The sequence below is a fragment of the Neoarius graeffei genome, chromosome 8 (genome assembly GCF_027579695.1).
Source record: "Neoarius graeffei isolate fNeoGra1 chromosome 8, fNeoGra1.pri, whole genome shotgun sequence".
NCBI classification, from domain to species: Eukaryota; Metazoa; Chordata; class Actinopteri; order Siluriformes; family Ariidae; genus Neoarius; species Neoarius graeffei.
Window position 1 is genome coordinate 3103121 of NC_083576.1, and position 58952 is coordinate 3162072.

Here is a 58952-nt window from a genome sequence, read left to right on the forward strand (position 1 = left end):
TCCGAAACAATTTATTTTAAATATTCATTAAAAGTCTGACAATTATTTTTTCAACAAGAATTTTATTGAGAAATGTGTTAAATTTTGTTAAAATAATCAAAAACATGAAGATGAAAAGCACATTTCTGTTAGAAAGTTGAAAAAAACAACAAGAAGAAGAAAAATAAGACTTCTGTTATATTTATTTATTTTTAATGCACATTATTTTTATTTTGGACTGGAAGGTAAGTCCTGAACTTTGGATCTCCATGTGAATTAATTTTATGCTCATACTGTAACTGTTTGTTTGTTAGTTAGTTAGTTAGTTTGTTTGTTTATATTTGTATTTATTTACACACAGGGAGTTGTTTGTTTGTTTGTTTGTTTGTTTGTTTGTTTGTTTGTTTGTTTGTTTGTTTGTTTGTTTGTTTGTTTGTTTGTTTTCTCTAACATATAGTGCCATTTTGTACAGAGCTGCTCATCATATTATTTTGGTCTTGCAACAAACAAAAAAAATGTCGAATCAATTAAATTAATAAAAAATAATAAGAAAAATGAAATATAAATAAACTAAAAATGTGCATTAAAATGATACTTTTTTCAGTTGAGTCCTGATTTTGGATGTTGATGGATTTTTTCAATTAATTTAATCTTTGTCATTTAGATTATTTAAAAATGAAATGCTCTTATAAAAATTACTGTAAATATAAACATAAGTGTTAGCATGTGCTAGATTTATTTATTTATTTATTTATTTAGAATTTTTTGTACTCAATTTAGATTCTCTAATCATATTATACTTTAATTATCAGATCATCAGATTAAACAAACAAACAAACAAACAAACAAACAAACACACACTGTGCATTAAAACCCCCTCCTTTCTCTTTCAGATGGAATTTGCTTATTGCTGTGTGGAACAGACTCTGGATCTCTATTTCGACAAATTTTACATTTTTATTGTATATTATTTAAAAAATAAACTGTTACAGCTGCAGGAAATAAAAGCACGACCGCAGCACATTTTAACGCTTTACGCTATTTTTAAAAATAAATCTCGACTCGTGTCCTCCAGGGGGCGCTGATTATCAGGGCTACATGTCTCCTGCTCAAATCAATCGAAATTGTGACCTGGTTCAGATTTAATTCCTCACTCAGTTCTATTTAAATTAATTTAGTTGGTCAGGATCCAGTACTGAGGAAGAGTCAGAAATCTGCCGTAATAAATCTGTAAAATATTCTGAGGTTCAGTCTGTGCTCTGATTGAGACACAACTGAGACAACTGAGACCCTCCCCTTCCTCCCCCTCCTGCATTACTGTGAAATATGGAATTGCCAAACTTCGCAGCACAACCACGCACTGGCCTTCTCACAGTCTGTTGCTATAGCAACCGGGGGCTCGTTTCTCATAGAACAGGAGAGAAAAAAACTGTACAGTCAGACTATAGGACTCCATCACACACACACACACACACACACACACACACACACACACACACACACACACACATCTTTCCATATCACTGATGTGTGTGTGTGTGTGTGTGTGTGTGTGTGTGATGGACCTCATTCAACATGTCTCATTATGTTCGTGACAGATTTCATCTGCTTGTCTCATTCACACAGTTAGGGGTTGAGACTTCACACACACACACACACACACACACACACACACACACACACACACACACACACACACACAGTTTCCCTCAGTCAGTTTGTTGATCATTCAAGATTTTAGTTGTTATTATTGAAGATGAATGAATGAATGAACCCTTTATTACCCCTGGTCGCAAGTGCCAGCAAAACTGACCATCAACCTGTCCTTACATAGTAGACAGGACAGGAAGACAGGGATGAAAAGAAAAAAATACAGAGTAACACGAGGGGAGGGGAGGTGAAAAAAGCAACCCCCACACTATGCTTCTGTGGGGAGTACAGTGTGGGAACATTAAAAAAAAAACACCTCAGCACATAAGCACAAAATAACACAAGTACACTTTACAACATGAAAACACAGGACTTGAGGGGGGGAAGGGGGGATCAGGGGTGGGGGGAGGGGAGGAGGTAGAGGTAATCCAGCTCAAGCAAGCAGCCGTCCGCTCCTGCAGCCATGAGGGCGCTGGTCACGCACCTGCTTGTCACACTGGGGGTGAAAGCGGCAACCGCGGGAAGTGGGGGAAGGAATGCAAGGAATGCGAGAGCGTCTCACAGCAGTGACCTTCAGGGGGAGATGTTGTCCCAGCAACGGCCTTGGCCGAGGCCGGTGCTATCTCAGGGAGCCGAAAGCAGATAAGATTGGGATTGTTTGGTCTTGGGGCGAGCAGACGCATTTTTTTGCATGTCCACTCTGTCTGTCCATTTCTGTCCATTTTGATCATTACTATTGTAACTTTCTTATTACAAAGGAATGTTACTTTATTGTCAGTGATAAACAAACAAATAAATAAATAAACAAACAAACAAATATTATTGCCCAAAGTCAGATGTGATTGGCTCCAGGTCACCTGTGACAAGATGCTTAGATAGATAGATAGATAGATAGATAGATAGATAGATAGATAGATAGATAGATAGATAGATAGATAGATAGATAGATAGATAGATAGATAGATAGATAGATAGACAAACAAACAAATCTGAAATATTATCCAAGACTGGATGGAAGACCAAATGTTTATAATGTTTTTAGGCAGCGCTGCTCTGTGATTCCATTTATTTATCTCATCTCATCTCATTATCTGTAGCCGCTTTATCCTGTTCTACAGGGTCGCAGGCGAGCTGGATCCTATCCCAGCTGACTACGGGTGAAAGGCGGGGTTCACCCTGGACAAGTCGCCAGGTCATCACAGGGCTGACACATAGACACAGACAACCATTCACACTCACATTCACACCTACGCTCAATTTAGAGTCACCAGTTAACCTAACCTGCATGTCTTTGGACTGTGGGGGAAACCGGAGCACCCGGAGGAAACCCACGCGGACACGGGGAGAACATGCAAACTCCGCACAGAAAGGTCCTCGCCGGCCACGGGGCTCGAACCCGGACCTTCTTGCTGTGAGGCAACAGTGCTAACCACTACACCACTGTGCCTCCCCTCCATTTATGTATTTATTTATTTAAAAAATTAATATGCAAACAAACACATTATTAACATCTAAAACACGTTTGTTTGTTTGTTTGTTTGTTTGTTTGTTTGTTTGTTTGTTTGTTTGTGTTGACCCCGATATGGCAGTCCTGGACTTCAGTTCCCATCAGCCCCAGCAGATCACATGACCTGGTCACCTGTCGTTACTCTCCTGTTGATCTCCCAACTGTTCTCTGTTTCCTGCTTCACTCGTGTCTGTGTTTAACTCCTGATGTTCATCTGCTGGATTTTCTGTGTTTTATGTTGCATTTGTTTGTTTTCCAAAACCCTGAAATAAAAGTTTAAACTCACTGAAGTGAAAATAGTGACAAAAAAACAAACAAACAGAAAAACTCACAACACGAGCATACCTCGATGTTCCTCCTTTACATTTAATGCTGATTTGTTCTAAACCAGATGTTTCATTTTTACACAGAAGGCCAGTGAGACGCCTCGTCCTGCGTGGCCATTAATCAGATATCGTTTAAAAAATAAAAAAAATAAAAGCGAGAATGAAACTGATTAGCTTAGCAACGGGGTGATAAAATTTAACTCTGATGGTTGCAGGATATTTATTGTGTAAACTGAGTAAAAATATCTGCAAGCAGCGATTGGTGGGTCCAAGCAGAGATTGGTGGGTCCAAGCAGCGATTGGTGGGTCAAAGCAATGATTGGTGGGTCAAAGCAGCGATTGGTGGGTCCAAGCAGCGATTGGTGGGTCCAAGCAGCGATTGGTGGGTCCAAGCAGCAACGGTGCAGCAGCGCCTGTTTTGCGAGACAGGATCGATATTTAATCTCACTGAACAGGAAATCAGATCTACATCATTTAATGTAAAGTGGACTCACGCAATGCGACCAGTTTCATGTCAATAACTTATCTCCTTACCATGGCAACCCCATGGCAACATCAACATTTCCATTTCCTTCTGAAAATAGAGGATTAAAATTTTGGTTTATAAACCTCAATTCCTGTTTCCAGTAGGTGGCGCTACAACTGTATGTCACTCTCGGTGTGTGTGTTGATGTATGAACTGTTCCACACTTCCTGTTTGCCTAGTGCATGTGAGACATTTATGAATTGCCTCTCCATGGCAACACCAATTTAAGTCTCATGACCTGAAATCACCATGGCAACCCTGTCTAGATATGAAAATTCTCTTTGTAAAGATTGTGGATTTGACTGTAAAAGTTGTCCATCTTCAGGAGACTCGTGCTGAGCAGATCTGGTGGATAAGCAAAAATGTGAAAGGAGACTTTTGAGAATTTTTGAACAATTGTTTTGAAAAATAAACATTAAAAGCCATGGAAAAGTTATTTTTTTTTTTCCTTTGGACAAACAGGGTACAGACCAAACGTGTTGAGAGCGTCAAAACAACAGGAAGTGGTTTATTCTCAGCGGCGAGCCGCAGCATGATCATTGGTGGCGCGTCTTGAGCAGTGGGGTGTCAGAATGAAGTTGAAATCTGTGCAAATTTATGGTAATGAGCTAAGATGTTGTTCAGCTGTAACCAATCAGAATTTAGAAATCCTCCACTGTAGATATTACGAGAGAACACCATCATGTCAATTTTGGTTCTGTTCAAATCATTTCCAAGTACAATGGAAGAGACATGATGGGTCAGTAATAATAATAATAATAATAATAATAATAGAAGGTCTGGGTTCGAGCCCCGTGGCCGGCGAGGGCCTTTCTGTGCGGAGTTTGCATGTTCTCCCCGTGTCCACGTGGGTTTCCTCCGGGTGCTCCGGTTTCCCCCACAGTCCAAAGACATGCAGGTTAGGTTAACTGGTGACTCTAAATTGAGCGTAGGTGTGAATGTGAGTGTGAATGGTTGTCTGTGTCTATGTGTCAGCCCTGTGATGACCTGGCGACTTGTCCAGGGTGTACCCCGCCTCTCGCCCGTAGTCAGCTGGGATAGGATCCAGCTTGCCTGCGACCCTGTAGAACAGGATAAAGCGGCTACAGATAATGAGATGAGATGAGAAACTTGAAAATCTGAAAGGCAGTACAGCTTTAAGTTGATTGTGTTTTCATTTGCAAAACTTTTGAATGATTTGTGTTTGAAAGCAACTCCACCATTTTACTTGAAAGCATCTTTCAAATCTCTGTAAGTTTACTACTTTATTCATACACAGGACGAATGATACGTCATTTATTAATGAATTAATCTATTGGCTTGAATTTGACTTCCTGTCTAGAGCTAATTTCTGTTTGTGAATGTTAATTAATGCTGATCACATTCGCTAAGAAAACGTTCTCATACAGCTATACTGTGTAGCATGAAAAGGTCAGAGCTGATAAATGTGTCTTGGATGGTTTTATCTGAAATATATAATAATAAATAAATAAATAAATAAATAAATGTGATGTTCAGGAGCCTTTTATATCAATCTACAGCTCGCGGTCACTTCATGTGGAATGAATGCTGTATTTTGAAGGATGAAATAAAGATGAAAGGAACAAAACATATTCAATACATTTCTATAACACTCAACTAAAGTGTGTATGTGCCAAAATAACACTTTCTACAGTTAGGTCCATAAATATTTGGACAGAGACAACATTTTTCTAATTTTGGTTCTGTACATTACCACAATGAATTTTGAACAAAACAATTCAGATGCAGTTGAAGTTCAGACTTTCAGCTTTAATTCAGTGGGTTGAACAAAATGATTGCATAAAAATGTGAGGAACTAAAGCATTTTTTAAACACAAACCCTTCATTTCAGGGGCTCAAAAGTAATTGGACAAATTAAATAATTGTAAATAAAATGTTCATTTCTAATACTTGGTTGAAAACCCTTTGTTGGCAATGACTGCCTGAAGTCTTGAACTCATGGACATCACCAGACGCTGTGTTTCCTCCTTTTTAATGCTCTGCCAGGCCTTTACTGCAGCGGTTTTCAGTTGCTGTTTGTTTGTGGGCCTTTCTGTCTGAAGTTTAGTCTTTAACAAGTGAAATGCTGCTCAATTGGGTTGAGATCAGGTGACTGACTTGGCCATTCAAGAATATTCCACTTCTTGCTTTAATAAACTCCTGGGTTGCTTTGGCTTTATGTTTTGGGTCATTGTCCATCTGTATTATGAAACGCCGACCAATCAGTTTGGCTGGATTTGAGCACACAGTATGTCTCTGAATACCTCAGAATTCATCCGGCTGCTTCTGTCCTGTGTCACATCATCAGTAAACACTAGTGACCCAGTGCCACTGGCAGCCATGCATGCCCAAGCCATCACACTGCCTCCGCCGTGTTTTACAGATGATGTGGTATGCTTTGGATCATGAGCTGTACCACGCCTTCACCATACTTTTTTCTTTCCATCATTCTGGTAGAGGTTGATCTTGGTTTCATCTGTCCAAAGAATGTTCTTCCAGAACTGTGCTGGCTTTTTTAGATGTTTTTTAGCAAAGTCCAATCCATACCTGTCAACTTTGAGGTTTGAAAAAAAGGGATATTTCCCAGATTTTAACTCAAAATAAGGGAAAATTTCGGAAAGTCGAACTTTCCAAAAATTTCAGAAAGTCGGTAATCGAACTGACTTTTCTTCACAAAATTAAATTCGTCCTGCCATTTGGGCAAGTAGCAGCAATACACCTTTTTTGGTTTTGCCTCGCTCCTTTCTTTATTCATGTCTCTAGTCTCGCCATCTACTGAAACTCGCTCCCTGAGGAAAGAATTACGACCATCTTTTAGTTTTGTGAGAAGTTCTGAGCAGTGACCTTGGTCAGACCATAGATTTACATAGAAGACTAGATGCCTCGTCCCCGTTGCCCGTCAACGAAGTCGAACGTCCGCACATGGCGGCCATCTTACCTCAGACAGCTGGCTTACCCATTACATTGTGTTGGTAGCAATATGTACTTTTCAGATGACCGTAACTTCCTCAAATTTCAATCGATATTCAAACGGTTTGGTTTGTTATATAAAACAAACAAACGGAAGTATGTATTTATGATATTAATGATGAATAATCATTTTATGTTTTAAAAAAATACGCATAGCTTGGCGAAAATATTTCAGTATACTACAGACTGTAAGACAGGATGCATGCTGAAATTCCTATGCTGTGAGAAGCCTAACACTGCATACTTATGGATAACTGCGGCCTTAGGACAAATAACCATACAATTTATTTCCAATTTTTAGTGAAAATATTTTTACATGTGATAGGGCCGTAGGGGAAGCTAAAGTTAAATAAACAGCTTACTCACTTCTGAAACTTCAGAAATACTTCATCCACCTCAAAAACCTAATGCACTCACAGCATAGCATAATAACAAATGTAAACTCACATCACAGCATAATAACAAATGCACTGCCCGAGTCAGTAATAGTATAAAACAGTGACAGCGACTCACGGTAGTTTGTGACAAAAAAAGCACTTAATTAATCACGTGGTTATACTTCCAAGGATAAAAAGATATCTTTACATTTACAAAAAGAACATTCAAAGCTGATTATCATGTCAAAGTCAATATATGTTAGCACAGAAGATTGAAATTTCATTTGACTAGGCTCCAATGTGCAGTTAAAATAAAACTAAACATACTGATATAAACATCTACAATTAAAACAGACACACACATCAGCTTGTCATCAAAGTCAGTACTTTGATTTCCTGTAAATCATAATGTGAGTGCTGGGCTGGGCTGTGCTTGCGTAAGTCTTCATACCCCTTGTCTGTGGTAAGATGGCCGCCCTGTGCGGACGTTCTGGAATACGCGGTGAGGAATCTAGTCTTCTATGTAAATCTATGGGTCAGACTAGTGCTATGGTTCTGACAGTCTTCTTCACAGACATGCAATTAAAATCAATGTGTAATTACTAGACTGCCACCTGCTGTACTGGAGAGGGCGGGGACGTGAATTCATGGCCTGACTTCCTGCTGTAAACTCCTGTCAGAGGTGCGTCATGAATTCTGGACCTACCGACTTTTATATAATGTGAAAATACGGGTGTGGCAGCGGGGGCGTGGTCAAGCGCCGGTCTGTGACAGGAGGGCGGAGTCGGGGAAGGTAAGTGGCAGAATCGCTACACCTGAGGGTAATTAACCTGTGTTTTGTGTGTGTTTTCCCCAGTAAACCGCGCCCTACTTAAGGAGGGAGAGGGAGAGCGGAGGGGAGCTTCCCCAGAGGAGACTACAGTGTGTGTGTGTGCGTGTCTCTGACTGTTGGGTTACTTTGTCCGACTGAAAAGTACGGCAATAAAGCCTTCTGTTAACCTTGATCTCTGTCCTGCCATCCTCTGTGCTCCACCCACACGTTATTCACGCTACAACGGGATATTCGGGAAAATAAAAAAACGGGAAGACAGCGGGAAATAAGTCAAAATAAGGGATTTCCCGGGAAAAACGGGAGGGTTGACAGGTATGGTCCAATCTTGCCTTTTTATTCTTGAGGCTTATGAGTGGCTTGCACCGTGCAGTGAACCCTCTGTATTTACTTTCATGCAGTCTTCTCTTTATGGTAGATTTGGATATTGATACGCCTACCTCCTGGAGAGTGTTGTTCACTTGGTTGGCTGTTGTGAAGGTGTTTCTCTTCACCATGGAAATTATTCTGTGATCATCCACCACTGTTGTTGTCTGTGGGCGTCCAGGTCTTTTTGCATTGATGAGTTCACCAGTGCTTTCTTTCTTTCTTTCTTTCTTTCTTTCTTTCTTTCTTTCTTTCTTTCTTTCTTTCTTTCTCAGGATGTACCAAACTGTAGATTTTGCCACTCCTAATATTGTAGCAATTTCTCGGATGGGTTTTTTCTGTTTTCGCAGCTTAAGGATGGCTTGTTTCACCTGCATGGAGAGCTCCTTTGACCGCATGTTTTCTTCACAGCAAAATCTTCCAAATGCAAGCACCACACCTCAAATCAACTCCAGGCCTTTTATCTGCTTAATTGAGAATGACATAACGAAGGAATTTCCCACACCTGCCCATGAAATAGCCTTTGAGTCAACTGTCCAATTACTTTTGGTCCCTTTAAAAACAGGGTGGCACATGTTAAGGAGCTGAAACTCCTAAACCCTTCATCCAGTTTTAATGTGGATACCCTCAAATGAAAGCTGAAAGTCTGGACTTTATGTCCATTATATAACTATAACTTGAATATGTTTCAGTAAACAGGTAAAAAAACAAAATTTGTGTCAGTGTCTAAATATATATGGACCTAACTGTATATGAGTAAAGAAGTGTGGTGACTCAGGTATTCCCCCCTCTCTGGTTACAGATAAAGAATAAAAGTGAGACGAGGCAGTGATGTGGCCGTCACAGCCGTTGGTCCGGTTTCAGTTTATTATTGGATAAATTTTCACAATCACAGGAGGAACTGGAGCTTTTACACATGAACGCTGGAAAGATCATCAAACGACACAGTTCAGTATGGCAGTGTTCTTCTATACAAGACCAACAACAAGCTCATCATCATCATCATCAACTGCTGCTGAGATCCAAAAATAAACATCAGAAGCATAAATATATCATTATATTATTATTTATATCAGACTTTCAACACATGCGGGATAATCATTGCTTTTCCATAAAAACTGTGCAAACATTAAATAGATTAGCATAAATTAATAATAAATAAATAAATAAATTAATAAAATAGACATTATTTATGAGAAATAATTTTTGTGTATTTACTTAAAATATATAACTTAATAATAATATAGTGCCAATAATATTAGTGTAATCTTTCCTTAGCGCTCTTTTACTGATCATCTCTGTCCACGAGTGTGTGTGTGTGTGTGTGTTTGTGTGGAACTGCTCTGTTTGACGCCTGAGGTTTGATGACAGATGGAGACGATGGAGACGAGTGAGGAATGGAGGAGGGTCACAGGTATACAGACCAGTAGATGATGTTGAAGAAGAGGAAGGAGAAGGGGAAGATGGCGCGCGAGTAAAGGTCGATGCGTTTGGCAGCTGACGGGATGACAGGTTTGGCCGGCGGAGGTTTCTTGCTGTTTTTGGCTTGCGTTTTTCCTGCCGTGTTTCCGACGTCGATGGGTTTCCCGTAGCAGTCAAAGTTCGAGAGCTCAAAGTCTCGCGGCAGAGAACCAACAATGCTGAAGTCACTCGAGCGCAGATCCGACTTCGACGTGCAAACCTTCTTACAGCGTGTCTCTGTCACCTGAGAGAGACAGAGAGAGAGAGAGAGAGAGAGAGAGAGAGAGAGAAAGGTGGGATCATGGAGGTATCAAAGAACAAGGAAATAAACAATACAAAGCAGAAAGAAAGAAAGAAAGAAAGAAAGAAAGAAAGAAAGAAAGAAAGAAAGAAAGAAAGAAATGTAGATATCGACAAGTAAATAAATAACAGTAAAAAAATTTTGAAACTATAATAGAGAAAGATGGAAAGTGACAAAGACAAAAATAATAAAATTAAATAAATAAACAAAAATAAAGAATGACACGAAAGAAACAATAAAATTAAGACTTAAAGCATAAAGCAGCAAATGAATAATAAAAATAGAATATAGATTAAATAAATAAAACTAAATAAACTAAACTAAATAAAAAGCAAATAAAAATTATTTGTGTGTGTGTGTGTGTGTGTTCTGACCTGTAGAGTGCTGATATGTAGTGGTGTTCCTCCGGCTCCGTTCAGACTGTTCAGTTTCGTCGTCACTCGGCTCTCTGCTTTCTCGCGGCTGGCGATCTTCGCCTTCTCGGCCTCAAGCAGTTTGGGGCTGTTGAGCATCACCTGCACCACGGCGTATTCCACCAACGATGCAAAGCCAAACAGCAAACACGCAATCAGCCAGATATCGATGGCCTTCACGTACGACACCTTGGGCAGCTCTGAGGCCAGAGAGGTGCACTCTGAGGACAGCGATAGAACCGACAGGATTCCTACAGAGGGAACACGGGGTCAAGAGGTCAGTCAGGGTCAGAGATCTACACAAAGTCAAGAGGCCAGTTGGGGTCAGAGGTCTACATGGCATCAGAGATCTACATGGGGTCGAGAGGTCAGTCGAGGTCAGAGATCTACATGGGGTCAAGAGGCAGTGGGGGTGAGAGATCTACATGGGGTCAGAGATCTACACGGGGTTGAGAGGTCAGTCAGTGTCAAAGATCTATACGGGATTGAGAGGTCAGTCAGGGTCAGATATCTATGTGGGGTCAAGAGGCCAGTTGGGGTCAGAGATCTACACAGGGTCAAGAGGTCAGTTGGGGTCAGAGATCTACACGGGGTCAAGAGGCAGTGGGGGTGAGAGATCTACATGGGGTCAGAGATCTACATGGGGTTGAGAAGTCAGTCAGTGTCAAAGATCTATATGGGATCAAGAGGTCAGTTGGGGTCAGATATCTATGCGGGGTCAAGAGGTCAGTTGGGGTCAGAGATCTACACAAAGTCAAGAGGCCAGTTGGGGTCAGAGATCTACATGGGGTCGAGCAGTCAATCAGGGTCAGAAATCTACACGGGGTCAAGAGGCAGTGGGGGTGAGAGCTCTACATGGGGCCAGAGGTCTACACGGGGTTGAGAGGTCAGTCAGTGTCAAAGATCTACACGGGATCGAGAGGTCAGTTGGGGTCAGATATCTATGCGGGGTCAAGAGGTTAGTTGGGGTCAGAGATCTACACAAAGTCAAGAGGCCAGTTGGGGTCAGAGATCTACATGGGGTCGAGAGGTCAGTCAGGGTCCGAGATCTATACGGGATCAAGAGGTCAGTTGGGGTCAGATATCTATGCGGGGTCAAGAGGTTAGTTAGGGTCAGAGAGCTACATGGGGTCGAGCAGTCAATCACGGTCAGAAATCTACACGGGGTCAAGAGGTCAGTTGGGGTCAGAGATCTACACAAAGTCAAGAGGCCAGTTGGGGTCAGAGATCTACATGGGGTCGAGAGGTCAGTTGGGGTCAGAGATCTACACAGGGTCAAGAGGTCAGTCAGGGTCTGAGATCTATACAGGATCAAGAGGTCAGTTGGGGTCAGATATCTATGCGGGGTCAAGCGGTCAGTTGGGGTCAGAGAGCTACACAAAGTCAAGAGGCCAGCTGGGGTCAGAGATCTACACAGGGTCAAGAGGTCAGTCGGGGTCAGAGATATTCACAAAATCAAGAGGCCAGTTGGGGTCAGAGATCTACATGGGGCCGAGAGGTCAGTTGGGGTCAGAGATCTACACGGGGTCGAGAAGTCAGACGGGATCGAAAGATCTACACAGGGTTGAGAGGTCAGTCAGGGTCAGAGATCTACATGGGGTCAAGAGGTCAGTCGGGGTCAGAGGTCTACACAAAGTCAAGAGGCCAGTTGTGGTCAAAGATCTACATGGTGCCAAGAGGCCAGTCAGGGTCAGAGGCGTACACGGGGTCGAGAGGTCAGTTGGCGTCAGAGAGATACACAGGGTCGAGAGGTCAGCCGGGGTCGAGAGATCTACATGGGGTCAGAGATCTACATGGGGCTGAGAGGCCAGTCGGGGTCAGCGATCTACACGGGGTCAAGAGGTCAGTCAGGGTCAGAGGAGTGAACTTCCTGGATCATTTCTTACTTTCTGTTTTTATGTTTGTTTATTTGTTTGTTTTTTAAAGCAAAATTATTAATTGTAAACAGAATAATTTTTTATTTATTTTAATGAATAAGTCTTGATACTACTAACGGAGGACTAACCAGAGAGATCATGGACTCACCGTACACAGGGACATTATGGGATGTCATGTGGACCGTACAGAGTAGCATTATGGGATGGCATGATGAGTGACCCTGGATGGTACAACATACAATATGACCAAATAAGATGCTTCTAAATGGAGGAGACAAAATGGAGGTGTGTTTACAGACACAAACAGAGACAAGGAATGAATCGCAAATGTGCTATAGAAAGAAAGAAAAATGAATAAATAGTAAGAAAGAGCTAGAGATATAACAACAAAGGGAATAAAGAAATAGAGAAAAGGAAAACATATTTATACTGCATATACTCAACAAATTAAGAAAGAAAGAAAGAAAGAAAGAAAGAAAGAAAGAAAGAAAGAAAGAAATATACGAAAGTAACCAAAGTAGAACGAAAGAAAGAAAAGTAAACATATGAACAAAAAAAATGAAGAAAGAATTAAAACAGCTGGTAGTTCGTGATCAGACATCCAATCACATGACATCACTAACTTTTTTTGTTTTTTACTGATTAGCATAAAATACTGGTTTTAATCACAGTTTATTGGGTTTTATCAATCGTAACTGACTAGTTAAACAAGTTTCAGGTTAATGCTAGCTCTCTAGCCGAGGCTTTCGGATGATAGTTTGCTAGTAAGCAATGTAACGAGGTAAACAGCTATATTTTATGTTCAATCCTTCCTGTAGAAGAAGAAAGGTAAATAGTGATTTGGTCACATGACCAGCTCAGTTCAGTTGAAGTTCAGCTGTAGTGATAACATCAATGAAAAATGCTACCTACTTAGCCTAATGCTAATGATAAACTGGTTGAGTATCTGTGCGCTGTAAATGATAGAAATGTTGATCTTGTTACCCAGAGGGACTCGAGCGGCGCTAGCATCTGGATTTATCCAGAATGAGAGCCAGGAGAGCACGACGATCAGCAGCGTAGGAGCATACACACCCATCATGTAGAAGCCCACCTGCCTCCTGAGGGTGAAGATCACCTCCACACAAGTGTAGTAACCTGCACAACCCTCAGCACATTATTGTTTACTCCGATAACGAGTCACAGATGTTAATTATCGCGCTCGGCTGCAGTGTTGTGTTTCTCACCGGTTCCCGAGTAATATTTGGTGCAGTTTCCGTACTCGATGTCCTCCTGTCTGATATCGAACTGAGGAAGAGCGATTTCATCCATCTGTACTGGATCTCCAGACTGCCACATGAACTGCAGGTCATCTGTGGTGTAGCCGACTGCACACACACACACACACACACACACACACACACACACACACACACACACACACAGCATGTCCAAACCATCACAAATACTTAGCACTGTATTGAGTGTTGATTCATTCTCTATAACAGCAGCTCTGACAGGTTTCTCTTCACGCGCTCATTCTAATACGTTATCGTTTCTATAGTAACAGCTCATTCACAGGGCCATGTACAGCGGAAACAACAGAGTGGTTTAAGAGCAATAAAACACTTCAGGCTGTGCTGTTATAGGAAAATAATCAACTTCAGTGTGTTTACAGTAAGAAGATCGACATACAGCTCTCCAACTGCATCTTGCATCTCTGAGTGTCCATGGGGAACAGAGTCAGGTCGAGAGGACACGAGAGAGTCACTGATAATCTGTAACACACACACACACACACACACACACACACACAATGACTGTCTTGGAACAATGGCAGCAAAGTGAAGAAGACGAAGAAGTGTGTGTGTGTGTGTGTGTGTGTGTGTGTGTGTGTGTGTGTGTGTGTGTGTGTGTAGTAATCCACTATTTATTCCCCATATCTGAACATTTTATTGCAGACTCCTTAAGAGCTGCTTTACTCTGAACATGTGATGAGAGGAATGAAGTAGTGATGAAGTGATGACGTGATGAAATGGAGATGTGGTGATGATGATGAGGTGGTGAGGTGATGTGATGAAACAGTGATGAAGTCATTAAGTGTGATGTGATTATGTGATGTGACAGATGAAGCGATGCGATGAAACTGATGAGGTAATAAAGTGATGTAATGAAGTAATGTGATGAAATGTGAAATGGAGATGTATGTGATGAAGTGATGATGAAGTTATGATGTGATGAAGTGATAGAGTGATGAAGTGATGTGGTGAAATGGAGATGTGATGATGTGAAGTGATGTGGTGCGCTGAAGTGATGTGGTGCGATGAATTGATGGAATCATGTGATGTGATGAAGTGATGTGATGAAACAGTGATGAAGTTATGAGGTGATAAAGTGATGTGATGATGTAATGCGATGAAATGGTGAAATGGAGATGTGATTATGTGATGACGTGATATCGTGGTGATATGATGAAGTGATGGTGTGGTGAAGTGATGATGAACTGGAGATGTGATGATGTAATGTGATGATGAAGTGATGTGATGAAACAGTGATGAAGGCATGGAGTGGTGATGAAGTGATATGATGGTGATGAAGTGATGATGAACTGGAGATGTGATTGTGTGGTGAAGTGATGAACTGGAGATGTGATGATGTGATGTGATGAGGTCATGTGAGATAGTGGTGATGTGGTGAAGTGATGGTGTGGTGAAGTTATGATGAACTGGAGATGTGATGATGTAATGTGATGATGAAGTGATGAACTGGATATGTGATGTGATGGTGTGGTGAAGTGATGAAACAGTGAGGAAGGCATGACATGGTGATGAAGTGATATGATGATGTAATGAACTGGAGATGTGATGATGTGACGATGAACTGGAGATGTGATGATGTGATGGTGTGGTGAAGTGATGGTGTGGCGAAGTAGTGATGAACTGGAGATGTGATGATGAAGTGATGACACAGTGATGAAGACATCAGTGGCGGCTGGCCCATGGGGGACGCTCGGGCGCCGCCCTCCCAGATATGGAGGGGAAAAAATATTTTTTATATATATATATATATATATATATATATATATATATATATATATATATTTTTTTTTACAAATTTTATTATCAATGTCAGTTTTACTTAATAGTGTGTGCTACATGCAATCTGAATTATTTAAACAACATTTCCACCATCTGACTCTCATTCAACAGTGAATTTCCACCAACAGACTCGTATCATTTCTCTTCTTGGGCCCTCGGCAAAGCGCCCAGAAGTTCAGCGACATAGCCAATCCTGTATGGTTGCTAGGGAAAAATAATAAATATTTGGCCAATCAGCATCGCCGAATTTAATGGTTTTGGGGCGCTGGAGATTTCGCCCTTGCTACAGAAAATGTGGGAAAGTTTTGGTTGCTATGGTGATAAACTTGAGGTCTCAGGTCAGTCAGTCAGAGAGATGATGGCAACGACGACAGTTGAGGGGCAGCTTCCACCAAATTCGGTGAGATCTTTGTTGAACTACCCTTTCGCGAGAAGGACGATGGTGGAAAAAATCTGTGTTAAGGAGCTGCGACCCAACAAGCCCGAAATAAACATCACCCAGCCAACCAAGCAGAAAGTTAAAGCCTACAGCAGGACTTTTTGCAGGAGTTGGTTCCAGCGGAAGTCGTGGCTGACAGGCTGTGGAACAGCCAATGCACTTTTTTGTTTCCCCTGCATCCTTTTCAAAAGTGACAGGTGAGATTTGACGTGGACACAGTCTGGACAAACTGACCTAAAGCACCTCTCCGAACACATCAAGAAGCATGAAAGATCAAGAGTTCACATGGAAGACTGCATAAAGCTCGCTGTGCTTGGAAGGATTAGCATAGCGGCACAGCTAGACGACGGGCACCGCATTGCTGTAAGAAAGCACAATGAAGAGGTCGATAAAAACCATCATGTTTTATCTAAGATCATCAATTGTGTTAAATTTTGTGGTGCTTTTGAACTAGCAATGCGGGGACATGATGAAAGTCATTTTTCAGACAATCCCGGAATTTTCAGAGGTCTCGTTGACTTAATGGCATCCACTGATCAGGACTTGAGGGAACACCTTGAAAATGCAACCGTATTTAAAGGCACTTCGAAGACAGTTCAGAAAGAGCTCCTGGACTGTACGCTGGCAGTTCTGAGAGAATGGATCGTGGATGAAATGAAAAAAATTCTTGGTGTGCCAATAGATTCTATTGGCACACCAGCCCCACCAAGAATTTCTTTCACCAGCCGCCACTGGAAGACATGACGTGATGATGAAGTGATGATATGATAAATGATGATGAAGTGATAAATCCATGTAGTAATTTTAATATTTTTGGTTTTAGTTTTATTTTCTCACCAATTTTAAACTCATAAGGGACAGAGAAAAATTAGCAAAAAGTGAAAAGAAAAAAATTTACTTCTACTAATTATATTATTATTTCACAAAAGAAAAAAATATATTTTATTTAAATTTATTAATTCCTGTAAAACCATTAAAAAGTATAATAGTCTAATTTTCAGATGGTTATGTATTACCTTTTTGATGTAATGAATCAATGAATGAAGGAACCCTTTATTGTCACTAGTCACAAGTGCCAGCGAAATTGACCATCAACCCGTCCGTACATACATATACACATACGGTACCGGTACATACAACTGACAGAGAGGGAGTAGACAGGACAGGAAGACAGGGATGAAAAGAAAAAAATAAGCACAAAATAACACAAGTACACTTTACAACATGAAAACTCGGGACTTGGGGGGGGGGGGGGGAACAGGGGAGGGGCAGAGGTAGCGGTAACCCAGTGCAAGCAAGTAGCCGGTTCCTGCAGCCATGACGGCGCTGGTCGCGCACCCGCTAGTCACACTGGGGGTAAAAAGCGGTGACCGTGGGAAGTGGAGGAAGGAATGCAAGAGCGTCTCACTGCAGTGATCTTCAAGGCAAGGCAAGTTTATTTATATAGCGCATTTCATACACAGTGGCAGTTCAATGTGCTTTACAGAGGTAAAGGCAAAACAGTAAACAATAGAAAATAAAATTACATAAAATAAAGGGGGAAGAAGAGAGAAAAAATAATAAGAATTAAACAATAGTAGAAATAAAATAATAAAATGAAGTAAAAGTTCAGTAAAAAAACAGCAGAATAAAATAGAATAAAAGTTAAGTAAAGTTTAAAACATGCAGAGGCTGTAAAAGTTAAGTAAAGTTTAAAACTTGTAAAGATGACGATATTTATCAGTTAGCAGAAAGCATCTGAGAACAGCTTGGTCTTTAGTTTAGATTTGAAGCTGCCAACAGCAGGAGCATTTTTGATGTCCTCTGGGAGTTGGTTCCATAGCTGTACTGCATAGGAGCTAAAAGCTGCTTCACCACACTTTGTTTTAACAACAGGTTTTACCAGTAAATTTTGCTGCTGCGATCTGGTAGATCTGATTGGGTTAGGCCGCTGCAACATATCAGAGAGGTACTTGGGCCCTGAACAATTTAGAGATGTGTACACCAGCAGCAATGCTTTAAAGTCAATTCTGTAGCTTACTGGAAGCCAGTGAAGGGACCTTAGAATTGGAGTAATGTGCTCTGTTCTTTTTGTTCGTGTGAGAACCCTAGCCGCTGCATTTTGAACCAGCTGAAGTCGTTTGATGGTCTTTTTTGGCAGGCCTGTGAAAAGGCCATTGCAGTAGTCAACCCTACTAGAGATGAAGCCATGTATAAGTTTTTACTTCAGGGGGAGTTGTTGTTCCAGCAACGGCCTTGGCCAAGGCCAGTGCTGTCTGAGGGAGCCGAAAGCAGATAAGATTGGGATTGTTTGGTCTTGGGGCGAGTAGACGCATTCTTTTACACGACTACTCTGTTTGTCCATTCTGGTCTCCGAATCGATCCATTTTCCTTAGCAAAGCCAAAAGCTTCTCCATGATGTTATCCATGTTGCGGTTCAGGTTCTACACATACATACAGTTGACAGAGGGGGAGCAGAAATTGTGTCAACTGCGTTAAGAGACCAGTTTATCAATTCCATACTTTTAGTTTAGAGAGCAGTGCGGAGAGAGTCTCAAAAGTATAGACAATAGACAAACAAGACAAGAGGAGCAAAAGCAGGGAAGATAAAGGAGAGGAGAGACAGAGAAATGCGACCGCCTTCCGTGAGAGCATGGTGCAAAGACGGTACAAATATTCAAGTGAATTGAATATTAGAAATATTTTATAATATTCAGTTCACTTGAATATTAGAAAATATTACTTTTAATTAGACACCTGAAAAATCCAGCTTGTTACATAAATCACGTAAAAAAAATATAATTTAAAATGTGTTTTTCAGACTGTTGTATCCTCGAGAGGAAATTACAGGCGTGAGTTCCTGAGTCCCTCCTCCAGCTGCAGCACCATAATGCTAATTACTAATTAATGCATGAAAATCTGTTAATTAATGCCTAATTAAAGAAATGGGTGGGTTTAATAGAAAAGAGGGAGTGTTTTTGTTTTCTGTAGTTGAGCTGAGTTTTTTACCTCATGCTGATGAGGACGTCTCCGTTTCGGAAGATGAAGAGCAGGATGTTCTCCTGTGTGACATCATGGAAGTTGGCGCTCTTCTCGTTGGCGAAGAACAAATCAGGTTTCCACAAACACTTAAACATCTTCGGGTCGACGGTCAGAGACTCGGATTTAAAGTCCTGAGGAAGACGAAGACGCGGATCATTCCAGCGCTGACGCAGGAAAATGTTCACTCGATAATCCTGCACACACGCAACACAAAAAAGAAAACGGGGGGTAGTTTAAAATGATTATTTTTTGACAACTCCATCCATCCATCCATCCATCCATCCATCCATCCATCCATCCATTATCTGTAGCCACTTTATCCTGTTCTACAGGGTCGCAGGTGAGCTGGATCCTATCCCAGCTGACTACGGGCGAAAGGCGGGTACACCCTGGACAAGTCGCCAGGTCATCACAGGGCTGACACATAGACACAGACAACCATTCACACTCACATTCACACCTACGCTCAATTTAGAGTCACCAGTTAACCTAACCTGCATGTCTTTGGACTGTGGGGGAAACCGGAGCACCCGGAGGAAACCCACGCGGACACGGGGAGAACATGCAAACTCCGCACAGAAAGGCCCTCACCGGCCACGGGGCTCGAACCCGGACCTTCTTGCTGTGAGGCGACAGCGATAACCACTACACCACCGTGCCACCCTTTTTGACAATTCATAAATCCTAAAGTTATTTTGTATAACATGAACCTTTATGCAGTCAGGCAAAATTATTTTAAAAGTTTATTTTCCTCCAGGGGGGCGGCACGGTGGTGTAGTGGTTAGCGCTGTCGCCTCACAGCAAGAAGGTCCAGGTTCGAGCCCCGTGGCCGGCGAGGGCCTTTCTGTGTGGAGTTTGCATGTTCTCCCCGTGTCCACGTGGGTTTCCTCCGGGTGCTCCGGTTTCCCCCACAGTCCAAAGACATGCAGGTTAGGTTAACTGGTGACTCTAAATTGAGCGTAGGTGTGAATGTGAGTGTGAATGGTTGTCTGTGTCTATGTGTCAGCCCTGTGATGACCTGGCGACTTGTCCAGGGTGAACCCCACCTTTCGCCCGTAGTCAGCTGGGATAGGATCCAGCTCGCCTGCGACCCTGTAGAAGGATAAAGCGGCTACAGATAATGAGATGAGATTTTCCTCCAGAGATGATCTCAGGGTTATTTTGAGATGTATTTTGAGATGCTTAAAACGTTCGTGAATCTGAAAAAAAAAAAGATGGTAACTGATGTGTTGTCAATTCTGCATTTTAATTTAATTTCACATTTCATTAACATTTAATTTTACACATGTTGGGTATATTTTTAATTTATTTTATGTTATTGAGTTGTCTGTTTTTGCACAGGATGGAAAATAAAAAGAGGAATGAATCCAAAACAGGAATCTGTAACAGACACAAATTGAGCAGATTAATGATTTAAAATTCTTTGTGTGTGTGTGTGTGTGTGTGTGTGTGTGTAAGATATGAGCAGGTTAGAACATTAACCCTGCAACTGACACAAGAGCCCAGATGGCTGAAGCGTCACCGTGGCAACCACTGTTTCTCATGTCCTTGTTGCAATTTCTTGAAAACAACTTTAGAATACACACACACACACTCACACACACACACTCGTGACTCGAGTGCGACTGCTGCACTAATTTACATTTTTAGCTTTTCAGCCCCATCAGAGAGGTGTGAAAGGCACTTGTCTCATCTCATCTCATTATCTGTAGCCGCTTTATCCTGTTCTACAGGGTCGCAGGCGAGCTGGAGCCTATCCCAGCTGACTACGGGCGAAAGGCAGGGTACACCCTGGACAAGTCGCCAGGTCATCACAGGGCTGACACATAGACACAGACAACCATTCACACTCACATTCACACCTACGCTCAATTTAGAGTCACCAGTTAACCTAACCTGCATGTCTTTGGACTGTGGGGGAAACCGGAGCACCCGGAGGAAACCCACGCGGACACAGGGAGAACATGCAAACTCCGCACAGAAAGGCCCTCGCCGGCCACGGGGCTCGAACCCGGACCTTCTTGCTGTGAGGCGACAGTGATAACCACTACACCACCGTGCCGCCCTGAAAGGCACTTGTATGTGTGTGTTTTCCTCAAATAATGTAAAGTATAACTACAATAAATGAAAATATCTGGAAATTATTTATTCACTCTGAATAAATCCTCTCACAGGTCCTTAACCACACCCATCTTCTCACACAGATCCTCTGACCACACCCATCTTCTCTCACACCCTTCTCCTCTCACTGATACTCTGATGACTCACACCCACAGCACAGACACTCTATCCACGCCCGGCCACACCCACTTTTATCATCTTGTCCTGGATCACAATACTTTTCAGTTCTTTGAGATATAAACAAATAAATCATTTAAATATGGCTCTCATTTTTCCTCCTTTTTTATTAATAGAATAGTGTTGTTGTTGGCCATTGCTTCCCAGCTCCTGAAAAATGGCTGCTTCCCAGATGCAGACAAAACCTTCACATGACTGATCTCGTGTGAGGTATCGTCTCTCTCCAGGGCAGCCAGTGTCGATGCCAACCTCTCAGGAGACTTCACAGCAGCCAAACTAAGTGCAGCAATTAACAAACTGAAGCTGGGCAAGTCACCAGTTTGAGACAATATCCACCCAGAGTTTGTCATCCACCAAAGTGAAAGAACATCTTGCTGGCTATGCTCATTCTTCTCAGCATGCTTCCGGAGGTCCAAGCTTTCAAAGACCTGGCGCCGTGCTTCTGTCATAGCCTTGCCAAAGCTGAATAAACCCGCTGAAGATCCAAAGTCCTACAGGCCCATCTCTTTGCTCTGTATCCCATATAAGATCCTGGAGAGGCTGATTCACAGCCGCATTGAGCCAGTGGTGGACCCACAACTCCCACCGGAACAAGCCGGCTTCCGCCGAGGCAGGTCAACAGTGGATCAGGTAACCCTACTCACTCAGGACATCGAAGAAAGCTTTCAGGATAATGAGAAGGCTGAAGTAGTATCCCTGGACCTGACAGCTGTCTATGATACCGTGTGGCACCGTGGACTACATTTGAAACTGCTGAGGACAATCCCGGACAGGCACATGGTGAGGTTCATCATGGAGATGCTATTGAATCATAGCTTTATCCTACAGACCAGCGATGGCCAGACCAGCAGGCTCCGAAGGCTGAAGAATGGTGTCCCACAAGGCTCCATCCTTTCACCAATGTTGTTCAACATCTACATTCACGACCTGCTGGATATAATATCTACAAAGTACAGCTATGCGGACGATTTGGCCATCATGTTTTGATGCCCAACATGGAAGGCAATGGAAGATGGTCTCAACTGAGACATGGGAATTCTGGCAGACTACCTCCAGAAGTGGCACCTTCAGCTCAGCATGGGCAAGACAGTGTCTGCAGCATACCATCTCAACAATCGGGAAGCAAGAAGGGAACTGGACATGTATGTTGGTAACAACCGCCTGGAGTTCCAGCAAGCCCCCAAGTACCTCGGTGTACGCTTGAATCGGACACTGTCCTATAAGCAACACCTGGATGAAGTGAAGGCCAAGGTAACAGCAAGGGTCTCGCTCATCTGCCGTCTGGTGGGTTTGACTTGGGGAGCTTCCCCCCAGACCCTTTGCATATCTACGCAAGCCCTTGTCCTACCCGTAGCTGAATACTGTGCCCCTGCCTGGAGCAGAAGTCCACATGTGAATAAGGTAGATACTACCATCAACAGCGCCCTCCTGATAGTAATTGGTTGCCTGAAACCCACCCCTGTGTCCCACCTGCCAGTCCTTGCTGGAATCGCCCTGGCCAGACTCCGATGGGATGCAGCTACCCTCACCCTGGCAAGAAAAGCCCAGAAGTACAACTGGTACATCCTGCACAAAGCCACAATAACACTGGCTCCACCAGGCAGGCTCAAGTCTCGCCATCCCTACAACAAGGCAGCACAAGAGATGCTACAGTCTATCCCTGAGGACTTATCCAGAGACGCCTGGCTGGCAGCATCCTGGAAACAGATGTGGGAGATGGCTGGGCCTTCCCACATCAGGGACCCAGGAGGTGGTGTAAAAGGAGAAGACCTGCCATGTCATCTGTGGACCTCGCTGAACCATCTACGCACTGGGGTCGGCCACTTCAAGTCATCTCTGAAGAAGTGGGGCCTATCGGACAGTGCGACATGCGAGTGTGGCGAACCTGAACAGACTGCCGAGCACATAATCATTGGCTGCCCCTTATACAGCCCACCCTCAGAAGCTAGCCTCTTCGACTTAGGACCAGAGACGAGGGCTTGGCTGCACGACACTGAGTTGGCCATCTGATGATATATGAAAGAAGAAGAAGTGGTGTTGTTTTTTTTTTCTTGTAATTAACAACAGTGGTTAGTTATAATGTTCTAAAATTTGCCTGGACATAAAACATCAATTAATGTACGTGTGAATAGGAAATAGCACAAATATTTAACTAACAGAAAAAAAAACACAGCAGCCTGAGGAAAGTTAAAGAACGTCTGATTTTAGAGCTCAAACGATCTGCTCTCTGGTCTTGTGAAAACTAACAGGAGATTAGCCACATTGAGAAGGTCAAGGAGATGTAGTGTAATATTAATTTACTTAATGTGAGGAAACAGCAGGCACTTTTTGGAGGGTTTTTTTAAGAGAAAGTGATAAATCTTGATGATGAGGATGATGATGATGCTGTAGTACCATGGTGGTTTCCTGGATGGAGCCGAAGCTGTTGATGAAGATGTTGACACGATCCTCCACAGGCGTTCCTGTTTTTTAAAAAAAAAGAGCCAAATAAATGATATATAGCTTTATACAGTCATGCCTTAGTGTTACTGTCACACCATTCAGTATGTACCAACATTTACACTGAAAATCTTACATCATGCGCTCCGACTCACGTAATCAGAATCAGAATGCACCATACGGATTGAGGTATATTATGAACCAGTGATGTCATTGTGTTTGGATCCAACTGTATACGTGGTTTACATCATAAAAGTTTGGAATTACAGAGTAAAAAAGCGCTCCAGTTTCTGTCGGAAGCTTTAATCTCGCTCATATACGGAGCAGACGGATGAGCCATAACACGGAGACCACGTCGAGACTCGTTCAACACACACTCATGTTAAACATAAAGGAACACGGAGGCTGAGCGAGAGCTCAGGTTTTACTGCAGCGCTCGTTAGAGCTCGAGAGGAAAACTGCCAAGGAAAATGCACATGACACGGTTAATCGGGATTTAACGAGCTGTTCCTGTTCGACTTCAGGCCATGAATCGAGTGTCTCTTAGATAAATCTGTTATCCATTAAAGAGTGTCAGTTTTTGTCCATTCATATTTACATTTCCTATCACTTTAATAATGTTAAAGAAACACATTTCTCCTTACAGAAAACTTCACCGTATCGACGATTACACACATTTTTACACGTCCCTTTGAATGAGCTGTTACTATAGAAATAATAATGTACTGTTATTAACAAGTGCGTTAATATAAATGTCGTAAGAAAATGAATCAACACCTTCTGACCAGTCAGAGTCCAGAATTCAACAGTGCACTCCGGAGTGAAAGCTACATTAGCATACCTGCCAACCTTGAAAAAATTTTATGAGTACAATTTTACAATTTCATGAGTACCATTCCCCCCCCCCGCGTCAACCTCACCCCAACCCGGCACGCATGCGCCCCCACAGACCACAACCAGCAGACCAAAAACGCACTTTCAATCCAGTTTTATTGATTGACCTTGGGAACATAGTCCAGTTTTGTAAAACATTCCTATTGATAGCCTTTGGGAAACTGTTATTGATGGCTCTTGGGAACTTCCTTCCGTTTTGAAAAGCACAACAAACATTAAATACATGTGCAAATGAAATGAAATTAAACCAGAGCCACTCTTTCAAAATAAATAACACATTAAATTAATATAGTATGTAAAAAAGGCACTTTCAACACAAAACATGGTCTTCACAAATTTCCCATGCAATAGGTTTAGACTTTTGCATTTTTTAACATCTCATCTCATCTCATTATCTCTAGCCGCTTTATCCTTCTACAGGGTCGCAGGCAAGCTGGAGCCTATCCCAGCTGACTACGGGCGAAAGGCGGGGTTCACCCTGGACAAGTCGCCAGGTCATCACAGGGCTGACACATAGACACAGACAACCATTCACACTCACATTCACACCTACGCTCAATTTAGAGTCACCAGTTAACCTAACCTGCATGTCTTTGGACTGTGGGGGAAACCGGAGCACCCGGAGGAAACCCACGCGGACACGGGGAGAACATGCAAACTCCACACAGAAAGGCCCTCGCCGGCCCCGGGGCTCGAACCCAGGACCTTCTTGCTGTGAGGCGACAGCGCTAACCACTACACCACCGTGCTGCCCCATTTTTTAACATGTTGGAAGTATACTGCATTATACAGTAAAAATATTGCATTATACAGTACACTGCAGTATTTTGTAGGATGCCTTTTTCATGTGCAAACTATTGCATTTGCATTCGAAATACTGCATTTACTGCAGTAATACTGTATAAAAAAGCATTTGATACTGCAGTACCACGCAGGTTTTTTCATACGAGGGATGACCAATTTTCGACTTCACATCATCTGCAAACATTCTAGGCTACCACTGACAGAAGTTACCGACTGCCCTTAAGATATACAACATGCTATGCTTTGTTGAGCACATCAATAAAGTGGTACTTATAGTGATTCAATGAGAGCGCGAGAGGAATTGTAATCAGGCTTCATTGGTTACCACATCGAATATGCAACCTCGAGTGACGGCTTCGAAGTTAAATGAAGAACTAGCCTGTACTGTTGGTGTTGTAAATGCACAAAATAACGGCTAGGAAGCTCTTGAGTACACGTGAAATACAGTACAACCGTTTCTGTTACAAATATAAAAACGACGTCTCTAACCGACATTTCAATCCCCGACTCGCTCTCGCCACCTGGCTGCACCGCTGCACTCAAGTCAGAGACGCGAAGGAGGAAGGGGAGGGGCTGAAGAGGGGCGGGGGGATTGGGCAAAGCGTTCCATTCTGGCTTTGAGTTCTCTCACAGATCAGCGGTATCAACTTCAGCGAGAACTTGACTGAAATGCGAGTTCGGACGATATGCGTACTTTTTAATGTGAAAACGTACAGTCGTACAATGAGGTAAAAATTTGTAGCGGCTACGCAAAATGCGTACAGGTTGGCAGGTATGCATTAAATTGTCTTTTACTGTTCACTTAAAAAGAAGTTATTTTTTTTTAAAAGTACTGAAATTAATGATGGCGATTTTGGAAGACTGTCAAAGCAGAACGATAAATTTAACATTTATTAAACTTAATTTAGCAAATTATTTTGTTTCGGTTTGCTACGTTCATATTCACTGTGACTTAAAACAAGCTAGCTCATGTTTTCTGTGGCCTACAAAGAAGCCCCGCCCACCTCCATTCACCTTCATTACAATTTGATTTATTAAAAAAAAAAAAAGTTGCATTAAAAGATATGAAGCTGAATCACAGCACTGAACATTTTCCTGCTGAACGAAGTGAAGTGCTCACCTTTGAAGTTGGGGCGGATTCTCGGGTCGTAGCTGATCAGGAGGCGGTTGAGGATGTTACTCGTGGAGTTAGCAGGAACCCGGGCGAGGTCTTCGGAGGAGAGCTGCCTGTAGAACACAAATGATTCATCAGGACTCATGAACAAATACGGTAATTTCTCTGCACTGCACAGTCATAATGAGCTGCTCTGAATCTAAAGTGAAATATTTGATCAGTGATTAGAATGACATTTCAGTGATGGTGAATGAGCATCACCTACCATTAGAAAGCACCTGGACTTTATTGATATAAACAAATAGTTTCATGACCAACATGTTACCGTACATCGCCGTAAGACAACACTGGTCAAGACAAGGAACATGAGAGAAAATCAAGTCGTCATGGAATAATTTTCCAAAATGCGATCCTGAAACATTGTTTTATCGGTTTATCCTATTTCTGGTGCGTGAGAGTCCTGAATTAATGACAATCATGTTCACGTTCATGAGTTCAGTTCACCAAAATTATGAGAACGTTCTCATGAATGGTGCTCATTTGTCACATTCCTGCAAATGAAAGAAGTGTTGAAAAGTAAACCACTGATGCTAAAGAAGGAAACTGGACTTGCTTGAAATTCTTGAAGACGTTTCACCTCGGGCGGCACGGTGGTGTAGTGGTTAGCGCTGTTGCCTCACAGCAAGAAGGTCCGGGTTCGAGCCCCGGGGCCGGCGAGGGCCTTTCTGTGCGGAGTTTGCATGTTCTCCCCGTGTCCGCGTGGGTTTCCTCCGGGTGCTCCGGTTTCCCCCACAGTCCAAAGACATGCAGGTTAGGTTAACTGGTGACTCTAAATTGAGCGTAGGTGTGAATGTGAGTGTGAATGGTTGTCTGTGTCTATGTGTCAGCCCTGTGATGACCTGGCGACTTGTCCAGGGTGTACCCCGCCTTTCGCCCGTAGTCAGCTGGGATAGGCTCCAGCTTGCCTGCGACCCTGTAGAACAGGATAAAGCGGCTACAGATAATGAGATGAGATGAGACGTTTCACCTCTCATCCGAAAGGCTTCTTCAGTTCCGTCAGACTGGTGTGGAGTTCCAGGTATTTATCCTCTAGTGGACCAAAAGCAACCTTAAGGAGAGTCATTGCGGTCACATGGGTCGTTGACCCTCTCAGTCATCCTGTAGGTATTAGGGTCACTGGAGGCCAGGTGTGAATGGTGTTAGCAGCCTAAAGGGTCGTTAGGGTGATCTGTGGGTTGTTGGCTCTCTCTCTCTGTCATCATGTGAGTCATTGAAGTCAGCTGAGTCTTGGTGTGGATGTGTATTCAGTTTTCTGGGAAGTGTGCCAAGGACTGCATTGTAGGTGGCTGATAAGTGGTGTCTCAGACCACCTCCTCTGTTCAGTGATGGTCGTTCCAGGTTGACAAAGATGGCTTATTTTACTCCTCTTTCAAGCCACCGGTCTTCTCGGGCTAAAATGAGTACATCGCAGTCCTGAAATAAGTGTCCTTTATTATTGAGATGAATATAGACTGCAGAGTCCTGGCCTGAGGAACTGGCTCTCCTGTGTTGAGCCATATGCCTGTGAAGCGGATGTTTCGTTTCCCCAATGTACAGGTCTGTGCATTCCTCACTGCATTGAATTGCATACACTACATTGTCCTGTTTGTGTCTGGGTATTCTGTCTTTAGGGTGGACCAATTTCTGCCTCAGAGTGTTCCTGGGTCTGAAATGTACAGGGGTTTGTTTTTGTAGAAGATCCTGCTGAGTTTCTCAGATAGAAAACAGCAACAAACGCAAGAACATTGTCATTACCTAAATTTCTGGACTATCTGAGAAACTCAGGAGGATCTTCTACAAACACAACATTCCATAACAACTCTCCTTAGGTTTGTTTTTGGTCCACTGGAGGATAAATCCCTGGAACTCCCCACTAGTCAGACAGAACTGAAGAAGCCTTTCGGATAAGAGGTGAAACGTCTTCAAGGATTTCAAGCAAGTCCAGTTGCCTTCTTTAGCACCTACGGTTTACTATGACCTGGATGACTGAGAACCTTCACAGACATATTGCTGAAAAGTAAAGATGCCTTCAAAAATAATGCAATTAAGCATTTCTAAAAAAAACATACACAAAAAAAACTACTTTAACTAGAACAGCACTTGTGAGAGTGCAAAACTCCACCAAGCCACATATTATCAACATCAAAATCTAATCACTTGAACCTAAGATAATACTAAAGCCATCCACCAAATTTCATCCAAATCCTTTCATTACTTTTTGAGTTACAACTGAGTTGTATATCGGGAATAAAAAAAAACTCCTGGATCCACATACATATCTGGATTTACATCAAAATCTTATCAATTGTTCCTCGACCCATGGCTCACCTTTCCACCAAATTTCATCCAAATCTGTTCATTACTTTTTGAGTTACATTAGGAATAAACAAACAGAGGTGAAAACATCTCCTCCAACACAGTTAGCGGAGGTAATTAAACAACATCACACAAGTAAGAGTGCGGTTATCCTGAATATCAGTTATTCTGATCAATAACAATCACAGCTAACCACAGCCGTGTCGTTATTCAGTAGAGCTGCACAACTGTGAGTATGATATTGCCATAAACAAGAAATTAATATTCATTCAGTGACATTTCAGACACCATATGGCCAAATGTTCCATTTATTTTTTTCTCCACTAGCGTAAAGAGATTTATAGCATGTCAGCTAGCTGGCTTTGATTTGTACATTCCCATTTAAGGTGCACTGGCGTCCCTTTTTCCTTTCCATCTTCATCTGATGAAGTTTCATATTTTCAGCCAAAAGTTATATTCCTGAAAAGTATCATTCACCGTTTCTGCTGATGATGGCATTAACACTACCAGAGAAACCACGTCAAACGAGGAAGTGGAATTTTTTATGTGGTGTAAAATTCACAGAGAAACGGTTACAGTTAGTATGATTATAGGGAATATAAACACTATTTGAGCAATCGAGAGCTCTGATTGGCTGATACTACTACTAGGATATCAGCTCATATACCGTGAGTAGAGAAAAACAAAATGGCGGAGCGTGTTGCTGAACCAACCAAGGACGGAATAAAAACTCTACTTGAAAACAAAACCCCAACAAATACAAAAAAAGCAACAAAATATGGAATAAAAGTATTTGATGGTAAGAACATATCTTTTTTATTTTTCAAGAATTATTATTATTATTGCATTTTTCACAAATTGCTCCTGTCATTTCGCTGATTTGTTTACATTCTAAGCAGAAATTATTTTGTCAGACGTTTCGTATAAATTTTTATTTATCGAATTTGCAAAAAATAAAAATAAAAATGCTCTGTTTCTTAAAATCCAGTAAATGTGGATAGAATAGAGCAGTTATTCCCCTCAATCTCATCGTACATGGCTTACAGCGCTATTAGCTTATGTACGACTTGATTTTATGGAATAACTGTTAATTATATAATATAATGCTGCTCAACCAATCAGATTAATGAAACAATTGGATTAATATACCAGCGCTAACTATTGTATAACGAGCAGTAAACAGCAATAAATGAAAGTGTTTGGTGTGATAAAACTTTGCTCTTTAAAAATGCATCAATATTTGGTATATCAGGTGAAAATTCAAATTTAACCCAAATTTCTTGAAACTGCTTTCACTGAATTCAGAATTGAATGTAGAACAACATACTTTTTTTTCCAGAATTAAAATGTTTATCCATATCCATTCTTGAGATATTACAAATCAAAGATTGAAGAAACGGCTTAATTTTTTTTTAAACGGCCGTAATATTCTGTATGAGGATCACATGGTCCAAAATGGGCCTCATTAACCAATGAGATCAAATGTTTTATCTTCATAACTTTTCTATTTTTCAAGATATTTACATGGAAATTGGCAGGAACATAGATGGTTGGGTACTGAATACAAAGTTTTAATTTAAAAATTAGTAAAAACCAATTATGCAAATTAGTATTAATTATGCTAATGTTAAATTGGTACACTCAATAAAAAAAGTAAGATGATTTCTAATCCGCTCTTTGTGCTCTGTAGGCCTTTGTATTTCTCAGTAGGGCTGACTAGTGTTTATAGGAAAGAATATAAATGATTATTTCGATTAATATTCACAGCTTTCAAGGCGAACCTCGAAAAAACTGTCTGATCCACATTCAATAAACAATTCACATTAACTCAACTGGCAGCACGGTGGTGTAGTGGTTAGCGCTGTCGCCTCACAGCAAGAAGGTCCGGGTTCGAGCCCCGTGGCCGGCGAGGGCCTTTCTGTGCGGAGTTTGCATGTTCTCCCCGTGTCCGCGTGGGTTTCCTCCGGGTGCTCCGGTTTCCCCCACAGTCCAAAGACATGCAGGTTAGGTTAACTGGTGACTCTAAATTGAGCGTAGGTGTGAATGTGAGTGTGAATGGTTGTCTGTGTCTATGTGTCAGCCCTGTGATGACCTGGCGACTTGTCCAGGGTGTACCCCGCCTTTCGCCCGTAGTCAGCTGGGATAGGCTCCAGCTTGCCTGCGACCCTGTAGAAGGATAAAGTGGCTAGAGATAATGAGATGAATGAGATGAGATTAACTCAACTGAAATTCACACTCGCGTTTCTGACTTCCGTTTTTTTTAATCTCATTCCGACCACTAAGTTTTCAATATTTTTCTTCTAAAACAACTCCAGTTCTATTCTAAAATAGTTATTTATTTACATGAATCGGTTTGATTTGAAAAAATAAGTAGGTAAAGCTACGAAAACTCACTTCAAAGTCTCCCGTGAATCAGAACATCAAAACTAGCAGAGGCAAAATTTTACTGAATCCTTCATTAGAAACAATGAGAGCGAGAGAACATCCCTATAAAAGTGATCTGATTGATATTGATCCAGTGGGAAACCAATCAGAAGAGAGAGAGAGAGAGAGAGAGAGAGAGAGAGAGAGAGAGAGAGAACCTGACCGCCTTTCCCGTGACTCAAAAAGAAAAGCACCGGCAGTTTCCTGACGTCCCGCGAGCAGAGTTTTTACTCTGTTGTACCGACTTCAACCTGCCGTTCCTCCCAAAGCACTGAACAGATCTTAACCAGACAGGCATGCAAACTGGTCAGGGGTGAAAAAGGTGAGAAGGGTGCACGGACACACGGCATGTGCACAAAAGTACATTTCGTAGTCTACATTACAAAAAAAATTGCAACCAGTATTAAGCAGGCAACATTCAACATCACTCATCACTTCCCTTTCAACTGTTGTGTGTACTAACTAGGTTTTATCTGGACAGGATGTTGTGTAATATACCATACCACATATACCATACGGTCAATTTGAAGATCGAGATGGTGATTTTGAATTAAAGAACAGGCGTGTACAATGGGCATTACATATTGGATTTTTTTTTTAATAAAAAACTATAAGTTAATCTCGGCCTAAAAAATTTGGGCAGACGCTCCCGCGCGGCACATGCCAGCAATTCCCCCCGTCCCCCTATGAAATGAGCAACAAGTAGGAGAATTATACACGGTATCATACCTAAAATTTTATCAGAAATATAGATATGATACTATGATTCTCCCCAACATACTACATTAGATAAGCTAACCTCATTTATAAAAGATACACACTTGTATATGACGTATATGTGATATATATGATGTATATTCATACATTGTTACTTTATGGAAATCTTCAGTAAGTTTGGTCTTTTCATGACAGCCTGTTGTAGACCTAAATATAATGCACATGAAATGACACTCCTCACCTCAACATGTCCTTTACAATCATTTAAGCCACCATGGGCAATGCTGAAATCACTGCTGCAAACAGTACATCGTGCGAAACTGTCATTATTGTTGACCCTTATTAGACAGGGAGATTATCAGACAGGGAGATTATCAGGCAGGGAGATTATCAGACAGGGAGATTATCAGGCAGGGAGATTATCAGGCAGGGAGATTATCAGGCAGGGAGATTATTAGACGGAGATTATCAGGCAGGGAGATTATCAGGCAGGGAGATTATCAGGCAGGGAGATTATTAGGCAGGGAGATTATTAGACGGAGATTATCAGGCAGGGAGATTATCAGGCAGGGAGATTATTAGACGGAGATTATCAGGCAGGGAGATTATCAGGCAGGGAGATTATCAGGCAGGGAGATTATCAGGCAGGGAGATTATCAGGCAGGGAGATTATCAGGCAGGGAGATTATTAGACGGAGATTATCAGGCAGGGAGATTATCAGGCAGGGAGATTATTAGACGGAGATTATCAGACAGGGAGATTATCAGGCAGGGAGATTATCAGGCAGGGAGATTATTAGACAGGGAGATTATCAGGCAGGGAGATTATCAGACAGGGAGATTATCAGGCAGGGAGATTATCAGACAGGGAGATTATCAAACAGGGAGATTATTAGGCAGGGATATTATCAGACGGATATTATTAGACAGGGAGATTATCAGGCAGGGAGATTATCAGGCAGGGATATTATTAGACGGATATTATTAGACAGGGAGATTATCAGGCAGGGATATTATTAGACAGGGAGATTATTAGACAGGGAGATTATTAGACAGGGAGATTATTAGACAGGGAGATTATCAGGCAGGGAGATTATTAGACAGGGAGATTATTAGACAGGGAGATTATTAGACAGGGAGATTATCAAACAGGGAGATTATCAGGCAGGGAGATTATTAGGCAGGGAGATTATTAGACAGGGATATTATCAGGCAGGGAGATTATTAGGCAGGGAGATTATTAGACAGGGATATTATTAGGCAGGGAGATTCTTTTGTGTAATCTGAGCTGAAGTGGGTTTTGTATTTTGGTTTTTTTGGGGCGCGCGCGCTCTCTCTGCCATGCCGATCCTGTAGGCCGCACTGACTCAGCTGAAAACTTCAATTAAATATGCTCGCTGAAATTATGTCAGGGAACGCCAGATTAAACATTAAAACTGCCTTCTGAGCATCTACAGGCTACCACCGAAAGAAGGAGGCTACCAGAAAGGCATCTCTACTCCGTACGATTTTACTTTCACTACGACATTACTTTGAACAGACTATCAAAAAATTGCAAGGTGATATGATAAAGTAAGGCACAGTTTACTTACAATCGTTTTTTTTTTTAAACGATGCAATCGTTTTCTGCCTTTTGGGCACCCTTCATCATGCCGTGTTGGGGTCTTGAACTAGGAGGCGCTGTCCCCAATATGCCTGTCAAACTTGTGGGTAACCATAGCAACCAAGCTCGAGCTCGCAACCTGTGCAGTCTGCGCAGTTGCAACTATGTTTGTACTGCTGTGCACCTCAATAAACCGAAAGTCTTTTGATTTTTCTGTGAGGTTTGCCTTATGCAAAGAAAGACAGCATAGACGTTTTTTTCCTCCCTATAAGTGGGGGGGACCGAACGAGGTGAATTTAAATCTGGGTGGGACGAGTCCCACCCTCTATCTGCGCCCGTGCTGTACGCACTCCACTGCTGGCTGCTGCACCGCGACACAGCAGCAAGTAGCGTTGCACTGATCAGCACACAGATTTAACGCATCGCGCTTCTACCAGAACTGGACCGTACCATTTCGCAAAAGGGGGAGGGTTAAATGACAATATGTTGAAGAACTCAAGAAATAGACAACCTTGTTCAATTAGCTCATTTTACCAGATGGAATATTGCATTGTTGTTATTTCAAAAGTCTTATTAAAATCGTCAAAAGCATATTATCAGCCCCTTAAAGGGCCCCATGGCAGTGCTGGGCCCCTAGAATTGTTCTAACCTTTCCCCCCCTGGCGGCGCCCATGTGCGCGAGGCAGACATTAATGCTTCGATTGGGAATTTTTTTTTTAAATCGCGAGTCTGATTGTGTGGCGCTGCGCAACACACTGGTCTCTGTATGGGAAACCCTGCATTGCTTGCGCTCTACAGCCAGAGCAAGCTAGAACAAGCGGTTGTCATGGGGATTTGAAAAGACGCTTGGTGCTTATTTTTAGGAGAAAAACACCCTGTCGGCTTTCTAGCTCTCAAAAAAAAAACCTATTTGAAAACCATCCATTGTGAAGAGGGAATTTCTCTATACCACGCCACTGAGCTGATCATGTGTTCGTTTTCATCTCTCTCATATCTGGCGACAGTAAGCTATGGAGCAAGCTAACGTTATGTCTTAAACTTGATTTCAGCACGCATGTTAAAACATATTAGACATAGTTACATTTATGTACACATTTCTGGCACTGTAAAAGACTTACCTCAACACGTAACAGCAACAAAATCCAACGACTTTTCCAGTTATTCACCCCCGAGCGCGCTGGAAACTCTTCCATTGGTATGTTCAGATCCAGTCGCGAGATGAGGTTGCCAGCTCTCTCTATAAAAAGGTGACTTTGCGGTCTGAATCTGTGGAATGTTCGTAAGCGAGGACTGGCAACCAGCAGTGGGTTGTGCACCAGCTTGATCAGAACTCCAATGGAAAAGACGCGTGTGTTACTGTTTATCTCGATTGGCTGTAAACCTTGTAAGTGAAATGTTTGGCAACAGTAACATTGTAGCCTGCCTACCCCCCCCCCCCAAAAAAAAAAACTCTTCGGATCTACACGATTCACACAAGTGACCTATTTTGGGACCAAAACGGCGAATTTCGCCGAAAGGTGAGGAGTTTGCATGTGTGCCAGATACATTTCTCTGAAAAGCAGAGATTATAAACTTTTTAATGAGAGTATCTCATCTCATCTCATTATCTCTAGCCGCTTTATCCTGTTCTACAGGGTCGCAGGCGAGCTGGATCCTATCCCAGCTGACTACGGGTGAAAGGCGGGGTTCACCCTGGACAAGTCGCCAGGTCATCACAGGGCTGACACATAGACACAGACAACCATTCACACTCACATTCACACCTACGCTCAATTTAGAGTCACCAGTTAACCTAACCTGCATGTCTTTGGACTGTGGGGGAAACCGGAGCACCCGGAGGAAACCCACGCGGACACGGGGAGAACATGCAAACTCCACACAGAAAGGCCCTCGCCGGCCACGGGGCTCGAACCCGGACCTTCTTGCTGTGAGGCGACAGCGCTAACCACTACACCACCGTGCCACCCTGAGAGTATTCATGATAGAAAATATTCAAGAGTTAAACAATGACAGGTTTGGAAAATTGTGCATGCAGACGCTCATTTTCACAGCACGACCAACGAGCGTCTGATACATCTGTCAATCTCCTCGGGGACATTTTGTTCAGATTTATAATGAAATTGGCTGGATAAGTTTTGGAAATCTAAAATGCTTTTTTTTTTTGGGGGGGGGGGGGGGGGGGTCTGATGGAGAAGCCATAAAATAAACATCTAAGATAATAAATAAATAAATAAATAAATAAATTTCTAAGACATAAGACTTTGACACAGTACTGTGGTGTGCGCACCAGGACACTTGCAGTTAAGAAGACTGGGGGGGGGGGCTTTTCATAAAACACAAAAAAATCATGATGTGCAATTTATAGCAAAAACTTAATATCTGTCTAAAGTATGTAAACAAAATCATCAGTTTTATAAAACGTCTTCTCATTACGAATGGAATGTTTTAACTGTTGTGACCGCAAAGCAGACGTTATGTAATCCACTAAAACTAAAAAATATTCTGGAGTGAAATCGCTTGTAGAAATCGTCTGTATAAATCATTAATGTTAAATTGTATTCATATCTACATAAAGTTGTCAACAGTAAATTAAATAAACGTCTCCTGACAGAAAGTTCAGTTTGTCGTGAATCTCCGGAACCCATGAGAACACAACTTCAGAACTTCTCTCTCACACGGATATCTGAATCTGTAGTTTATTTCTTTAAGAGGCTGCGTTCGTGTAAACAGACACTTACGATGGGCAGTAGACCTGTTTGCCTTTCTTCTTGCCCTTCTTCGCTGATTTTTCTTTCGTGAATCCTCCGTCTATCCACAGAGCGAGGACACACAGGAGCAGAAGCAGCTTCAGGAGCTTCATCTTGCAGCACATTTCTCCAGCAGCCTGAGAGGAACAGCAGCAACAATAATAATAATAATAATATCCATATGGATTATTTCTACTTTATAACTCACAAAGAAACAGTAGGTAGAAGGTCAAATCCCTCTCCATGTCCTTCTGAGATTCTAAACATCACTCTGTCCATCATGTTGAGTCACTTTGACTCAGACCAACATTCTCAACTTCACTTTATCCTGAAAAAATATTTCCAAATTGGAAACAATGTGAAACAGAAATCAGGTAATATTATCGTTAAGCTACTTTATTTTACTATTTTTACCAAATGTGTGTATATATATATATATATATATATATTTTTTTTTTTTTTTTTTTTTTTTTTTAACTGTCACAGCTGATATGGTGGGAATAAAACTGAAACACAACATGATAAAATTCATGATATAATAATGACCTCCGGCAAGGAGATGATGTTTTCCATGTGGTTACCTCTGCCAAGGAGGTTATGTTTTCGGTAACGTTTGTTTGTTTGTTTGTTTGTTTGTTTGTCTGTTAGCAACATTACGGAAAACGTTATGACAGATTGCTCTGAAATTTTTTCCAGAGGTGTGACTGGGCACAAGTAACAATCCATTAAATTTTGCCAGTGATCCGGATCACCTTCTGGATCCCGGAATTTTTTAAAGGATTCTTGGCGGGGGCGGCACGGTGGTGTAGTGGTTAGCGCTGTCGCCTCACAGCAAGAAGGTCCTGGGTTCGAGCCCCAGGGCCGGCGAGGGCCTCTCTGTGTGGAGTTTGCATGTTCTCCCCGTGTCCGCGTGGGTTTCCTCCGGGTGCTCCGGTTTCCCCCACAGTCCAAAGACATGCAGGTTAGGTTAACTGGTGACTCTAAATTGAGTGTAGGTGTGAATGTGAGTGTGAATGGTTGTCTGTGTCTATGTGTCAGCCCTGTGATGACCTGGCGACTTGTCCAGGGTGAACCCCGCCTTTCGCCCGTAGTCAGCTGGGATAGGCTCCAGCTCGCCTGCGACCCTGTAGAACAGGATAAAGTGGCTAGAGATAATGAGATGAGATGAGATTCTTGGCGGAGGTCTGCGCTCTCCGAGTGCTTTTCTAGTTTGTTTATTGATTGAGTAAAGCCTACCAACCTGATTTCCATGAAACTTGGTGGAAGGGTGAACCACAGGCCAAAGAAGAACCCCTTCAAATTTGGAGCAGATCCAAGTCATGAAACAGATCCATGCATTTATTTTCACTTTCACTAACGTTCCAAAATACGGCATTTGGCCTTGGAGGAGCTCCGAGCTCTCTGAGTGCCCTTCCAGTGATTTATTTATTTATTTATTTATTTATTTAAAATTTTTATTTTATTTTAATTATTTTAAGAACAGGATAAAGCGGCTAGAGATGATGAGATGAGATGAGATGAGATGAGATGAGATGAGATTTTTTTATTGTATACATTATCTTTTATTTAAAACTGAGATGGTTACTGTGTGAGAGATGATATTGTGCTTTGATTGAAGTCTACAGAAAAACAAGAGATGAATATCGTAAAAAAAATAACAGTCAGCCTTGTTAATAGTTTCCTTTTAAATACCAGAGTGTGTGAGATTATTGTTGTTAAATTATTGAAGAGAGAACGTTATTTGCATTGGTTTCAGAGCCAAACATGCAAATACACACATAAACATAAAAATTATATTATTATACATTTATGTGAATCTATAAAAGTGTAAATCTGCTGCTTTTATACGCCATAAATGATGAGGGTGGACGAGAGAGAGAGAGAGAGAGAGAGAAAGAGAGAGTGCAATAGAGAGAGATAGAGTGTGATAGAGAGATAAAGAAAGAGAGAGAGATAAAGAGAGAGTGCAATAAAGAGACAGAGATAAAGAGAGTGTGACAAAGAGAGAGATAAAGAAAGAGAGAGATAAAGAGAGAGTGCAATAAAGACAGAGAGATAAAGAGAGTGCAACAAAGAGAGAGATAAAGAAAAAGAGAGAGCAATAAAGAGAGAGAGATAAAGAGAGATATAAAGAGAGTGGGCGGCACGGTGGTGTGGTGGTTAGCGCTGTCGCCTCACAGCAAGAAGGTCCTGGGTTCGAGCCCCGTGGCCGGCGAGGGCCTTTCTGTGTGGAGTTTGCATGTTCTCCCCGTGTCCGCGTGGGTTTCCTCCGGGTGCTCCGGTTTCCCCCACAGTCCAAAGACATGCAGGTTAGGTTAACTGGTGACTCTAAATTGAGCGTAGGTGTGAATGTGAGTGTGGATGGTTGTCTGTGTCTATGTGTCAGCCCTGTGATGACCTGGCGACTGGTCCAGGGTGAACCCCGCCTTTCGCCCGTAGTCAGCTGGGATAGGCTCCAGCTCGCCTGCGACCCTGTAGAAGGATAAAGCGGCTAGAGATAATGAGATGAGATAAAGAGAGTGCAATAAAGACAGAGAGAGATTGACATAAAGAAAGAGAGAGAAAGAAAGAAAGAAAGAAAGAACACCTGCAGCTAAACTCTGTTCTCCTCTTTAGTTTTTTTCTCCACATCACACTGTAAGATATGAAACCAAAACTTTATTTGATCAGAAACCAACAAAAACACCATAATGAATATTTTTTTAATAAAATCTGGTTTCTATGGTAACAGCCGCGATGATTTCTACAGCATTATCTTCCAGTCAAAACCTGTCAAACACTCAGACGTAAAGCAAACCATTTTTTCTTTTTATTGAAAATGAAAAATGAATCAGAGGAGAAAGAAATCCTGAGAAACACGACGTTCCTGAGCGGCTATAAGTCCGACCTTTCTGTAATTCAGAAACCCGTTCGCCACACGAACACCATCCCGCTCCGTCTGAGACAGGCAGGAGCCACAGCCAATCACGGCACAGAGTCAGGACCCACAGAGGTTTCTGTTCTTTGCTGCTGAAGCCGTAAGGAATTTCCTGTACGCTGACAGGAAGCTGGTGAAAGTTTAATCAGTGAATTTATTCTCACAGGGTTTTTTGAATCTTTCGCTAGTTCTGATCCAGTTTTAGCGAATCAGCTCGCGGATAAGTTCTGTTTTCTTTTTTTGCATTTCAAACCTGGATAAAGTGGATGAGAGCAAGTCGACGCTTCTGTTCGTTCTTGGTGTGTGTGTGTGTGTGTGTGTGTGTGTGTGAGAGAGAGATTGTGCTAATACTAGCGTGCTAACATGAGCCATCCAGCGGCTACCTGACAACACGACTGTTTTATTAATTAGCTGTGCTGCTGTATGTTTTAAAAGCAGTAATGTTTTATAAATTTTAAGACCAATCAGCTGTTGATTAATTGTCTATAACAGCAGCTCTGACTGTAGTTTCATCTGCAGTACAAACTACAGGTCTATATTAAGGCTCGATGTTTATTGAACATTTACGGAAGGAGTCTCCAGTTTCAGAGGTAAAGCTGTAACCGTCACTTTTCCGACACCTTCAGGACAGAAGAGTTTACACTTTCTGCTGTTTCTCTGTCATAGGACAAGCTGCTTGTGAGGGAATGACTGTTTAACAACATTAAATGTAACTAGAAATGGATAAAAAGTACAAGAAGACATGCTTTAATAAATAAAAAATGGTAATGGTTGGAAAATAACTGTGGTATAAGAGGAATAAAACACTCGGGACGTGTTTGCACTGTGTATGAGTTCTGTGTTGCAATGTTGCTGTGCCGTTCCTGACAGAAGGAACCGTATCGCAGGACCACACTGTCAGGTTCCTGCAGGTTCCAACATAAGAAGAAGAAGAAGAAGAAGAAGAAGCCTTTATTTGTCACATGCACACTTCAAGCACAGTGAGATTCATCCTCTGCATTTAACCCATCTGAAGCAGTGAACACACACACACACACACACACACACACACTCAGAGCAGTGGGCAGCCACACCAGAGCGCCCGGGGAGCAGTCAGGGGTTCAGTACCTCGCTCAAGGGCACCTCAGCCCAAGGCCGCCCCACGTCAACCTAACCTGCATGTCTTTGGACTGTGGGGGAAACCGGAGCACCCGGAGGAAACCCACGCGGACACGGGGAGAACATGCAAACTCCGCACAGAAATCACACACATGTGGTGAGAATAAAATGCATTGCTCATACGTTACCTGTTCCAACCCTCGGGTCACACACAACCCACTACACACACACACACTGATAGATGAGGTCACATGACCACGATTCGAACCTGCACGCGCCTTCATCCAGCTCCAGACGGCGGGATTAGTGTGAGGAATCCCCATGTGAGGACAAGAGCCAAAATCTCTCCATCGTCTAGACTCTCTCCTCCTCCAACACATCCATAGTCATTTTAACGGAAATGGGCTGCCGTCCACGTTCTCTCTCTCTCTCACACACACACACACACACACACACACACACACACACACACACACGAGTTCTCCTCTCACCGGGACGTCTCTTTAATAACTTCCCTTCTTTCGCTCCCACCTTCTCACTGAGATCTTCCTGAATCAGCAGTGTGAGCCAACACACACTCACACACACACACACACACACACACACACACACACACACACACACACACACACACACACTTTTTTTCTGGCTGTCTTCCCTTAATTAGCCCATTTACATTCACATACGAGAACCTCAGCAGTGATTTACATCCCAACATTTAACTCCTGTAACTGGATCGAGGAATCATTTATAATCCAGACTAATAGTGGGATTTGATGTTCTTGAGTGTGTGTGAGCGCGCGTGTGTGTGTGTGTGTGTTACAATACAGCTCATGCACAAAATGAAACATACAGAATACACTTATATTTAAAAAGGATCTTTGAGGGTTTTTTAAGAAGCCTTCATGATCCATCCATCCATCCATCCATTATCTGTAGCCGCTTATCCTGTGCAGGGTCATGGGCAAGCTGGATCCTATCCCAGCTAACTATGGGAGAGAGGCGGGGTTCACCCTGGACAAGTCGCAGGTCATCACAGGGCCCTTCATGATCCATCCCCTTTAAAGAACCCATGTGTAACCCGTTTTCTAAAAGTGTGTGTACAGTAAGCAGTGAGCAAACAGACTCAACCACCACTAGTTCCTGGTCTACAGAAGGGTACCAGAGCAGGAACTATAAAGGTTCCTTGAACTATAGACCAGGAAGCGAAAGCAGCCATGGTTGGAACCTTTCTGATATGGGAACACTCTGGTGGAGAATTCTACACAGAACCTTCTAACACGTTTTCTTTCTCTTTCAATTACGGTATATATGATGATGGTATATGTGTATACACTCACTGGCCACTTTATTAGGAACACCCCAACATCCACCTGCTGTTTGATCCAGTTCTCTAATCAGCCGATCGCTTGATGCATCAAATCACGCAGATACAGATCAAGAGCTTCAGTTAATGTTCACAATGTTCAAACATCAGAACGGGAAACACTGTGATCTCACAGTGAAGTGTGACTTTCTTTCTTTCTTTCACTGCGGTATGGGTGTCGGTTTGAGCCAGATGGTGGTTGGTGGTTTGAGTATTTCAGAAACTGCTGATCTCCTCCTGGGGTTTTCACACACAACAGTCTCTAGAGTTTATACAGAATGGTGCGGAAAACAAAAAACAATCACAGAGTGAGCGACAGTTCTGTGGGTGGAAACAAACGCCTTGTTGATAAGAGAGGGTCAGAGATCAGAAAATGGACAGATTTGAGGTGGTTCGAGCTTTTTTTTTTTGCCAGGAAGGATATAGCAACTCATATAATCACTCTTTACAACCGTGGTGAGCAGAAAAGTATCTCAGAAGAACACATTGGGTTCCACTCCTGCAGCCAAGAACAGGAATCTTAGAATCAACAACAAGTTCCTATTAAAGTGGCCGGTGAGTGTTTATTATGTATATCTGCTGTATGAGGTAGATATGTATATAACATTATGGGATATGTGGTGTCCATGGTATATACAGTATGTATACATGGTGAATATCCATGGTATATGATGTGTGTGGTGTGTGTGTGTGTACTTTAGATCAGCAGTGTGTTGTGTTTATGCCCTTCATGTCCTTCATTACTTAGTGGGGCAGAAAAGCCAAAGATGAGAAATGAATGTTAACGTGTTATTGATCATCATGGCTTCATTATAGTTTCACACCCCCACACACGCCCACACACACACACACACACACACACACACACACACTCACACAGACTCACACACACACTTCCTCTGTTACACTCCGATGATGTCACACACATCACAATTTCAGCCTGGTCACATTTTAAGCCCAAATCCACACGACTTCCTGTTTAACAGGCGGAACACGGAGATGAACACGAACATAAACATGACCGTGGAGGAGTTTATAATCCTGAGGAACGGTGGAGAGCGGAGGGAAGGAGAATGTGAACAAGTGTGTGAACACTGAAGAAACGTGGGATTAACACCCAGAATTTACACTCACATGACCTTCAGAATTTACAAAGGATTTAAAACAGCCAATAAATTCATAAACTAAGAGCAGGGTGAATACTTTTGGATTTAGGGGTCAAGAAAGTTTTTTTATGTGAAAATATAATATGACATAACACAAGATACTAATATTTACTGTAACAAACTAACAAACAAACAAATAAATAGTATGTGAAATTTGATGTGTAATTTTGTCCTCATGTCAGTAATTAAAACATTAAAAGTAGAATTAATAAATCTATGAAAATAGGAATAAAGACTTAAGATTAATAAAGAATAAGACAGACAGACAGACAGACAGTTAGTTAGTTAGTTAGTTAGTTAGTTAGTTAGTTAGTTAGTTAGTTAGTGCACCGAATCTGAGTGTGGTTTTACTGATTAATTTGCTCACAGAGAGAGAGAGAGAGGGAGAGAGAGAGAGAGAGAGAGGGAGGGAGCTGAGACTGTGAGATCAGTCATTTATTATTGGATTTATTTATCATTTAACTGGACTTCAAGTGACATTATGTGGCAAAATGGTATAATCAAAGTGTGTGTGTGTGTGTGTGTGTGTGTGTGTGTGTGTGTGTGTGTGTGCGTGCGTGCGTGTAAGCGTGCACGTGCGGCATACATGTGTGAGTGCATTCAGGCATCACATCCATTGCAATGTCAGCCCTAGCCTGGGGGCAACACACACACACACACACACACACACACACGCTTTCTACCAGCATCCATCAGAAAGATGTTTTGAGCGATGCGTAAAAAAAAAAAAGCAACCTGTAGCTGCTGAAGTTGGTGAAGAAGAGAAGGAAAGTTAAAGAGAAGAAGAGAAAAGAGAGAGAGAGAGAGAAGAAAGGATGCTGAGGAGGAGTCACATAGCAACAACATCACGCGGCCGCATCCTCCATGACGACGGGGATGGGGGAGGGGCGGGGAAGATGCTCCATCACATATATATACACACACACACACACACACTCTTACACACACATGACAGCATGAACACAATGACCACACATAATACACACACACACACACGGGCTCACCATGGCGCGCGCGGTGCTCTCGTGGTTCTGGTGTAAATGGTGATTTAATCCTTCATCATTAACTCGTTCCACGTTTTTTTCCCGTCTTTGTTCAGCACAAACTCGAGCTCTTCACGTCTTTACACGCGTTTCCGGTTACATTTCCACCCTTGCGCCTGCCTGTCTGTCTGCCTGCCTGTCTGTCTGCCTGCCTGCGCGCGCTTTGCTCCGCTGTGATGGCTGCGCGGATGCGGGTTTGCGCCTGAGTGAAGCAGCACCGCTGTCCGGCCGCAACAGGGGGAACAAGATGGAGGCGAGTGCGCATGCGCGGTGGGAGGGCCGCGGAAACAGCTGGAACGTTCAGTCTCATAACTATATACATTTATTAATTAATAATATACTGAATAAACACTCCAAACAAGCAGCATTAATTATAGAGTAATTATATAAAAATATAGAATTAAAATTGTCAGACAAAATATTTACAAAAAAAACTTTATGTAAGAGCAAATAAGTGTATATTAATAAATTCTCATTAAGTAAACAAAAATAAATAAATGAATAAATACACAATGTCTGTAGTAATAGGATAAATATGTATAAAATATTATTTACTATTTTATTATGATGTAATAATTTATTATGATGTATGAAGTGATAAATTACACATCACATCACATTATCTCTAGCCGCTTTATCCTTCTACAGGGTCGCAGGCAAGCTGGAGCCTATCCCAGCTGACTACGGGCGAAAGGCGGGGTACACCCTGGACAAGTCGCCAGGTCATCACAGGGCTGACACACAGACACAGACAACCATTCACACTCACATTCACACCTACGCTCAATTTAGAGTCACCAGTTAACCTAACCTGCATGTCTTTGGACTGTGGGGGAAACCGGAGCACCCGGAGGAAACCCACGCGGACACGGGGAGAACATCCAAACTCCACACAGAAAGGCCCTCACCGGCCACGGGGCTCGAACCCAGGACCTTCTTGCTGTGAGGTGACAGCGCTAACCACTACACCACTGTGCCGCCCGCTACTGAATTCAAATCACAGATTTTCAATTTATTAGTTTTTTTTAATAGAATAAGTAATAACTTTACAGCCACATGGCCCTAAATTCTCCGCTATTTTTTCCTGCTTCCCCATGACCCAATTCAAGATACTACATCATGCATCACGTGATGGGCTTTCCCCGTTCACGCAAGGCATTGTGGGATACAAATTTGAAACAGGAGAGAAAAATGGAGGACGTGAGTGTGCGAATGAAACGTGAACGAGCGACTACAGTAACGGAAAGAAAGCGAGAAGAAAAGACGTTATGTTATATACGAAGGAAAGGAAACTCAGGACCAAACTAATAAATATGGGCGCTCAGCGAGCACCTCGGTGTGATCAGCTGTTCGTTTAGCGACAGAATGATGGAACTGTCAGTGCACGCTCAAAGGGAAACCTGTAGATGGCAGTAATGCAACACTGTGGATGCCAGCTGCTGTAAAACCCAAAAGAAGAAGAAGAAGGTAAACCTGCGCATGCGCACACGGACTTCCTCTGTCTGCTTGACTGCGCCAAGCGAGCGATTTCATGCACATTATTTGCTTTAATCCCCTCAAATTAAATAACTTCCCAGCCACAGAATGGCCTGATATTTTGTGAGATATTACAGAAATAAACAGATATCACAATCACCACATTTCAGACGGAACTAAATTTCACCGATTTTATGAAATCGAAAGGCCGTCTAGCTTTAAACATATGAGCTCATTTTATCCCTAATTTATCCCTGATAATCGAGCCTGAGGTGACAGTGGTGAGGAAAAACTCCCTCAGACAACATGAAGAATAAACCTTGAGAGGAACCAGACTCTAAAGAGAACCCATCCCCATCTGGGTGTTAACAGACAGTGTGGTTATACGGTAAATAACTCACTTCTATAACTGTGTCCTAGAGAGTCACAAAGTATAACTGTGTCACCAGGAAATTTGTCATCGTTTATCAGGAAGTCTGTTTTGTTGAAGTTATAAACTGTTCACTGATGGAGACTTGAGTGTAAAACTGGTCACATCACCCCGATCCTCCAGAACCTCCACCGGTTCTCTGTTCTACATCAAATTCAGTATATATATTTTTTTTTTTCTGTTTGAACTGAAAGCACTCCTTGGCTACACTCCTCAATATCTAATGGAGTTAATTCACCCCAACTCTCCCAGTCACAGCCTCAGATCTTCATATTCTGGTCTGTTGTTCATTCCCAAATTTAAACTATCCACCACGGGTTCCAGGGTATTTAGGGTCGCAGCCCCCAAGCTGTGGAATTCTCTCCGTCAGAGACTTTGTGATAGTTCATCTCTCCTCAAATTCAAAAATCATCTCAAATCTTATCCCTTCTCTCTTTCTCTATCTCTCATCTCCTGATCACTGACGGTTCATTCCTTTTCCTTGCTCTGAACTCATCTGCTGTCTTTATGAGGGAACTTCAAAAAGTTCTCGGCAACACCCCGAAAATGTCACAGGGCAAAAATTGTTCTTGCATTATTTTTCAACATTGTCTCCTTTAACTTCACTGCACTCCATCCACTGATGTTCAAGCTTCACTATTCACAGCAAATTCAGAAGTGTTAAATTTTGGGTGTTAGTGAAATTTGACATTCCATGTCCCAACAGCTAGCCGCTGTGTCCGGGGATCAGGTCGTCGAGGCCCCTGCCTTCGACTGCCACCCAATCCACACTGCACCAGTCCCCTACTGCTACCGCTGTGGGTGGTGAACCCACAGGAGGTCGGGCCCACGTCACCTCTTCGGGCTGAGCCCGGCCGGGCCCCATGGGCAAAGGCCAGGCCACCAAGCGCTTGCATACGAGCCCCAACCCCAGGCCAGGCTCCAGGGTGGGGCCCCGGCTGCGCCATACCGGGCGACGTCACGGTCCTTGATGGTTTCTCCATAAGGATTTTGGTGAAGATTGCGGATACAAGCGGCCGAAATGAGTTTCCTTCGCAGGGTGGCTGGGCGCTCCCTTAGAGATAGGGTGAGAAGCACAGTCACTCGGGAGGAGCTCGGAGTAGAGCCGCTGCTCCTCCACATTGAGAGGAACCAGCTGAGGTGGCTCGGGCATCTTTTTCGGATGCCTCCTGGACGCCTCCCTGGGGAGGTGTTCCAGGCATGTCCCCCCGGGAGGAGGCCCCGGGGAAGACCCAGGACACACTGGAGGGACTATGTCTCTCGGTTGGCCTGGGACTGCCTCGGTGTTCTTCCCGAGGAGCTGGCCAAGGTGTCTGGGGAGAGGGAAGTTTGGGCTTCCATGCTTAGACTGCTGCCTCCGCGACCCGGTCCCGGATAAAGCGGAAGAAGACGAGACGAGACGAGTGAAATTTGAGCAAAAGTAGAGTTAATTTTACTCTGATAGAGTTAAATCCATTATATTTGACTTCAGTTGATAAGTACTTGGTGTCAAAATCGGGTGTAAAAACAAAGAGTCACTAAATCAAACCTGTCAGTGTAATTGTATAAATACTAACTCTGAACTTCTAACTCTCAACTCCAATCCTGGGTTTTACACTTGAAGTGTTCATGTCACCCCGCCCACTGCATAGACACACATCGATTGGCTGAAGCCAGAAGATCTATGCGCGCTTCACCGACTGCTGCATGAGGGACCTTGCTAATGACCTGCGTTTGGTACACTGGAACATCCAATGACCTACCTGTATTCAACAAAATCTGTAACATAATATTACATGGACAGCGTGCTTTAATAATAGCCTCTACTGTTGATACACTTTATTTTGATGAACACTGTCATGCATACTGTATACAGGAACAAAGTAATGAACATGCTTTGATTTTTGTTGACCAGTTGACTTACTTTAGACCATTTCAGAAGCAATATTCTAATGAGAGTGAAAGGACATATTGTTCCATATTGTTACATTTTTTAATGTGACTTCATTTTTTTGGGATGCAAATGTTTAAAATAAATGTTTAATTGTAAAACACAAAATATGTCCACCTTTATTTCAGCAAACTTTAATTTGAAAATCATTTCCAGGAAGAGCTGTATTTACACCTTTTAAGTGTTATGGGGCGAACACTTTTATAGTCAACAAATGATCCTCTGAGAGAGTTAATGTCTAACACTACATATCAGTGTTGAGAAAAACTAACACTGGATGTTGTTAATAAGTGTTAACTTTTAACTCCAAAAAGAGTGAAAAATGACACCAAATTAGTGTTAAGGTACCAACACTGCAAAAATAGTTAAATTAACACTCATGGGGTGGACTCATATAGACACTTTAAAAGTGTTGAAATTAAATCTGACAGTGTTAATTTGGGTATGCGGATTTTGCCGTTTCCTTTACAGAAGAAGGTCACATCTTGAGACTCCAGATCCTCCTCAACAGCATGGATGACTTCATGATCACTCTGAAAATGGTAACCAGGTGAGTAGGATTTCAGTTTGGGAAACAGACAGAAGTCAGACAGCACCAGGTCAGGTGAGTAAGGTGCACGGGGCAACAGTTCAAAGCCACATGTGGCTGTTTCTGCCCCGCCCCTGCCCCCTGTGCTGTATGGACGGGGGCATTGTCCTGGAGCAACATCATGTCAGTTCAAAGCTTTCTTTCCTCTCTTCTTTGATTGCTTCTTTCATTTGAGTTTTTGTGGACAGTGATATAAAGCTTTATAGTATACAGTTACGCCCCAAACTGAGAGTTACGATCCTTGTTTCTGGGCAAGGCCGAGAACTTTTTGAAGTACCCTCGTACATCTATGTTCATTGGGATTTTGTTGTGTTCATCTTCTCTGTGTCTTTCATCTGTAATGACTTCATTTGTTTGTTTGTGGTTCTGTTTTGTTTTTGTGGTTCTCCCCCCCCACCCATTACTCTGTAAAGTGTCCTTGGGTTGGTGAAAGGTGCCGTATAAATTCAACTTGTTGTTGTTGTATGAAATAGATCCAAACTAAATTTTCTTGTTAATATCTACAACCTGCCAACAATTTATTAACCTTTAACTCCTGGTACGGCGGCACGGTGGTGTAGTGGTTAGCGCTGTCGCCTCACAGCAAGAAGGTCCGGGTTCGAGCCCCGTGGCCAGCGAGGGCCTTTCTGTGCGGAGTTTGCATGTTGTCCGCGTGGGTTTCCTCCGGGTGCTCCGGTTTCCCCCACAGTCCAAAGACATGCAGGTTAGGTTAACTGATGACTCTAAATTGAGCGTAGGTGTGAATGTGAGTGTGAATGGTTGTCTGTGTCTATGTGTCAGCCCTGTGATGACCTGGCGACTTGTCCAGGGTGTACCCCGCCTCTCACCCATAGTCAGCTGGGATAGGCTCCAGCTTGCCCGTGACCCTGTACAGGATAAGTGGTTATGGATAATGGATGGATGGATGGAATTCCTCGTACTTATTACACTGTTAGAAAAAATAAAATATATTTGTAGTGGTTCAGTATTGGTGGGTGGAGCACAGAGGACGGCAGGACAGAGATCAGGTGTAAACAGAGGCTTTATTGCCACACTTTTCAGTCTAACAATATATATATTCCAAACACACTGAGACACACACACACTAGTGTCTCGTCCAGGGGATGAGCTCCTTCAGCTCTCGCTCTCCCTCCTGATATAGGGTGCGGTCACTGGGAAGACACACAAACACAGGTTAATTGCTCTCAGGTGTAGTGATTCTGCCACTTACCTTCCCTGACTCCACCCTCCTGTCACAGACCGGCGCTTGACCACGCCCCCGCTGCCACATACCCCCACCGCCCGACTCAGGCCGGGCGGCCATCCGGCCTGCAGCCGACTCCCCCCCCCCCCTTGACGGGAGAGGAAGTCCGCCACGACCATCTGCGCCCCCGGCCTGTGGACCACCTTGAAATTAAAGGGTTGGAGCGCCAGATACCAACGGGTGATCCGCGCATTGGCATCTTTCATGCGGTGGAGCCACTGGAGGGGCGCGTGGTCCGAACAGAGGGTGAAAGGGCGCCCCAGCAGGTAGTACTGGAGGGCGAGAACCGCCCACTTGATGGCCAAACACTCTTTCTCTATGGTGCTGTAGCACCCCTCATGCACCGACAGCTTCCTGCTGATATACAGGACAGGGCGGTCCTCCCCCTCCACCTCCTGGGACAAAACCGCCCCCAGCCCTCTGTCCGACGCATCGGTCTGTAACATAAAGGGGAGAGAAAAGTCAGGGGAGTGTAGAAGTGGCCCCCCACACAGTGCAGCCTTTACCTCTGAGAAAGCCCGCTGGCACTGCTCTGTCCACTGGACCGGGTCTGGTGCCCCCTTTTTAGTGAGATCAGTCAGCGGGCTGGTGACGTCCGAATAATTAGGTATAAACCTACGATAATAGCCAGCCAGCCCCAGGAACTGTCTCACCCCCTTTTTGGTCTTGGGCCTCAGGCAGGCCGCAATTGCTGCTGTCTTATTAATTTGGGGACGCATCTGCCCGTTGCCCAAGTGGAAGCCCAGATACCGTACTCCCACCCGCCCAATCGCACACTTCTTTGGGTTGGCTGTGAGCCCCGCTCGCCTCAGCGACCTAAGGATGGCCCTCAGATGGTCGAGGTGCCGCTGCCAGTCATTACTATAGATGATGATGTCATCTAAATACGCGGCCACGTAAGTGGCGTGAGGGCGGCGGACTCTGTCCATCAGCCGCTGAAATGTAGCGGGCACCCCAAACAGCCCAAACGGAAGGGTGACGAATTGGTGTAAACCAAACGGTGTGGAAAAGGCCGTTTTTTCTCGGGATAGTGGAGTCAAGGGGATCTGCCAATATCCCTTCGTCAAATCCAGCGTCGAAAAAAGCGAGCAGTGCCGAGTCGATCGAGCAACTCATCAATACGAGGCATTGGGTACGCGTCGAATTTAGACACCGCGTTGACTTTTCTATAGTCCACACAGAACCGGACCGACCCGTCGGCCTTGGGTACCAAGACCACCGGGCTGCTCCAGTCACTGTGGGACTCCTCGACGATGCCCATTTCGAGCATGGTCTGAAGTTCTTCCTGAACCACCTTTTTTTTGTGTTCGGGTAGCCTGTAAGGGCGGCTACGCACTACCACCCCCGGGGGCGTCTCTATGTGGTGCTCTATGAGGTTGGTGCGACCGGGCAGGGGTGAGAACACATCCGAAAACTCGGTCTGCAACTGGACGACCTCCGTGAGTTGGGTCGGGGAGAGGTGGTCTCCACAGGGGACCGGAGAGGTACGTGATGCCAATGTCCCTTTTTGAACCTCTGGCCCCAGCTCCGCCTTCTCCGGAACCACTGACACCAACGCCACGGGGACCTCCTCATTCCAGAGTTTAAGCAGATTGAGGTGGTAAATCTGTAGCGCCCCACCCCTGTCCGTTCGCCTCACCTCATAGTCGACGTCCCCGACTCGCCGTGTGACCTCAAAGGGTCCTTGCCACTTGGCGATCAATTTGGAGCTCGACGTGGGCAACAGTACGAGTACCTTATCTTCCGGTGTGAACTCTCTAAGGTGCGTACCCTTGTTGTACAGGCGGGCTTGCCGTTCCTGGGCCTGCCGCAAATTCTCCTGAGTTAGGTGGGTGAGCGTGTGGAGTTTTGCGTGCAGGTCCATAACGTACTGAATTTCGTTCTTACTTTGTGAAGGTCCCTCCTCCCAATTTTCCCGCAGCATGTCCAGGATGCCGTGCGGCTTATGCCCATATAATAATTCGAACAGGGAGAACCCCGTGGAGGCTTGGGGGACCTCTCGCACTGAGAACAGCAAGGGTTCGAGCCACTTATCCCAATTATGTGCGTCCTCACTTACAAATTTCTTAATAATATTTTTGAGGGTGCGGTTGAACCGTTACACTAAGCCGTCCGTTTGTGGGTGATACACACTGGTGCGGATCGGCTTAATCCCCAATAACCCATACAGTTCGCGCAGTGTTCGTGACATAAACGTAGTGCCTTGATCAGTCAGAATCTCTTTTGGGATTCCAACTCGGGAGATGACGCGGAAGAGTGCCTCTGCAATACTGCGTGCTGAGATATTGCGCAGAGGCACTGCTTCCGGGTATCGCGTTGCATAGTCCACCAGAACTAATATAAAGCGGTACCCTCGTGCTGACCGATCTAATGGCCCGACGAGATCCATCCCAATTCTCTCAAACGGGGTCTCGATTAATGGTAGAGGGCGCAAAGGCGCTTTTGGAATGGCCGCTGGGTTTACTAACTGGCATTCGCGGCATGCCGTACACCACCTACGGACATCACCGCGAATCCCCGGCCAGTAGAATCGGGCCATTATTTGGGCTAGTGTTTCATCCTGCCCCAAGTGTCCAGCCATGGGATTAAAGTGAGCCGCCTGGAATACCAATTCCCGGCGGCTCTTCGGAATTAAAAGCTGCGTGATTCGCTCCTTAGTTTGAGTGTCCTGCGTCACTCGGTATAATCTATCCTTCATAATCGCGAAGTAGGGGAAGGACGGGGTGGCGTTCGGCTGGAGCGTTTGACCATCGATTACTCTCACTTGGTCAAACGCATGCCGCAGAGTCTCGTCTCGCGACTGCTCTAATGGGAAATCCGCGAAGGATTCCCCAAGAGAGAGAGGAGGAGCCGGCGGCTCCTCACTCTGACGCGGAGATGACGTAGACGGCTCTGTGACAGCTGCTCCCGCCAAAGCGACACCGGGACCTCCCCCTGCCAAATGGCAGGACCCACTCTCTACTAGGTGCGTCATTAAACCCCGAAATCCCGGCCAATCAGTCCCCAAAATTAAAGAGTGGGTAAGGCGAGGATTAACCGCCGCCTTCACGATAAATTTTTCCCCTCTGAAAATAATGTGGACCGACACCAAAGGGTAGTGGTGAACATCCCCGTGCACACACAACACCTTCACCCCTTGTGCTCCCCCCAATGCCTCGTTTTGAACCAGGCTTTGGCGAATTGAGGTCTGATTACAACCAGAATCCACCAACGCCTGATATGTAGCCCCTTGGATACTCACCGGTATGCGATACGCTCCGGCCCGATCGAGGGCGGCCTCTGGCGCGTCGGGGATCCGAACCACCGCGCCCACTTCCATTGCTGTGCACTGCTGTTGAAGGTGGCCCGGCTACCCGCAGCGCCAGCAAACCGGCCCGGGCTTTCCCTCTGCACCGGTGATCTGGGGCTCACTCACCTGAGGTGGGGGAGAGACAGACACAGAAGGGAGAAACGGGAGGGCACCGCGGGTGCGGCAGGCTGGCTGGGGTGGTGCCGGCCCCTGCCTCCGCGGTGGGGGAATGGGGCGAGGACGGGACACAGGAGGAGGGAGAGAGAGAGAGAGAGAGAGAGGAGGAGAGAAGAGATGATGCCATCTGCTGTCCTGCCGCCGGGACAGCCGCCAGATGATCCTCCGCCAGCTCGACTGCCTAATCCAGTGACGCCGGGCGGTGGCACTGGACCCACTCCGCGGTTCCTGCTGGTAAGCGGGCGATGAACTGTTCCAGTACCACCTGGTCGACGATTCCCTCGGCGTCACGATCGTTGGCCCTCAACCACCGCCAGCAGGCGTCCTGGAGCTGCTGGCCGAACGCGAACGGCCGGCCGACTTCCTCCAACCGCAGCACGCGGAAGCGCTGGCGCTGTTGTTCCGGTGTGCGCCCCACGCACTGGAGGACGGCCCGGCGGAGGTCTGCGTAGGCCAGCCGGCGGTCAGCGGGGAGCTGTAGCGTGGCCAGCTGTGCCTCTCCCGTTAGCAGGGGGAGAAGGCGCGCCGCGCACTGCTCCATCGGCCACCCCGAGGCTTCGGTGACCTGTTCAAATAACGTGAGGAACGCCTCGGGGTCGTCCTGCGGGCCCATCTTGGTGACAGTGAGGGGAGACGGGCCCGCGGTAGGAGCGCTGGTGGACCCCGCCGACACGAGGAGGTGCCGGAACGCCTGTCGATCTTCTTGTTGGGCCAACACCAGGGCCTCGAACCGCTCTTCTTGCTCCTTTCGGAGGGTGAGTAGCGCCTGGTGCTGGCTTTGCTGGGCCGTGGCGAGGGCGTGGACCAGTTCAGCAAACGGGGAGGACTCCATGGGGCTGTGAGGCTGCTGTGCTCCAGATTCCCGGGTTTCGGCACCACTGTAGCGGTTCAGTATTGGTGGGTGGAGCACAGAGGACGGCAGGACAGAGATCAGGTGTAAACAGAGGCTTTATTGCCACACTTTTCAGTCTAACAATATATATATATTCCAATCACACTGAGACACACACACACACTAGTGTCTCGTCCAGGGGATGAGCTCCTTCCGCTCTCGCTCTCCCTCCTGATATAGGGCGCGGTCACTGGGAAGACACACAAACACAGGTTAATTGCTCTCAGGTGTAGTGATTCTGCCACTTACCTTCCCTGACTCCGCCCTCCTGTCGCAGACCGGCGCTTGACCACGCCCCCGCTGCCACAATATTCTTTACAGGTTCTTTAAGGGTTTGTTCTTCACCTCCTAAAAAAAGTTCTACTTCTACTTTCTAATTGGAAAACACCGTTGTATGAAACTACATAGAACATTTAACGGTGCCCACAGAGGAACAACTAAAGAACCCTTAATGGCTCTCAGTGTTCTTAGGTTGAACACTAATGTCCCAAAATCAAGATCTGACTTGATGGATGAACACATTCTTTAAGAAAGTTCTCAATGTCTTGGACCCTGATTCCACTTCATTCTGAAGTTTCCTCAAAGGTTATCATCTGGTTTAGGGTTCTTAGCCATCAGAAGGGTTTCTACATGGATTCCTCTGATAGGTATGGTTCTCCATTTGAACTTTAAGAATTTCTCCAAAGGGAGAAAGGGTTCTCCTGAATGGTTTCTACTTCTGCTTTCTGTAGGGCTCTACATAGAGGAACAACTAAAGAAGAACTCTTAAGGGTTCTATGTTCTCATGGTGTCCACTGATATACCAGTTCTTTAGGACTAGATTGGACCCTGATTCCATGTGAACTGAAGAGCTGAGCTAGAACGTATCATGTTCCTGTTGGTAAAAAGGATTCTTCAAAGGTTCTTTTGACAGCCAAGCATTTCTTAACCTTGGGAAGAGATTCTTTGTGGCTCTTCACGTGATGGGTAGCGTTCTACACTGGAACTTTAAGGATTTCTCTGAAGGGTTTGTTAAATTATTAAAGGTTCTGAGCCTCCTAAAACACCGTGTTATAGGGTTCTCCATCAAGGGACAACTGAAGAACCCTGAAAGATTCAGAATTTTCTTTGTATGTAGATAGATTTGCCAATTTATTAGGACAAGATTGAAATCTGTTCTCAAAAAATAGGTCTCAGCATCTTGGACTCTGAGGTTCCTCAAAGATTTATTTTATCATTAAAGGTAAACTTACTCATTTTTCTTCCTTAAAGGGTTCTACTCGGACCTCTCTATGAGAACAGAGGTTCTATATAGACATTTTAAAGATTTCTCCAGAGAGAAAACCCAAAGAACTGTTGAGGGTTTTAGATTTAACACAGTGAGTCCATGGTTAATGCACTATTTTGGGAATGTGGGCTTTGCGTGGTGAAGTGCAATAGATCAGTGGTCGAATGATGCACCCTGTGAGCTTCAGATTACCCATAATGCACTCTGCTGTCAGTAGGGAATAGTGAGTAATAGTCATGACACCATGTCTGATGACCTTGATAGATGATTGAGAGATGTTTAAATGTTTAATTAAGAGCCAGTGACTTTGGTGTTTTGTTTATTAGTTTGTTTTTATACCTGAAGTATGGCGTGCGCTTTGAATCGGCTCTTCAAACAAAATCTCAAACTCAGCTCAGAAATTGTTCCTGACTCTTCAAAAAGCCCAAAGAATGCAAAGCAAAACCGCTGTGTAAAAACAGAGCCGTTCCCAAAATCTCCAGAGTGCCGTGGAACTTCAGTCCGAACACCTCCGGCTCTGTTCACATGTCATTCTATACATCGTTATACATTTGTGGTGAGTTCGGGTTCCGCTTCGCAGGGGTCTCACCGCTTCAACAGCACACATACGCAAAATCCATCAGTGACCTGCGCCAAATGAATTAATCCCCTGCCTCAGAGCTGCAGCCTTCTAATGAAGCTCTGAACAGCACCGAAACAAAGACAGCCTTGTTTGGAGAAATCATTCAGCGCTTGGCAGGAGGCCACCAAGCTGCTCAACGACGGTGAGTCGAGCCAGAGACGTGTCAGTGCGCTCCGGATCGGTATAATACCGTATTATATCAGGCATGCAAGCGCCGCTCTGCTATCAGTCTCCATGCAGCCCTGTGTCGACACGCCGCCGGCCCTTCAGGAGGAAAATAAAATCAGTAACAGGGCGTGAAGGTTCCACTTTGTTCTTTCTCCTCTAAGTGGATTACAGGGTTACAGTGATATATCTGTATGACGATATACCCTTGATAAAGACATCTCATCTCAAGTATCTTCAGAAATGACACTTTATCAAACAGGAACAGTCTGTTTGCACATAACAGGAAGGTTAAAAGTTCACTAGTTTCTTGAATCAATGTTGCCTTTATAGCAATAACCTCAGTACATTTTTAAATCTAAATATTTTTCAGTAAAAAACAAAATCAAAGTATGGATGTGAAATGCAACTCCAATTCCAAAAATGTTGGGATGCTGTGTAAACTGTAAAGAAAAACAGGATGTGATAATTTGCAAATCATGGAAACCTGATATTTCATTGAAAATAGAACAGAGACAGCATATCACATGTTGAAACTGAGATTTTTTTATTGTTTTTTGAAAAATATATGAATTTGATGTCAGCAACATGTTTCAGAAAAGTTGGGACAGGGGCGTGTTTACCACTGTGTTGCGTCACCTCTGCTTTTAACAACACTCTGTAGACGTTTGGGAACTGAGGAGACCAACTGCTGTAGTTTTGAAAGAGAAATGTTGTCGCATTCTCACCTGATCTACAATTTCAGTTGCTCAACAGTTCAGGGTCTCACATCTTTGTTGTATTTTTTGCTTCAAATGTTTTAAATGGGAGACAGGTCTGGACTGCAGCAGGCCAGTTTAGCACCCGGACTCTTTTACTATGGCGCCATGCAGTTTTAATAGGTGCAGAAAGCAGTTTGGTGTTGTCTTACTGAAAGAAGGAAGGCCTTCCCTGAAAAAGATTTTGTCTGGATGGCAGCACGTTGCTCTGAAACATGTTTATATCATTCAGCATTAATGATGCCTTCCCAGATGTACAAGCTACCCATGTCATGTGCACTAACGCCCCCTCATACCATCACAGATGTTATGCTCCACACAAATGCATTGATATTGTGAAGTTTTCTGTCAGGAGAAATGTGTTTATTTCTGTATCGTCTCTGGAAGGAGTCTCCAGTGTCAGCGCTGTGTAGCAGTCAGAGGTGAAGCTGGAACTTTAATTTCTCCGCTGTCGTCAGGACAGACGAGTTTAGACTTCTTCTTTGTGGTTTCTTGGTAATATGATGTAAAAAGCTGCAATTTTTTTATCTGATTAACTGCAAGAGAGAGGATAAAGTGAGGTGGTGAGGGAACGACTGTTTACAGCTGCTATAACATAAGTGACAACAGGAAGTAGTTAAATGCATGACGTGTCGTTCTTTAATAAATGAAACACTAATTATTTGTAAATTGCTGTGGTTTAAGGAGAATAAACAACATAAACATAAATGTAAAACAGAAACAGGGAGGAGTTATCGCACGGGAAATTTCACGATGTCTATCAAAGCGGCACTGTTCCAAACCCAGCTCAATCCTGGCAGCTAGATCTGACTAAAAGTCGATTTGAAAGTGTTTAGCATGAGCGTCAGACTGCTGTGACTGACTGGTGGTGTATTAAGGAGATGGTGAGATGGACACTTCTGATTTACTACCAAAATGCCTGTCATGGCTATCGACTGCTCACTGCTGCTCCTGCCAAGAGTCTCGTTTAAAGAGCACTTATCCTACAGCCTCTCCCTCCTCTCTGGCTTTATTGAGAGGGTTATTAGATCAAATCAGGATTTTCCGATGGAGCTCGTACCCAGAGCGGCAGTGACGGTAATGAAATTAGGTCTCTAATGATGATCGCCACTTAAGGAGCGTTTCTCTCTGAGGAGCCGTGATGAATTGAACCAGATGAGGTTTCTTTTCACGTTCTTTTCATGAAGACAGAAATATAAATAAATGACACACGATGCTCAGGGTATGACTTCGCCTAGAAATATAATATACGAATACACAAGATGTTGTATCTTGTAGCAGACGGGCTCCAGCACCAGCTGAACATCTTCCAAGCCTGGATTCGTAGAGTGATGCAGTTGTAGACGTATCGAACACGATGTTCAGGCTGCGAACAGTTTGTTATGTGCTCTTAGAACATTCGCATTTTCTTTTTACAGCGATGCGTGAATATATTTTATAAAACATCTTACAGAATCGTGAGGAGACTGATATATTAGTGTGTTTGTGTCGTGGCAGAATTACAGCAATGACAAGATTTTGGAAGGTTAAAATCCTGTCTTTTTTAATCTTATTATGAATAAACGTCAAAACCAAAAAGGCGAAAAGTAATTTGAAATGTGATACATAAAGTAAAGTACAAAATAGTATACTATAATATAGCTTTATATCAACAAACTTATAAAATATATTAAAGAAGAAGAACTTTATTCATCACATGTACACTTGTGAAATTCCTCTATGCATTTAACCCATCTGAAACAGTGAACACACACGAGCAATGAGCACACACACCCAGAGCAGTGGGTTCGATGCCTTGCTCAAGGACAGTTCAGCCCAAGGCTGGACTGTGGGGGAAACCGGAGCACCCGGAGGAAACCCACGCAAACACGGGGAACATGCAAACTCCACACAGAAACACCTCCACCAGCCACTGGGCTCAAACCCACAACCTTCTTGGTGTGAAGCGACAGTGCTAACCACTACACCACTGTGTAAGATGTTTTTCCACAGAAAAAAATAACTCGTTTT

General features: G+C 43.7%; 1 protein-coding gene across 1 annotated transcript; it reads right to left on the minus strand.

Moving 5' to 3' along the window:
* Window positions 1-9877: 9877 nt before the first annotated feature.
* glrbb (glycine receptor, beta b) lies at window positions 9878-44076 on the minus strand. Its single transcript, XM_060926788.1, has 10 exons — window positions 44066-44076; window positions 36506-36651; window positions 26675-26781; window positions 23812-23879; window positions 19087-19313; window positions 14257-14339; window positions 13809-13949; window positions 13567-13719; window positions 10667-10956; window positions 9878-10235 (listed from the first exon to the last, which is right to left on the minus strand). Exons 1-10 carry the CDS (start codon window positions 44066-44068, stop codon window positions 9939-9941), a joined length of 1515 nt encoding a protein of 504 aa, XP_060782771.1. The 5' UTR covers window positions 44069-44076; the 3' UTR covers window positions 9878-9938.
* Between the last annotated feature and the right edge of the window lie 14876 nt (window positions 44077-58952).

What these genes read in the sequence shown, in the direction of transcription:
- glrbb (XM_060926788.1), bottom strand. An exon ending in AATCCGCCCCAACTTCAAAG is followed by an intron (nt 23,880 to 26,674) that starts GTGAGCACTTCA and finishes TTTAAAAAACAG; the next exon opens with GAACGCCTGTGGAGGATCGT. An exon ending in TACATATCAGCACTCTACAG is followed by an intron (nt 10,236 to 10,666) that starts GTCAGAACACAC and finishes TGTCTCTCTCAG; the next exon opens with GTGACAGAGACACGCTGTAA.